We start from the raw sequence: 72,089 nt of genomic DNA on the forward strand, positions 1-72,089 counted from the left end.
TAGAATGGATCCTATGAGGTCACACAACAAGGGTATTAGGTTAAACAAGTTAGAGGCCCATTAATGGGCCTCATGAGCAAGTAACTAATCATGAATAGGATTGGGCTAGCATAGTTAGATTAGAGATAGGAATTTGGGCTTGACATGGACTCTTATTTAGTGATGTGATCTATAAATAAAATCCATGCCTAGGGTTGCAATCAAGTCATAATTAACACAAGTGTATTTGACATCAAGGCAACCAATCCCAAAACGCTCACTCTCTCTCTCTAACTCACAACTCTCTCTCTCTTCTCCCCTAAATCGTACAGCCGGCCACCCTTGGTGGCGTGTGTGGTGGTTCGTGGTTGGTTCGTTGCTTTCTCTTCTCTATAGAAGGTTAATTGAAGGGTTCAATTGTGACTAACTAGCATTAGTGAAGGTTTAACCTGTGCTCGTGGACCAAGTAGAGGAATCACGTTTGAGGTTCTTTATCTCCCATTGTTCTTGCTTGATTGCACGTGGAATCACGCTTCAAAGGTATAATTACTTGTTCTTTATATGTTATGCAATGAGATCTTGGGATTAGGTGCTTTATGAATATGATTCATGTTTTTCCGCAATTAGTACCTATAAACTCCTACATTCAAGTGACTCATAGATTAGGTGTTGCTTGTCACGCGGTTCTCGAGCTCTAGCAACTAGAGTATACAACACCTCTATTAGGGGTAGAATTGTAATTTCGCATGATTTTTTTTAAAAAAAAGATAAATAGGGAAAAAGAAAAGGGGTCACGTGCGACATGAAATAATAGGGAAAAAACAATAAGGGGAAACGAGATTGTCATCATTGCTCTACATTTTTTTTAGCACCAAGAGAGTTAGAAAGTAGTTGAAAAAAGAGCTTGTGCACAACAAAGCATTCCGGTGGCAGAAGTTTTGATTAGGGCTCTCGAGAATAACCGTCAATGGAGGAGGGTGATTTGATGTTCAAGGCGTCAAGCATCCACTAGATCTTGTAATTCATTGTGTTTCATAGAATTACAATTCAGGGTTTTATTTTTAGAATTTGTAGTTGATTTAGATTAGCAAAATTGTGAGATAATGTTATTTAATTGTGAGGGAATTTACTTTAATTATGGGTAAATGAATGTGTGTAGGGAATATTTCAAGCATTACCCCAAACTTGAACCCCACTGTGATCATACACTAAAGTACGGTGGCGTCCAAAGGGAAAAAAGCTAGAGAAAAAGAGTCGCCAACAAGTTTTAGGAACTTGTAAACCGTTCACAGGATGAAGGTTACACCCCTTAACGATCTAAGAGATTGTTAACTCCAATAGGTATGAAACCAAGACTGGAAGTTAGGGGATGAAGGTACAAATCCAACCTAAAAGAGATTGAACCTTCCCTAATAATAGGCCTCTACTTTATACTGATCGTATTCATGTGCGTTTTCTGACTAACATGCAATCAATAGGATTACCCTAAACCTGTTTATCTATGTTGGTTGAATATTAATACACAAATAAAACTATTATTGGCGATCACTTGAATTATAATCTTATTAACCCTAAACAAGATTATTAATTATCTTATTAAGCGTGATTACAAGTACCAATTCCCTTTAAACATGCATAAAAGGTGTGATTTAGAAATAACAATAAATATAATAAAGCAACATAATAATAATCATAATAATAATTAAAATAATCATGTTAAATAAAGCATAATATTAATAGCAAGATCCTAGGCATGATACTAACAAGATTAATAACAAACCCTAGGATGCTACTAAACAATAAAAATCAAAGCTTTAACCATAACATTATACTAACATGAATATTAGGAAGAAAATAGGAAGCATAGCAGGAATCACAATTGTCATATTTGATATTAGAAACTTTAGTTGTTACCCTAAACATGATATTAGGAATATCAAAACACCCTAAACATGATTTCTATTTCATAATAACAATACAAACAATTAAAGCACTTACTTGGATGCCTCGTAGCTCTTTCTAATAACAAAATACACGCGTTAGTAACTTCAAGGAAAATAATAATCAATTAAATTAAATAATTGAAATAAAGATTAGGGACCAAACCCTCATAAATTAAAAACTTTTCACATCTAGGGCGAAGGCAACTTCGAACTTGGCTAGGTATGTCTAGATCTTTTGAATGCGGTATTTTGTATGAGAAAAGCTAATTTAAAAGAGAGAGAGAGAGAGAGAGAGAGAGAGAGAGAGAGAATCAAGAATTTCTTGCTGAGAATTGGTGAGAGAGAGAATTCCTAAGAATTGATGATTGAAAACAGAGGTTTTAGGAGGCTATTTATAGAGAAAATCAGCCGGATATGATAAAAAACAAATCAGAGTTTTGAAAAGAATAAAACACGACTACAACGCCATACACACACCTTTCGCCAGATGACAGATCTATCGCCAGACGCCAGGTTTGTCGCTAGACGACGGAGCTGTCATATGGCGCTGCAAACAATTTTCCACGCGTTTTCTTATTTTGATAAAATTTAATCGTACGAGAGGGCAAAACTGTATTTTCCCTTAAAACACTTCTTTTATTCTAATTAAAGCTCTTAAAAGTCAACTAAAGTCAATTTATCAATGCTAATTAAATTAGCATTGAAAAGAACCTTCTAGAAGCCTATAATCAATCCTAATTGCATTAGGAAAGATAAATCAATAATAGACCCCCTCTAGATCATTGGGCCGCACATAAAGATCAAACCGAGCCCAGTTTAGTAATTTGGCCATAACTTCCTCATTATTCATCGGAATTGGGCTTATAATATATCATTGGAAAGCTTTTTTCAAAACCGACCCAACTACACCATTATTGGACCCTTGCCATAGACAAAACCAAACTGGATTGGCTGTTTTATTAAAAATAAGTTTTTAAAAACAGAGAGAAAGAAAAGAAATAAAAACTAACCGCAACACTAGACTTTCCACACTTTCGCTTCATTCGATTATGATTCGACGTGAAAGGTACTAATCACTGGGTTTGGTTTTGGGGAGACACAAATGGGTGTCTATAGAAGCCCCCACTTTGAATGAGTTTGGAGAAATGGAAGTTTCAAAAACAAAAGTCAAAGTATCGATAGGGACGGAGAATGATTCAGAATGTTCTGCGATCCTAAATCAATCTTGTAACGCCAATACCTGCAAACTAGCATTAGTTAAAACAGATAAAAGAGTTAAGAAATGCGTATCTTGCACCGTCGAGCACACGTCTTTGGAGGAGTAATCAATTTGTTGTTGTTGCATTGCTGTTGTGACAACCTTCCACAAGCTAGGGAACGCCATCCTGCTGTTTGTTTTGACGATCTTCCGCAAGCTAGGGAATACCGCCTGAATACTTCTACGCCTGTAACTGCCTCCAATTCCGACGTGATAGAATTTTACAAGCTAGAGAGCCCCATCGAAGATTGCTTCGCCTGAAACTATCTTCTAGCGCTTTGTGACCATCTTCCGCAAGCCAGGGAACACGATTGAAGATTACTTTGTCTGAAACTATCTTCATTTGTTGCGACAATACCCTGATGAGTATTACCGAAGACCAATGCCTGTCGATCTTTTTCTTTTGCTATGCCTGTGCGTCGGCGCTTTTGCTTCTTTTGAACCAGTATGTCTGTGCTTCTGAATTGTGAACCAGTATATCGGGGCCTTCGCTGTATGTGTGAACCATTATGTCGGTGCCTTTGCAATGAGCCAATGTTTAGGCGTTTTAAGCTAAGTGAGATGATCATTTATCGGGTCAATCATTTAATGCGATTGTAATCGAGCCAATTACTAAATCATGTTTAATTTCTTATAGGGGCTAACTGGCGTACCAAGGAACCCAAAATTGCTGTAAGAGGTCGAAATAACCGTTTTAAGTGGCTTCGCGCTGTCTCGCCGCTGCAACGTCGCTGGCGCCAAGATTTCACTTTGTCACTAGACGCTGAACTCTGCTGCCTGGCGATAGAGCTGTCGTTTGGCGCCAGAATCGGGATTCCGTATAAATTCCCTTTTCTTCTTCATTTCACCGATGGCCACTCTTCTTTCTTCTAAAATCACCGCGGAATTCGAATTGCTCTAATTTGCTCTTTTCTCAACCAAGTTTGCTCAAATTTGTTGCAAATCGAAGCTTTATTCATCTACTTTCCCGATCTATGTAAGTTTTCTTTAAACCCACCCCGATTTTTTCTGAATTTTTGGGTTTTTGTTCACGATTTTTTGAAAAGTTTGAAACTTATTTTGCTTAATTCGCTCTGTTTTTTAAATTTTATGCCATGAAATTGCTTGATTATGTTTGTATATTTCCTTGGGAGTGTTTTGAGACTTGTTTGACTCAATTTGGTGAAGAAATGAACAATTCACCATTGTTGGACCTTTTAAGGTCGAGAAGATAATGTGGCTTGTTCTTGATGTTTTTGCAAGAAATTCTTGTTTAATTTGTCACAATAATTATCATAGTATTGCAAGAAATTGTTTGGATGCTTGAAAACTGCCATATATGGTTGAATTGAAATTGTGCACTGTTTACGCACTCTGTTTTTTTGCGAACATAGTATCATGCGACTAGGCAAACCTTAGATACTATAGAACCTTAATTTATGTCTATTTTGCACAATGTAGTATGGCTAGACAGCGAGGTTTGGGTTCACGGTCCCGAGACACACGACAGGAGCATGAGCCCGTTAAGGAGGACGCCGACCCGTCCACTTCGCTTGGTCCCCTCCCTGAGTGGGATGAGCGGACTTTGTACTTTGCCCCATGTAGAGAATATTTCAAGCATGACCCCAAACTTGAACCCCACTGTGATCATACACTTAAGCATGGTGGCGTCCAAAGGGAAAGAAGATAGAGCAAAAGAGTCGCCAACAAGTTTTAGGAACTTGTAAACCGTTCACGAGGTGAAGGTTACACCCCTTAACGATCCAAGAGATCGTCAATTCCAATAGGTCTGGAACCATGACTGGTAGTTCAGGGATGAAGGTACAAATCCAACCTAAAAGAGATTGAACCTGCCTTAATAATAGGCCTCTACTTTATTCTGATCGTACGCATGTGCGCTTTCTGACTAACATGCAATCAATAGGTTTACCCTAACCTGTTTATCTATGTTGGTTGAATATTAATGCACAAATAAATCTATTATTGGAAATCACTTGAATTATAATCATATTAAACCTAAACAAGATTATTAATTATCTTATTAAGCGTGATTACAAGTACAAATTCCCTTTAAACTTGCATAAAAGGTGTGATCAAGCAATAACAATAAATATCAAGCAACATAATAATCATAAATAATAATCAACATAATCATGTTAAAGCATAATATTAATAGCAAGATTCTAGGCATGATACTAACAAGATTAATAACAAACCCTAGCATGTCACTAAACATTAAAGATCAAAGCTTTAACCCTAACATGATACTAACCTGCTATTAGGAAGAAAATGGGAAGCATACTTTTAATCATACTTGATATTAGGAATTTTTAGTTGTTACCCTAAACATGTACTAGGAAGATCAAAACACCCTAACATGACGCTAGGAATCATAATAACAATCTAGACATGATTTATATATCATAATATCAATAAAACCAATTAAAGCACTTACTTGGATGCCTCGTATCTCTTTCTAATAACAAAATACACACGTTAGTAACTTCAAGGAAAATAATAAACAATATAATTAAATTAAATAATTTAAAGAGAGATTTGGGACCAAACCCTCAAAAATTAAAACCTTCCATGTCTAGGGCGAAGGCAACTTCGAATTATGCTAGGTGTTTCTTGGTCTTGTGAATGCGGAATTTTGTATAGAAAATAAAAGAAAAGAATTCTTATAAACTAGAGAGAATAAGAAAACTAGAGAATATTTGAGAATTAGAGAGAATTGATAGTAATTGATGATTTTGATGATGAAAAAACGGAGGTTTTAGGAGGCTATTTATAGAGAAAATCAGCCAAACGGATAGAAAAACAAATCAGAGTTTCGACGAGGATAAAACAGATTAGCGCCAGACGCTGAACATTAGCGCTAGGCGCCAAGCATTAGCGCCAGACGCTAATTATTATTTTCACGCGTTTTCTAAATTCAGATAAAATTTAGCCGTACAGAAGGGCAAAATCGTATTTTCCTTAAAAAACTCTTTTATTCTGATTAAAACTCTAAAAAGTCAACAAAAGTCAATTTATCAATGCTAATTAAATTAGGAATGAAAAGAACCTTCTAGAAGAATCTAGAAGACTAAAATCAATTCTAATTGCATTAGGAATGATAAATCTATATTAGGCCCTCCTCTAGATCATTGGGCCGCATATAAGTATCAAACCGGGCCCAGTTTAGTAATTTGGCCATAACTTCCTCATTATTCATCGGAATTGGGCTTATAATATATCGTTGGAAAGCTCTTTTCAAACCCCATCCAACTACACCATTATTGGACCCTTAATATGGACCAAACCAAACTGGATTGGCTGTTTTCTTAAAATAGGTTTTCAAAAACAGAGAGAAGAGAAAAGAAATTAAAACTATCCGCAACACTAGACTTTCCACACTTTCCCTTCATTCGATTATGATTTGACGCGAAAGGTACTCATCACCGGGTTTGGTTTTGGGGAGACATAGATGGGTGCCTACAGAAGCCCCCACTTTTATAGAATTTGGAGAAACGCAAGTTTCGAAAACAAAAGTCAAAGTATCGATAGGGACGGAGAATGATTCAGAACGTTCTACAATCTTAAATCATTCTTGTAACGCCGATATCTGCAAACTAGCGTTAGTCAAACAGATAAAAGAGTTAAGAAACGCGTATCTTGCATCGTCGAGCACATGTCTCTGAAGTAACCGATTTGTTGCCGCATTGCTGTATTTCTGTATTTTTGACAACCTCCTACAAGCTAGAGAATGCCGCCTGAAGACTACTACGCTTGTAACTGCCTGCAATTCCGCTATGATAGACTTCTGCAAGCTAGAGAACCCCATCGAAGATTGCTTCGCTTGAAACCACCTTCTAGCACTTTGTGACCATCTTCTGCAAGCCAGGGAACATGATCGAAGACAACTTTGCTTGAAATCACCTCCAGTTGTTTGTGACAACTCTCCGCAATCTAGGGAATGCTGCCGAAGATATCCTTGCTTGAAGCTATCCTCATCTGTCGCAATAATATTCCAAGGAAAATTACCGAAGACCTACGCTTGTCGATCTTGAGAAGCTCGCTTGAGCTTTGCTTCTTCTATGCCTGTACGTCGCCGCTTCTGCTTCTTTTGAACCTGTATGTCGGTGCCTTTTGCTGAATGAACCAGCATGTCGGTGCCTTGCGATGAACCAATGCTTAGGCACTTTAAGCTAAGTAAGACGATCATTCATCATGTCGATCACTTAATTGTAATCGAGCCGATTACTAAATCATGTCAAATTTCTTAGAGGGGCTAACTAGCGTACCAAGGAACCCAAAATATATTGCAAGAGGTTGGAACAACCGCACTGAGTGGCTGCAAATTTTATCGCCGCTGAAATATTGCTGGCGCTACACATATGGCTTTAGCGCCAGACGCTGGCACTAACGCTAGGCGCTAAGATTTGGCGCATGGCCTGTCGCTTGGCGTAGAGTCGGGTTTTCCATAAATACCCTTCTCTTCTTCATTTCCGCTACTGCTGCTTATTTTTTGCTCGAGAATCACTCAGAACTTCAATTTGCTCGTTCTTGCTCGTTTCTCAACCGAATTCGCTCAAATTTGTTGCAAATCAAAGCTTATTCCATCCATTTTCCCGATCTATGTAAGTTTTCTTCAAACTCACTCTGGTTTTAATGAATTTTTCATATGTTTGTTCATGAATTTCTTGAAAATTCAAAACTTAAATTGCTTAATTCTCTTTGTTTGTCAAATTTTATGCCATGAAATTTCTTGATTATGTTTATATATTTCCTTAGGAGTTATTTGAGACTTGTTTGACTCAATTTGGTGAAGAAACAAACAAATCACCATTGTTGGACCTTTTAAGGTCGGGAAGACAATGTGGCTTGTTTTTGATGTTTTTGCTAGCAATTCTTGTCCAATTTGTCACAATAATTACTATAGTATTGCAAGAAATTGTTTGAATGCTTGAAAAATGTCGTATATGCTCAATTTGAATTTGTGTTCTGTTTTAGTACTTGTAGGGAATAATTTCAAGCCTTAATCCCACTAGCTTGAACCCCACTGTGATCATACACTAAAGTACGGTGGCGTCCAAAAGGGAAGAAGATAGAGCAAAAGAGTCGCCAACAAGTTTTTTAGGAACTTGTAAACCGTTCACGAGGTGAAGGTTACACCCCTTAACGATCCAAGAGATCGTCAACTCCATAAGGTCATGAATCAAAAAAGGGTTCGGGGATGATGGTACAAATTTAACCTAAAAGAGATTGAACCTGCCCTAATAATAGGCCTCTACTTTATTCTGCTCGTACTCATGTGCGCTTTCTGATTAACATAAAATCAATAGGATTAACCCTAAACCTGTTTATCTATGTTGGTTGAATATTAATGCACAAATAAATCTATTATTGGCGATCACTTGAATTATAATCACAATTAACCCTAAACAAGATTACTAAATATCTTATTAAGCGTGATGACAAGTACAAAATTCCCTTTAAGCATGCATAAAAGGTGTGATCAAGCAATAAATATAAATATCAAGCAACATAATAAATAAATAAATATCATGAATAAAATAATCATCATAACAATAATAATAATATTCACAATCATAAATTATAACAATTATAATCATAATCATATTCATGTTAATATTAAAGCGTAATGAACATAGCAAGACCCTAGGCATGATACTAACAAGATTAATAACAAACCTTAGCATGTCACTAAGCATTAAAAATCAAATCTTTAACCCTAACATGATACTAACATTCATAAATATTAGGAAGAACATAGGAAGCATCATAACAATCATATTTAATATTAAAGTTAACCTAGACATGATACTAGGAATCATAATAACAATGTAAACATGATTTCTACATCATAAATCAATAAATCAATTAAAGTACTTACTTTGACGCCTCGTACCTCTTTCTAATAACAAAATACACGCGTTAGTAACTTCAAGGAAAATAATAAACAAAACAATTAAATTAAATAATTGAAATAGAGATTTGGGACCAAACCCTCAGAAATTAAACCTTTCACGTCTAGGGCGAATGCAACTTCGAATATGGCTAGGTGTTTCTAGATCTTGCGAATGGGGAATTTTGTATGAGAAAACCAAGTTTAGAAGAAAGATGAATGAGAGATGAATGATTAAGAGAGAATTAAAGAATGCTAATGAATGAAAACTGATTGAAGGTGAATAACTTGCGAATGGAGAGAATTCGTGAATGAAAACGGAGTTTTTAATACGATATTTATAGAGAAAATCAGCCAAAAAAGATAAATTAACAAAACAGAGTCTGACGCTCAGGAAACAGAGCTGGCGTCAACCCTGGCTAGCTGGCGCCAGACACCAGCACTAGCGCCAGGCGCCAATGGCTAGCGCTAGGCGTCAAGGCCTGGGGTTGGACGCCAAGCTTGATTTTAACGCGTTTTCGAAAATCCAATAAATTTACCGTACTGGAGGATAAAATAATATAATTTCTTCGAAAATGCTATTTGATTTTGATTAAAACTCTGAAAAGTCAACTTATCAATGCTAATTGAATTAGGAATGAAAATAACCTTCTAGAATAATATAGAAGACTAAAACCATTCCTAATTGAATTAGGAATGATAAATCATATTAGGCCCTCCCCTAGATCATTGGGCCGCATATAAAGCTCAAACCGGGCCCAGTTTGGTAAATTGGCCATAACTTCCTCAATATTCATCGGAATTGGGAATATAATATATCGTTGGAAAGGTCTTTGCAAGCCCCATCCAACTACACTATTATTGGACCCATATCATGGACCAACCAAACTGGATTGGCTGTTTTCTTAAAATAAAGTTTTCAAAAACAGAGAGAAGAGAAAAGAAATAAAAACTTTCCGCAACACTAGACCTTTCCACACTTTCGTTTCATTCGATTATCATTCGACGTGAAAGGTACTCATCACCGGGTTTGGTTTTGGGGAGACACAAATGGGTGTCTACAGAAGCCCCCACTTTGACTGAGTTTGGAGAAACGCAAGTTTCGAAAACAAAAGTCAAAGTAGCGATAGTGACGGAGAATGATTCAGAACGTCCTGCGATCCTAAATCACTCTTGTAACGCCGATACTTGCAAAACTAGCGTTAGTTAAATAGATAAAAGAGTTAAGAAACGCGTATCTTGCACCGTCGAGCACACGTCTCTGAAAGTAACCGATTGTTTTGATGACCTCCTGCAAGCTAAAGAATGCCATCCCGCTTGAAAACTGCTACGCCTGTAACTGCTTCCAAATTAGAAGATTGCTTCGCCTGAAACTATCCTCCCCACAATGATAATATTCCACATCCTAGGGAATACCATCGAAGATTATTTCTCTTAAAACAATCCTCATCCGCATTGACAATATTCCACATCCTAGGGAATACTATCGAAGATCATTTCGCTTGAAATAATCCTCAGTTGCTCGTGACAACTCTCCGCAAGCTAGGGAACGTTGTCGAAGATATCTTCTCTTGAAGTCATCCTCATTTGATGCGATAATTTTCCAAAGGAAATTACCGAAGATCCACGCCTGTCGATCTTTTAAATTTCGCCTGAACTTTGCTTCCGCTATGCCTGTACGTCGGCGCTCTTTTGCTTTGAACCTGTATGTCGGTGCCTTTTGCTGTGATGACAATCCTCTTTTCTTAGGGAATAGTTGCCAACACAACTCTTGTACGATGTATGACAATCCGATTTAGGGAAAGTTGTCAATGCCACGTAACAATCCATCCTTGGAAATATTGCCACGATGAAGCGACAATCCGTACCTCGGAAAATTTGCCAAAATCCAATTTTTGGAAAAGTTGCCAATGCTTCGTAACAATCTTTCATAAGAATTTTTCTACGATCGACAATCCACATCTTGGAATATAACTCTTGAAAGCAATCCACCTTGGAAATTTGCCAACGCTATGCGACAATCCTTTTGGGAAAATATTGCCACTATTGACAATCCGCGTCTTGGAACATTTGCAAAAAAGAGTCGACCAACAATCCACTTCGGGAAAATTTGCCACTTACTGAAATGAATGACAATCCACGTTGAGGAACCTTTGCCGAAATTTATGATGAGTAGATACCTACGACAATCCTTTGGGAAATTTTGCCATAGGGAACTGGGTATATGACAATCCAATCTCGGAAAACTTGCCAACGATCTGTGAATGTATGACTATCCGAACTTAGAAAAACTTGCCAACAAAGAAGGAGCACGACAATCCACGCTTGGAAACTTTGCCAGAGATGACAATCCAATCTTCGAAAAATTGTCGTTGAAGAAGATGCACGACAATCCATTTTTGGAAATATTATCAGTTGGGGATGACAATCCAATTTTTGGAAAACTTTGTCGTTTAATAAGAATGCACGACAATCCATATTTGGAAATATTGTCGTTTAAGTGCTTGCTTTTGAACCGATTGTAATGAGCCAGTGTTTTAGGCGCTTAAGCTAAGTGAGACGATTTTTTTGTCAGGTCAATCACTTACTACGATTGTAATCGAGCCGACTACTAATCATGTCAAATTGCTTATAGGGGCTAACTGGCGTACCAAGGAACCCGAAATTGCTGCATGAGGTCGAAATCACCTTTCTGAGAGGCTTCGAGCTCTGTCGTTGTTGAGATATTTCTGGTGCCAGGCGCTGGAGTAGGGTCTTCCCTGTTCTGCTGCACCTGTATTTATTTTTGACTATAGAACTTTGCCAATTTCTTTTTAATCATCTTAGGGTTGACCTAAGGTTTAGCATTGCTTCACTCATCGACTTGACACGACTCAAGGCATAAACTTGACTCGCTGTGATTGACTCGAGGTTGACTCGACTCAAAGTGTTTGACACATGTATTAGACTCAAATCAAAGTGATATGACACGACATGACTTGTGTGTGCATTGTAATGTGATCGTGCGACTCAAAAATGCAGAAAAGCAAAAATTTTCCGTCATTTTTGTGGAGGGTACCGACTTTCTCCCGAAAAAGAAAGACGCGAAGAAAGAATCGAAGTTTTGAAGATGCATGTTGAATGAGCTTAGTCAAATGTCATTTGATACTATCTCTCAAGGTGCAAGGATTAATCCATCCTAGGCTATCTCAACTGTTGACTCAATGATGAAAGCATTTGGGTAACTTAGGCACGGAGGCTAAGTACTTCATGCTTCGTGATGCAATGATGAGTGATGTTGATATGACAAGGCATGCTTCAGCGTTGTATTAAGATTTCATGACAAAGGGTTCCTAAGGGGAGTATATTTGGTCATGTATTTGTGCAGTGTGTGATAGTAATTCTAAAGTTAGGCCGCAAGAGCTAAGTGTGTAGAAAAATATTATTATTAGAAGAGTCAAATAATGGTGACTCTTAGGCTAGGTAAGCTATTGATGTAGGGATCAAGCCCCCAAGTCTAGCTCTAAGTGAAAAAGGGATGAGCATAGTAAATCCCTTGATATGATCATGGTGGAAGTGTGTGAATGTGAATATGAATGCATGTTTATTACGACCGCACCTTGATGTGAGGTTGCCTACGTATCCGTTAGGAATCAGGCCGAACGTAGTCTAGCCGAACCTCGCACAAGTGTGTATACCTCAAAAAGGTCTTTTTAAGGGTTGTAACATGGTTAGGCTAAAGGTTATAGAAAAAAGGGATAAAGGCTCAAGACCCTAGATAAGCCCCCCAAGGTGTGCAACCTTGCTTTTGAATATTTGTATTTTTATGCTTGAGGATTTTAACTCTTTTTTAGCTCTTTCTTTTGTTTTAGCATCTATTTTATTTTTATAAGTGTGGACAATCCCGATCATGCGGTCTATCACTCACTTGGCATTCATGTTTCTCAGGCACGGTACCGAGCACTCGATAAGAGACGCAATCTGAGACGTGTTCTTGTCGAAGATATTTTCATATCAAAGACATTGGAACACTTGCCCTTTTGTACACTTTTATTTATTTTTTTACTTTTGCTTATTTTAATCTTTTGAATTTGCTCAAGCTTTCTTTATAATTTGCATAAGTTGCACACCATCCCATCCCAAGGTTAGGTAGATGTAGGTTGAAAAAAGAAAGGTCTATCGTTAGACGAGGCTCAAAGTGGTTTATGAAGAAAGGATTGCATATTTGGAAGGTGAAAGGAGATATGACGTGGCTACAAGGGGTGCCTCAAATCATTGGTATACCTTGTGTTTAATTCGACACATTTTTTTTTAATGCAATGCGATGATCATATGCAAGGAAATAAATGCTCATTTTATTAAAAAGGGAAAAAATAAATAGAGAATCTACAAAAGTAATCTTAAGGGAAAAGAAAGGTGCCTATGCTAGACTTATTGGGGAAAGGAAAAATTGAAAAAGAGGTCATGAAATCTTGTCGTTGCAGCTCGCCTCTTGTCTTGTGTTGTTCGCTTCATCATCACCCAGTCTGAGGGAGAAACGTCTGGTCAGGAAGACCAGACGACTCTGGAGAGATCCCCTTCGCGCGCCCCTTCAACCCCTGCTGACTCTTTTTTGGAAGAGTGCGACCAAGGCGGCGACGAGGCCGCCTCTGCCCCCTTGTCCCAAAATGAGGAAGAGACAGAGAGCGACAGCTCCGCCTCTACCTCTGAGAGCAGCGACGATTTACCCCCGCTTGAGGATAGCGAGGAGGAAGAAAGGAAAAAATGGAACGAGAAAGGCAATCCCTTCAACATCCACGTCTCCTCCAAGGACCGGATCCAAATGGAGGAGAACTTAAAGAATTTTACCCAACTACACCCGCTAGGAGACGAGTATAGAATCAGGGTGCCGCCTGAGAATGGCACCATCGCCTGGGGGGACGATCAACAGAACGCCAACAGCTATTTCGGCTGTTATCAGGCGGCGTTCAAAGCTGGCCTTCGCTTCCCCCTTCACCAGGCGGTGAAGGCAATTTTAAGAGGCTACGACCTTGAAGTCTGGCAACTTACCCCCAACTCTTGGACAAACATTCTGGGGTATGTTGCCGCCTGCGAGTTCCAGGGGCTTAACCCCGGCTGGGAGGCTTTTTCTAGTATGCATTATCTTAGCAGAAGCCCAGGCGGATGGAGGGCGTGGTACACTCTAACCACGCAGCCTCAATATATGATGACCTTGGACAAGGTCTCAAAGTTCGATGGCTGGAAACACAGGTTCTAACTGATGTCAGCCCCAACCAGACGGGAGAATTATGAATTCCGTCTGTACAATAAGAAGCGCGACTTGTTGGGCAGGTAGTGCGCTTTTCCCCGGATCCCAGAGGAAGATTTTGACAAGATAATTGAGGCAGATTTTTTCGGCCTCACAGACGCAACTCTGTCAACCGGGGAAACAATAAAAGTCCCCTAGAACTGGATCCCCAAGAGCGCCTGGTTCAGGGACGAGTGTTTCCTAGCCGCCTGCGGGCTAGGGCACATGTTTACCAAACGTATGCGCCTGAGTTTATATCCGTCTGTAGTATTTTTCTATCGAAATTGATTTATGATATTGACCAATTTCTTTCTTTATGCAGAAGAAGCATTAAACATGTTGCAGTCGGAGAAAACTCCCAAGCGGTCTTCTGCAACCATCTGCAAAGATCTTGCGGAGAAAGCTGCGGCTGAGGTCAAGGCCAAGGTATTAAGCGCCTGACCCTTTCTTAAATTGATTTTAAAAACTATTTTGCCCGGATGCTAACTTTGACTTTGGTTATTTTTCGCAGGGGGGAGAGGTTGGGAAGAAGTTTGAGAAACAACTTAAAAGGGGTAGGGAGGAGACCCCAGCCGTTCTCAACAAGATAAAAAAGTCCACCTCTGCGTCAACTCCTGGCGCCTTAGCCGGACATCAGAAGATGCGGATAGCGGGGCGTAACAAGAAGGGAGGCGGCAGCCTGGGCCTCAGCCTGGGCAGCTTGAGCTGGGGTGGCCTTTGCGGGTGAAATCCCACTCCCAACAGACGTCATCCTCAGACGGTCGGCAACAAATAGATGCTGCCTTAGTTTCGCACTCATCACGTATTGATTGTGGTGCAGATCAATCTCCCCGCTGGCCAGACGTCCAGAAGCATGCCAAGGCCATGCTGGAAGCCGTCCGGAAGAGGGATAAGGACAATATCCCTGGGATAGAGACGTTTAATCTTGAACGCATTCTATCCCTTCTGGCTGAGGTAAGAAACTTGTCAATTCAATTTAATTTTTTCTAAGTGTTTTATCCCGCCTGCAATACTTATGCCGCCTTACTTTTTGCAGGCCATGCTGCGGGTGGACGGGCTCAAACGTCCTTATTCCCGCAAACGGGAAGAGGTAAAAAGGGCCAAGAAGTCCGCCATAGACGCTGATAATATTGCTTTACACTCGACTATCGTAAATGAACTTGAAACTAAAGCAATAATTATGACACAAGCGTCTAGAATCTAGCAGCTGGAGTCAGATCTGAAGACGGCCAATCAGCGGGCGACGGGTGCTGAGACGGCTAAGAAGGAGGCGGAGGAGGCCCAGAAGAAGGCAGACGAGAGCGCCAAAAAGGCTGATGAGGCGCTCAAGAAGGCCCAGACGGACCTTGGCACACTTAAAGGTGTTTCCGAAGAGAACACCAAACTGAAGACCAAGGTTCAACGGCTGGAGAAGGAGGCTGCTCAGGCTCAGATAAACTTTGCAGCAACCCTAGAGGCGGAGCAAAACCGCCTTGTTGATGAGAGTGACGCTGACAATGACGCCCGTATGAAGATTGCCTGGGTTGCCTTGTACCCAGACGCGGATTACAACATCTGGGCACTAGCGCACAGCTATGCCGAGTACGTGGTGTACTTGAGAGAACAAGGTGAGCCAGAGCCTACCTCTTTCGAAGCCTGGGTCAACTCCAACAACGAACCGTCCATGCCTGAGCTTCCTGGTCCTGGTGAAGCACAGGAGATACCCTCAGATGATGAGGAGAAGGAGGAGGACCGGGAGGCACCGTCTGCAGGCCAGAAGTGACCATTCAGCGGCAGTATGCCAATCTTTGCTTTTTTTCTTCTTTTATTCAGCGGCTGTATGCCAAGACTTGCTTTTTATGGCCTGCGTGCCGAGTATCCTTGTATTTACCGGCTAAGGAGCCGAGTTAATGAACAATTTCTTTCTCCCGGACGGGGTCCGGTTAACATTTGATCCACTACAACCGTTTGGTTGGGTGGACTTTTATGAAATGCACCGACTGAGTCGGTTTTGATCATTTTGTATTTGAATTTTTATTTTGTGCAAATTTCAATTTTTCATTTTTGCCTAACTTATCAAAAGCATGCGGCGATTTTTTGCGTAACTAGTCAATAGTCTGCCTAACTAGTCAATAGTCTGGCTGTCCTAGCCCCTGGACGACTGTGTGATTGGTTTCAAGTGGAGTTGGTTGATTGACTTGAAAACGTCTGATGCTGCAAAGAGCATGATATGTTTGTAAGTCAATCAATCACAGTAGTGATTGCCCCAAACCAAGTGCACAGCCGTACACCAACAGGCGTTTTAGTCACTACACAGATGGCGTTTGTCCGTCTTGGTAGAGATTTCATAGCCATTGAACAACTCATTTGCCCCAATTAGGGTGGGAAGTGCAATTTTGGAATAGTTAACCTAAGTGAGAACTTCAGCCGGTGACCGACTGATGCCTCTTGGCATCCGGTATCTGGAAACTTATTCGTTCTTCATAGGTTATTTCGGTCAGACGACTATGAGTTGACCAATTTGGTCGTTCAATTTTTGCCGTCTGAATGGGTACGTAGAACCGACAAATAGTCTGTTCTCTGCGACGATTGCACCCGGAGGGGTGTCGCCGGACGCCTTTGTCCATGCTGGGACAGGCGATTTTATAAAATGAGCAACCATCCGGCCATTTTAGCCTCTGTTCTTGTTTGAGACCGGTTGTATAGCCACTAAACGTTTTTGTGCTTAGTTTTTAGTCGGAGTATTTAATTTACACTAAGTATCGAACTTAGTTAAACAGCAAAATTCGTCTGGGTCATCACCCAGGCGAACGGACAATTAATAAGTAAAACTTGTAAAAATACATAAAGGGTCCATCCGGGTATTACCCAGGCGGAAAAACAAAACTTGCTTGCAAACAAAGTCTGATTTCATTGACTGATTCATTTGTTTACAAAAATTTACATTCTCAGAAGTAGTACTTTTTTAAATTGTCTACATTCCAAGTTCTAGGCAGGCGCCTGCCGTCTGGGGTTTCTAGGCGGTAGGTGCCGTCCCTTACTTCTTCATAGATCCGGTAGGGGCCTTCCCAATTTGGAGTTAGCTTTCCCAGCTCATTGGCCCTACCGGTTGCCTCCATTTTCCGTAACACTAAGTCGTCAACTTTCAAAGGACGCTTGTGTACTTTTTTGTTGTAGGCTCTAGTCATTCTCAGACGGTAAATCTCATGACGCAAGGCGGCATTGCCCCTGCGTTCTGGGAGTGAATCTAATGTCAGGCGCATTGCTTCCTAGTTTGCCTCTTCATCAAATAGCATGACTCTAAGAGTCGGCTCGTAACGTTCGATGGGCAAGACGGCTTCAGCACCGTAAACCATGAGAAATGGGGTTTCACCGGTTGCCCCTTTTTCTGTTGTCCGGATGGCCCATAGGACATGGATTAACTCTTCTGCCCAAAAGCCACCGACTCTTTCTATTTTCTTCTTAATTCCGTGTGAGATGAGTTTGTTGAAGGCTTCAACTTGGTCGTTTGCTTGGGGCCGGCCAACGAATGCAAAACAGCTTGAGATCCCCTGATCTCCCAACCAAGTTTTTAGCTGAGGCGTCTCAAACCGAGGTCCATTATCAAACACCATAGACATAGGCACCCCATACCGGGTGATAATGTTCTTTCAGATGAAGGAAATTACGTCTGAGGTCTTGATGTTCTTAACCGCCTCAGCCTCCACCCACTTGGTGAAATAATCCACAACCACCAAGATGTAGCGCTTTCCGCCTGGAGCAGGCGTGTAAGGACCTAGAATGTCCATGCCCCATTTTGCAAACGGGATTGGGTTGTGGATGGCCGTCAGATCAGTAGCCGGACGATGAATAAGTTTACCAAACTTTTGGCACTTGTCACATTTCTTCACCAACTCCTTGGCGTCTGCCTCAAGAGTGGGCCAAAAGTAATGTCGTCTGGCTCTGACGGCTAGGGACCTGCAGCCTATGTGGGAGGCGGAGAATCCCGAGTGCAAGTCTTCGAGAACTTCCCTCCCCTTTTCTGGGGTGACACACTTCAACAGGGGTTTAAGAAACCCTGCCTTGAAGAGTTCTCCATTTTTCAACTCGAAGCTTGCAGCTCGCTTCTTCAGGACGGCTGCTTCCTGTGGCGAATCAGGAAGTGTGCTGTCTGAAAGATAAGCTCGGATGCCATCCATCCAGGTAGAGCTTCGGTCCAGAATTCCAATGGGATCTTCATAGATGCTTCTCTTTTCAAGAACTTCCCAAAAGACAGACCGAGGCGTATCATGGCAGGCGGAAGACGCCAGTTTTGACAATGCATCCGCCTGTTTGTTTTCAGACCCAGGCACTTGATTCAGTCGGAATTCCTCAAGTGCCCCGGCCTCTTCTTTGACCGCCTGAAGATATTTGATCATAGCCGGATAGGTAGCCTCATAACTTCCCTCATACTGGCTAACAACCAATTGAGAATCAGAGTAGGCGTCAATTTTCATGGCCCCTGTCGCCTTACACATGCGAATGTCGGCTAGCAGGGCTTCATATTCCGCCTCATTGTTAGAAGCCTGAAACTTGAAGCGTAGTGCATACTCAAATCTGTCTCCTTAAGGAGACTCGTAGATTACGCCTACACCACAGCCGTTCTTTGTAGAGCTCCCGTCTACGTACACTTTCCAAACCTGATAAAGATTATCCGGAGCCACCGGATGAATCATTTCAACAATGAAGTCGGCAAATGCCTGACCCTTCACTGGCTTCCGGAGTTCAGCATTTTTAAGAACATGGCTAATGAAGTAAACCGGGAGCTGCACGCCGTCTCGCTCAGCAAGGAGAACGGCACTGAGGGCATGATCTGAGACGGCTAAGTACATGTACAACGTCTCCCTAGGCAAAGGACTGACCAACCTAGGTAGAGAATGTAAATGCTCTTTCAACCTCTGGAACGCCGCCTCAGCATCATCCCCCCATTCAAATCTGGTCTTCTTCCTGATTGCTTGGAAGAAGTAGAGGCATTTGTCGCCTGACCGGCTGAGGAATCCCCCAAGGCGGCCAGACAACCGGTGAGTCTCTGAACTTCCTTAACAGAACGGGGTGACTTCATGTCAATTACCGCCTGTATTTTTTCGGGGTTAGCCTCTATCCCCCTTTGATCAATCAGGAATCCGAGAAACTTCCCAGACTCAACACCAAAGACGCATTTCTTTTGATTTAACATAACCTTATGCCGCTTGAGTGTGGTGAAGGTTTCTCGGAGATCAGCGAGGTGATCCGCCTGTAGCTTGGATTTGACTATCATTTCATCAATGTACGCCTCCACATTCCTCCCAATCTGATTAATGAAGACCGTATTAATCATCCGTTGGAAAGTGGCAGGCGCATTTTTCAAGCCAAACGACATCACAGTATAACAGAATAGCCCCTGATCAGTGACGAAGGCCGTCTTTTCTTGATCTTTCTTCCACAGGAGTATCTGATGGAAGCCGGAGTACACATCCATAAAACTCATCAAGGCGTGACCGACTGTAGAGTCGACCAGACTGTCGATCTTTGGAAGCGGGTAACTGTCCTTTGGACACGCCTTGTTGAGGTCTGTGTAATCAACACACATGCGCCAGGTCACATTCGGTTTCTTAACAAGGACCACATTGGCCACCCAGTCGGGAAAATTACAAGGCCGAATGAACCTGGCGTCTAGCAGCTTTTTGACTTCGGCAGCTGCCGCCTGACTTCTTTCCTCGTCGTGGTTTCTTTTCTTTTGCCGGATGGGCTTCTTTTTGGGGTCCACGGCGAGTTTGTGGACAGCGAGATCCGGGCTGACGCCTGGCATCTCTTCCACTTCAAAGGCAAAAATGTCTTTGAATTCCTTCAGCAGAAGGTGCAAGCTTGCACCCAAGGTAGCATGATCAACCGTCCCAACCTTCACAGTACGTTCTGGAAAGCTGTCATCCAGATCAAGATCAATGTTTTGGCCAGCCGGTTGGGGACGGAGCTCATCTGATCGTTCACCGGTCAGTGATTGCTATTTTTTCTCTTTCTTCACCTCCACCAGCAGAGGTGCCTTTCTTTTCTTTCCGGTTGCTGGTGGGGCAGGAGCTGGGTCAGCATCCTTGACATTGTCAAGGTCTATTGGTTCCTGATCGCCTAGGGCCACGGTATCTCGGACGGCTAAGAGATAGCACTCTCGGGCCATCTTCTGATCCCCATTCAGGGAACCATAGAGCCGTCATCCCTCTCATACTTGATGAGCATGAGGGACGGGATGATTACCGCCTTAGCTTCGTTGAGAGTTGGCCGGCCAAGGATGATGTTGTAGGCGGTCAACTCCTCGACGATCAAGAATCTGACGACAATATGTCGTCCCTGGCCTTTCTCCCCCAGCCGGATAGGCAAGTCAATTCTACCGGCTGGATAGACCATCCCACCCCCAAAACCAACCAAGGGGTAGGTGACCGGATGCATGCTGCTGACATTGTATTTCAGCTTTTGCAGGCACCGAAGGCTGATGATGTATGATGAGCTGCCGGTGTCTATAAGGATCCGTCCAACCAGGTGGTTGGCAACCTTACATTCAATGACCACCAGGTCATCATGCGTGCGGCGGACTCTGCCTCTATCCTTCTCAGTGATCAAGACGTCTGGGAAGGAGGAGCTGGCAGACGCCTGCTCATCATCATCTTTGTCCATCTTTCGAAGATGGCTCTTGGTGCCCCGGATGGTAGAGCCACCACATGAGAACCCGCCTGCTATAGTGTAGACCGGCTCCTTATCGGTTTCCGAACTACTAGCAGGCTGGGGGGTAGTCTTGGAGGACTGACCCTTGTTTTTCTTTTTTGCCCGGCTGGGGACTTAGAAATGTATGACTTCAGCAGCCCTTTGTCAGCCAGACGGTCCAAAGCACGCTGAAAACTAAAGCAGTCGTTGGTGTCATGGCCAACCTCCTCATGGAATTGACAGAATTTATTTTTGTTCCGCGACTGGACAGAACTCTTCATTGGATTTGGCTTTTCAATGGACAACCGGTCCTTTACTTCCATGAGGATGGAGTTGCAGTCTTTATTAAACTCGTACTTGGGAACGTACGGTTTAAATTCTTTCTTTTTCTTCTGGGACGGCTGATCAGAGTCAGTAACCGCCCAGACTTCTTTTCTTTTCTTGCTATCTTCTTTGTTTTTGGTCGGCTGAGCTGACCGGCTGTCTTTCTGTTTGTTGGACTTCTTGGAGTCCGACTTGCTACCAGGCGAGCAGAGGTCGGTATCTTGGATGTAGCTTTCCGCCTCCCTTAGGGCCGCCTGTAAGGTGAAAGCCCCTTTTCTGACTAGGTCGAACTTAAAGGTCGACCCGTCTCTCAGACCCTTGAAAAAGTCTGTAAAAGCTACCTCGTCAGACAGTCCTTAAATCTGAATTCTTATCAGATTGAACCGCCTGACATATGAGCGCAGCCCTTCCTGAAGCAGGGATGTTCATTGAGAAGTTGGAAGCAAATAGGAAGGCGAGCTTCCTGAAGCTATCGATGGACCCGGCTGGCAAATTGCCAAACCATTGTTGGGCAATGCCCTTCAATGTAGTCGGTAAGCACCGACACCAAGTGGCATCATCCAACCCCTGCAGATACATGAGGTTGGTGTAAGCCATGAGGTGGTCTTCCGGATTGGTGGTACCATCATAGGTACCAACCAACACATTCTTAACCTTGGCCGGCTGAGCCGCCTCGGTTATCTCCCGGGTGAAAGCGGAAGGCTGTTCACCCAGGCGCAGCAGACGAAGCTGCCAGTCTAATGGCTGGACATTTGGATATGCCGCCTGACCCCCAAAGAAGGCCGGCTGCATGAAGTGAGGGGGATACTGTCCGTAAGCCTGAGTAGGCACATACGGTACAACTCCAATCATATGAGGGCCAGAATGGACGGTATGACCGCCTGTCTGACTCTCATGCAAGGAGGGTGCACTCCCTGCAAAAATGTTATTGAAGCTGTCTGGAAAGTTCGACGTTGAAGCCGACTCAGACAGCGATTGGTTTCTCTTCCGGTTGATGATCTCCCGGGCATCAAGAGTTGATTTTTTGCTTCCCACCGGCTGTTGAGTCCGACGGGTGTTGTTGTTGTTCCTCTTAGGCAGGAGAATTTTTGACCAATCAATGGTCCCGGCTGCCTTCTCCTTTGGATGGGGAGTGGGCTGCCGGTCTCTGACTGAATTCCCTTTCTCTGGAGGAGTCTTCTTCGCCGACTGACCTTTACTTGGGCCAGTCCGGCTTTTGGTGATCAGCTCTTTAATTTCACCCTTGAAACTTGTCATGAATCTCATGAGTTCGTCTCGAGTGACAGGGGCTGATCCAGGGGCCGTTTGGGTTTCCCCTTCCGGCTACCCAGAGGGTCGACTTGGACCCGCCTGGGAGGCACCCCGCTCCAGAGTGTCTCAGGGCCGGATGCGTTTGGTTCTGAGAGAGTCGTCTTCGGCTGTAAAGGCTTCGACCTGAGGGTCTTCATCCTCCTCATGGTCTGTAAAGACTTCTGGGTCTTCGCCCAGACGGTTAGGTGGTGGTACAGGCTCTTGAACCATCTTCGAGGTACTATCCCCATAGACGGCGCCAAATGTTTTGGGTGTTTTTGTCCCTCGGGAGAGTTACGTCACGAAGTATGATCCGGCCGAGCTGTACCTGCAAAATAACGGAGACTCCGGGTGGTTGGAGCTCCGCCTCAGACGGTCAAGTTAGTAACTTGAAAAGGACTAAAGAGGACGGAAATTAAGGTGGGTATCTGCTCGGATTCCAAGCTCAGGTGTTTCTCTGATGTAAGAGAATGCAAGTGTAATAAATGGTAAAACGTGCCCTCAAAATGAGGGACATCTCCCTATTTATTCGATTTTTTTTTTCCTTTTTTTATTTTTTCTTTTGGGGAGAGAGTCGGATACCCTCCATCAATAATAAAAATGACGGAATTTTTGCGCAAAATTGTTTGTCACACTTTTCTTGCACACACAAACATACACACAACAATAAATAAATTCATAATAGCATAAATATACAAAATGTGTTTATAAATAATGAGTCAAAGGCAAAGTTCTATAAAAAAAAAGTCAAAATAAAATATACAAAGGAACAAACTACGGCGCCGGAGGACGTAGGCCCATCATGTTATAAAATTGCGCCGTACGAGGAGTCACCTCGCCACCGGCTCCAGCTTCAGCACCAGCTCCAGTCTTCGTAGGGGGAGGAAGACTCAATATAGGACCACTCCAGCCAGGATCAACCTGAGGCTGAGGTCGCGGAGGCTGCTGTGATGACGAGCCTACCTCGTACATCCCACCACCTCTGAAAGCCGAGGTAGCTTCTCCTACCGGTGCAGTGTGACCACCCTTAGAAGAAGATCCCGAGCCCTCAGCAACGTCGGCTCGAGCAGCTTCAGAGCGACCACCTCTACCCCCTGACGAAGTACGACGACGTCTCGAGCTAGACCTCGCTGGATCCCTCCGCCCCTCAGGTCTCGTGCGGGTGTGAGAAGCAATGGGTTGGCCCTGCAAAAGAGTTTAATCAGAAACAAGGTGAAATCGAAGCAGCAATGCAAAAATAATGGGTAAAGAAAAGTTACCTCTCGGACGACATCATCCCGACGACAGGTGGCCGCATTCCTCATCCGGACGAGCTGGCTCCGGAAGGCATCTATGCATCGTGCCATAGCCGAAACCACCTCGCGTGAAAACTGTCAGAAAAATAAGCCAGTAAATATACATGATAAATGAACACAAAAATTCTGAATTAAAACTAGGCTTACTCTAATCTGGTGGCGAGGAATCGACCGCTCTACGAAGCACTCGCCCTTGGGAGCCGGAGGAATCATCTCCTCGATCGGCCCGTACATCCCCTGGTAGTGGATGGACATACGGGGCGGCACGAACTCAGCAGCACCATCCTGATAAGACAGAAAAAATCAGTAAAGTATTACTTGGGGGCTACTTAGCGGAAAATAAAAGCTAAGAATCTTACCCTCACATCCTCAGCCGGCACAGGGGCTGGAGCTAATAAAGGTAGTAGCTCCTCAGCATAACACCGCCCGAGGATCACATGAGACCGCCAAGGGGTACCAGCTCCCTCAGACATGCTCGACAACCGCGCCTCGTCGAACATATGACGTGGTGGAGCGGCAAGAACGACAAAGACATCAGAAGAGTGCTATCTAGCGACCCTCTCTCCTAAGTACGCGACCGCTCCATAAGTCCCCAAAAAATAGCGACGCTTAGCAGAGTACTGTGCGGCTAATCCAGGGACTGTCCAACCGCCCCACGGCCGGTATACCACCTCAGGTCCCTATAAAAAGCATCAATCAGCCGAGAATATATCTAAAGCACCGCGGAAAAGCAAGATAAACAATAAAAGTCATACCGAGAGAATCCAGTTCCGGACACGTGCAGTAGACATGTCCACGTGGTAACCGCCCCAAGAGGCGCTCACCGGAAATCCCCTCGGCGATGGTCTCGCTGGCGCAACGGAAGGAAAGTACTCGTAGAACCAGATCTACAAAGAGCTAAAAGTGTGAGTAAATGCTAACTAATATGTAGGGCTAAACTTTATAGGGAGTAAATGTTTACCTCTACGACCTTCCAAAAAGCAGACAAAGCGACGTTCGTCCCAAAGGACCGGTGACGACACGAGTCCCTCAGCGCACGAACGAAGTCGGCATAGGCCAAGCTGGCCCAGTCATAAGTCCCGATCCGGTAAAGATCGCAGACAGCAGGGAGGTAGTAAAGCAATGCCCTACTACCCTTGTCAGGGAAGAATGTCCCTGACAACAACATCAGCATGAAGATGCGCACCCGCTGCTCTCGGGTGGTCGCATCGTCATCAAGAGCCGCTGCCAGTGTCGAGCGGCGAATTCTCCTAGCACTAAACTGAGTCGTCTCGACCTCAGCTCGGGCCCGAATAGCAAACGGGCCCTAACAACTCCTCGACCTCCGAAGAGAAGACGTCGATTCCACTGTCGAACGGCAGTGGCACAGAAGTGAACTCCAGTCCTGTGATGAGACTGAAGTCCGTAGGGGTGATCATCATCTCGCCCCAAGGGAAATGGAAGGTATTGGTGGTGTCCCAGAAGAACTCCACCAAAGCGCGCACTACGTGATGACCCCCGCTGGAGGCGACCATAACCTCAGAGGTCTCGAACAAAGTAGCTAGCCCGCAAGACTCCCATAGGAGCCTCGTCTCAAGATCCCTGGCGATGTGCATCCTGTACAAATCGCCTAAACCGTCACAGCCAGAGCTGTGATGTCGTGTCCTCCCGGGCTCGGTACCCCATCTCACCCTCTCAGAAATGTGGTGGACAGGAGCGAAGAACAGGGTCCGCTCATCCCACTCCGGAAACCAACCAAGCGAAGTGGAAGGCGTGGCGTCGTCCTCCACGGGATCATGCTCCCGTCTAGTGTTTTGGGACCGTGAACCCGAGCCTCATTTTCTAGCCATGCTACATTGTGCAGAATCATCATAAATTAAGGTTCTATAGTATCTAAGGTTCGCCTAGCCGCATGATACTATGTTCGCAAAAACAGAGTACGTAGTACTAAAACAGAGCACATATTCGAATTGAGCATGACAGCATTTTTCAAGCAATCAAACAATTTCTTGCAACACTATAATGATTATTGTGACAAATTGAACAAGAATTGCTAGCAAAAATGTCAAGAACGAGTCACATTGTTCTTCACGACCTTAAGAGGTCCAACAATGGCAAATTGCTCATTTCTTCACCAAATTGAGTCAAAAAAGTCTCAAATTACTCCCAAGACAATATACAAACATTATCAAGCAATTTCATAGCATAAAAATTGACAAACAAAGCAAATTGAGAATTATAAATTTCGAATTTTCATGAAATTCGTGAATAAACATGCCAAGAATTCATAAAAACTAATGTGAGTTTGAAGAAAACTTACATAGATCAGGAAAATAGATGAAAAGAGCTTTGATTTGCAACAAATTTGAGCGAAGTCGGTAGAGAAACGAGCAAGCAATGAGCAATTGAAGTTTCAGACTTCTTTCGAGCAGTTCGCGACAAACAGAGCAGCAAAATTAAGAGGAAAGGGGTATTTAAGGAAGTCCCCATGCTGGTGCCAAGCCCTATGCATTGGCGTCACAAATTAGGCTTGGCGCCTGGCGTGCCTGGCGCTAACGCTAAATAGGTGGCGCTGATGGTTTTTCGGCGACGCTAAAGCACCCAGCCACCTGATAAGGTTGTGCTAGTCTTCTGCAGCATATTTTCGGGTTCCTTGGTACGCCAGTTAGCCCCTCTAAGCAATTTGACATGATTTATTAATCGGCTTGATTACATAAAGTGATCGACCTGATAAGAGATCGTCTCACTTAGCTTAAAGCGCCTAAGAATTGGCTCATTAGCAAAAGGAACCGACATATAGGTTCAAGAGCAAAAGGCACCGACATACAGGTTCAAAGCAACCGAAGCGCCAACGTACAGGCTTAGCAGAAGCAAAGTTCAGGCGAACTTTTAAAGATCGACAGGCGTGGATCTTCGGTAATTTCCTTTGGGAAATTATCGCATCAAACGAAGGTGACTTCAAGAGAAGATATCTTCGACGACATTCCCTAGCTTGCGGAAAGTTGTCACGAGCAACTGGAGGTAATTTCGGGCGAAGTTATCTTCGATGGTATTCCCTAGGATGTGGAATATTATCAATGCGGATGAGGATTATTTCAAGAGAAATAATCTTCGATGGTATTCCCTAGGATGTGGGATATTATCAATGCGGATGGAGATTGTTTCAAGAGAAATAATCTTTGATGGTATTCCCTAGGATGTGGAATATTATCAAAGCGGAAGAGGATCGTTTCAAGCGAAGCAATCTTCTAATTTGGAAGCAGTTACAGGCGTAGCGGTTTTCAAGCGGGATGGCATTCTCTAGCTTGTAGGAGGTCATCAAAACAATCGGTTACTTTCAGATACGTGTGCTCGACGGTGCAAGATACGCGTTTCTTAAATCTTTTATCTGTTTAACTAATGCTAGTTTTGCAGGTATCGGCGTTACAAGATTGATTTAGGATCGCGGAACGTTCTGAGTCATTCTCCGTCCCTATCGATACTTTGACTTTTGTTTTCGAAACTTGCGTTTCTCCAAACTCAGTCAAAGTGGGGGCTTCTATAGACACCCATTTGTGTCTCCCCAAAACCAAACCCAGTGATGAGTACCTTTTGCGTCGAATCATAATCGAATGAAGTGAAAGTGTGGAAAGTCTAGTGTTGCGGATAGTTTTAATTCTTTTCTCTTCTCTCTGTTTTTTGAAAACTTTATTTTAAGAAAACAACCAATCCACTTTGGTTGGTCCATTATATGGGTCCAATAGTAGTGTAGTTGGATGGGGCTTGACAAGACCTTTCCAACGATATATTATAAGCCCAATTCCGATGAATATTGAGAAAGTTATGGCCAATTTACCAAACTGGGCCCGGTTTGAGCTTTATATGCGGCCCAATGATCTAGGGGAGGGCCTAATATGATTTATCATTGCTAATGCAATTAGGAATGGTTTTAGTCTTCTAGATTCTTCTAGAAGGTTCTTTTCATTCCTAATTCAATTAGCATTGATAAATTGACTGTTGACTTTTCAGAGTTTTAATCAAAATCAAATAGCATTTTCGAAGAAATTATATTATTTTATCCTTCAGTACGGTAAACTTATCGAATTTTCGAAAACGCGTTTGTATCAGGCTTGGCGCCTAACCCCAGGCCTTGGCGCCTGACGCTAGTGTTGGTGCCTGGCGCCAGCTCTGTTTTCTGAGCGTCAGACTCTGTTTTGTTAATTTATCTTTTTTGGCTGATTTTCTCTATAAATATCGTATTTAAAAACTCTGTTTTCATTCATCAAGATTCACCAATTCTGTCCATTCATTCACGAATTCTCCTCATTCGCAAGTTATCATCAACAGTCATTAATTCTTTAGCATTCTCTTAATCATTCATCTTTCTCATTCATCTTTTTCAAAAACTTTGTGTTTTACAAAATTCCGCATTCGCAAGATCTAGAAACACCTAGCTATATTCGAAGTTGCCTTCGCCCTAGACGTGAAAGGTTTAATTTATGAGGGTTTGGTCCCAAATCTCTATTTCAATTATTTAATTTAATTGTTTGATTATTATTTTCCTTGAAGTTACTAACGTGTGTATTTTGTTATTAGAAAGAGGTACGAGGCATCAAAGTAAGTGCTTTTATTGATTTATTGATATTATGATGTAGAATTCATGTGTACATTGTTATTATGATATTCCTAGTATCATGTCTAGGGTATTTTTAATATTAAATATGATTGCTATGATGCCTTTTATTCTCTTCCTAATATTTATAATATTAGTATCATGTTAGGGCTAAAGCTTTGATTTTTATTTCTTAGTGACATGCTAGGGTTTGTTATTAATCTTGTTCGTATCATGCCTAGGATCTTACTTTTGTGCTTTAACATGAATATTATTATAATTATGATTAATATTATTAATTATGATTGTTATGATTATGATGATTATTTTATTCATGATAATTATGATTATTATTGTTGCTTGATTTTTATTGTTATTGCTTGATCACACCTTTTATGCATGTTAAAGGGAATTTGTACTTGTAATCATGCTTAATAAGATAATTAATAATCTTGTTAGGGTTAATTGTGATTATAATTCAAGTGATCGCCAATAATAGTTTATTTGTGCATTAATATTCAACCAACATAGATAAACAGGTTTAGGGTTAATCCTATTGATTGCATGTTAGTCAGAAAGCGCACATGAATACGAGCAGAATAAAGTAGAGGCCTATTATTAGGGCAAGTTCAATCTCTTTTAGTTTGGATTTGTACCATCATCCCCGAACCCTTATTTGGTTCATGTCCTTATGGAGTTGACGATCTCTTGGATCGTTAAGGGGTGTAACCTTCATCCTATGAACGGTTTACAAGTTCCTAAAAAAAAAACTTGTTGGCGACTCTTTTGCTCTATCTTCTTCCCTTTTGGACGCCACCGTACTTTAGTGTATGATCACAGTGGAGTTCAAGCTAGTGGGATTAAGGCTTGAATTTATTTCCTAGAGTTTTTCATAAGTCCCGATCCGCTGGAGATCACGGACAGCAGGGAGGTAGTAAAGCAATGCCCTTCTACCCTTGTCAGGGGAGAATGTCACTGACAACAACATCAGCACGAAGATGCGCACCCGCTGCACTCGGGTGGTCGCATTATCATCAAGAGCCGCTGCTAGCGTCGAGCTGCGAATTCCCCTAGCATTAAACTGAGTCGTCTCGACCTCAGCTCGGGCCCGATTAGTTATCGGCCCCAACAACTCCTCGACCTCCGAAGAGAAGACGTCGATTCCACTGTCGAACGGCAGTGGCACAGAAGTGAACTCCAGTCTTGTGATGAGACTGAAGTCCGTAGGGGTGATCATCATCTCGCCCCAAGGGAAGTGGAAGGTGTTGGTGGTGTCCCAGAAGAACTCAACCAAAGCGCGCACTACGTGATGACCCCCGCTGGAGGCAACCATAGCCTCAGAGATCTCGAACAAAGTAGCTAGCCCACAATACTCCCATAGGAGCCTCGTCTCAAGATCCCTAGCGATGTGCATCCTGTACAAATCGACTAAACCGTCACAGCCAGAGCTGTGATGCCGTGTCCTCCCGGGCTCGGACCCCGTCTCACCTTCTCAGAAATGTGGTGGACAGGAGCGAAGAACAGGGTCCGCTCATCCCACTCCGGAAGCCGACCAAGCGAAGTGGAAGGCGTGGCGTCGTCCTCCACGAGCTCATGCTCCCGTCTAATGTTTCGGGACCGTGAACCTGAGCCTTGTTGTCTAGCCATGCTACATTGTGCAGAATCATCATAAATTAAGGTTCTATAGTATCTAAGGTTCGCCTAGCCGCATAATACTATGTTCGCAAAAACAGAGTACATATTACTAAAACAGAGCAAAAATTCGAATTGAGCATGATAACATTTTTCAAGCAATCAAACAATTTCTTGCAACACTATAGTTATTATTGTGTCAAATTGAACAAGAATTGCTAGCAAAAACATCAAGAACGAGTCACATTGTTCTTCACGACCTTAAGAGGTCCAACAATGGCAAATTGCTCATTTCTTCACCAAATTGAGTCAAAAAAGTCTCAAATTACTCCCAAGGCAATATACAAACATTATCAAGCAATTTGATGGCATAAAACTTGACAAACAAAGAAAATTGAGCATTATAAATTTTGAATTTTCATGAAATTCGTGAATAAACATGCCAAGAATTCATAAAAACTGATGTGAGTTTGAAGAAAACTTACATAGATCAGGAAAATAGATGAAAAGAGCTTTGATTTGCAACAAATTTGAACGAATTCGGTTGAGAAACGAGCAAGCAATGAGCAATTGAAGTTTCGGACTTCTTTCGAGCAGTTCGCGACGAACAGAGCAGCAAAATTAAGAGGAAAGGGGTATTTAAGGAATTCCCCGTGCTGGCGCCAAGCCCTATGCATTGGCGTCACAAATTAGGCTTGGCGCCTGGCGCCAACATCAGCGCCTGGCGCTAACGGTAAATAGGTGGCGCTGATGGTTTTTCAGCGACGCCAAAGCACCCAGCCACCTGATGAGGTTGTGCTAGTCTTCTGCAGCATATTTTCGGGTTCCTTGGTACGCCAGTTAGCCCCTCTAAGAAATTTGACATGATTTAGTAATCGGCTTGATTACATAAAGTGATTGACCTGATAAGAGATCGTCTCACTTAGCTTAAAGCGCCTAAGCATTGGCTCATTAGCAAAAGGCACCGGCATATAGGTTCAAGAGCAAAAGGCACCGACATACAGGTTCAAAGCAACCGAAGCGCCGACGTACAGGCATAGCAGAAGCAAAGTTCAGGCGAACTTTTAAAGATCGACAGGCGTGGATCTTCGGTAATTTCCTTTGGGAAATTATCGCATCAAACGAAGGTGACTTCAAGAGAAGATATCTTCGACGACATTCCCTAGCTTGCGGAAAGTTGTCACGAGCAACTGAAGGGTAATTTCGGGCGAAGTTATCTTCGATGGTATTCCCTAGGATGTGGAATATTATCAATGCGGATGAGGATTATTTCAAGAGAAATAATCTTCGATGGTATTCCCTAGGATGTGGGATATTATCAATGCGGATGGAGATTGTTTCAAGAGAAATAATCTTCGATGGTATTCCCTAGGATGTGGAATATTATCAAAGCGGAAGAGGATCGTTTCAAGCAAAGAAATCTTCTAATTTGGAAGCAGTTACAGGCGTAGCGGTTTTCAAGCGGGATGGCATTCTCTAGCTTGTAGGAGGTCATCAAAACAATCGGTTACTTTCAGAGACGTGTGCTCGACGGTGCAAGATACGCGTTTCTTAACTCTTTTATCTGTTTAACTAATGCTAGTTTTGCAGGTATCGGCGTTACAAGATTGATTTAGGATCGCAGAACGTTCTGAGTCATTCTCCGTCCCTATCGATACTTTGACTTTTGTTTTCAAAACTTGCGTTTCTCCAAACTCAGTCAAAGTGGGGGCTTCTGTAGACACCCATTTGTGTCTCCCCAAAACCAAACCCAGTGATGAGTACCTTTCGCGTCGAATCATAATCGAATGAAGTGAAAGTGTGGAAAGTCTAGTGTTGCGGATAGTTTTAATTCTTTTCTCTTCTCTTTGTTTTTGAAAACTTTATTAATTGTTTTGCATTCTCTAAATCATTCATCTCTCTCATTCATATTTTTCCTAAACTTTGCTTTTTATACAAAATTCCGCATTCGCAAGATCTAGAAACACCTAGCCATATTCGAAGTTGCCTTCGCCCTAGACGTGAAAGGTTTAATTTCTGAGGGTTTGGTCCCAAATCTCTATTTTAATTATTTAATTTAATTGTTTGATTATTATTTTCCTTGAAGTTACTAACGTGTGTATTTTGTTATTAGAAAGAGGTACGAGGCATCAAAGTAAGTGCTTTATTGATTTATTGATATTATGATGTAGAATTCATGTTTACATTGTTATTATGATATTCCTAGTATCATGTCTAGGGTATTTTTAATATTAAATATGATTCCTATGATGCTTCTTATTCTCTTCCTAATATTTATTCATGTTAGTATCATGTTAGGGTTAAAGATTTGATTTTTATTGCTTAGTGACATGCTAGGGTTTCTTATTAATCTTGTTAGTATCATGCCTAGGATCTTGCAATTATTATGCTTTAATATTAACATGAACATGATTATGATTATAATCGTTATAATTTATGATGATGAATATTATTATTATTATTATTATTATTATTATTATTTTGATGATGATTATTTTATTTATGATGATATTATTATTATGATAATTATTTTTTTCATGATTATTATTGATTATTTATTGTGTTGCTTGATATTTTTTATTTATTGCTTGATCACGCCTTTTATGCATGTTTAAAGGGAATTTGTACTTGTAATCACGCTTAATAAGATAATTAATAATCTTGTTAGGGTTAATTGTGATTATAATTCAAGTGATCGCCAATAATAGTTTATTTGTGCATTAATATTCAACCAACATAGATAAATAGGTTTAGGGTTAATCCTATTGATTGCATGTTAGTCAGAAAGCGCACATGAATACGAGCAGAATAAAGTAGAGGCCTATTATTAGGGCAGGTTCAATCTCTTTTAGGTTTGATTTGTACCATCATCCCCGAATCCTTATTTGTTTCGTGGCCTTAAGGAGTTGACGATCTCTTGGATCGTTAAGGGGTGTAACCTTCATCCTATGAACGGTTTACAAGTTCCTAAAAAACTTGTTGGCGACTCTTTTGCTCTATCTTCTTCCCTTTTGGACGCCACCGTACTTTAGTGTATGATCACAGTAGGGTTCAAGCTAGTGGGATTTTAAAGGCTTGAAACTATTCCCTACAGCTACGCTTAGCGTTTGGCGCCAGGCTCTGGCGTCAGGCGCCAATGTTTGGCATCTGGTGCTGATGAGCGCTGACTCTAAATCCTTTCCGGATTAAAACTGCGCCGATTTTGTGCATAAATAGCCCCCTGCCCAGCCGATTTTCTTCATACTTTCAGTAGATTAAAAATAACTTTAGCTCTTGGGAAAATAATAATCATGTCTCTAGTCTCTAAAAGTTTTACCAACTTCACTCATGAATGGTGTCGGTCTCTTACTGCCAAGGAGAGAAAAGAGTTAGATGTTTTTCATTTGGGGGGTATTTATGGTGTCAAAGGGGTAGATCTTGATGTAGACTTTATTCATACCGCCCTAGAATATTGGGATGTGGATACTCATTGTTTTAGATTAGGGTATGATGAAATTAGCCCTTTGCCGGAAGAATTCGGTGCTATCTTAAGCTTCCCTGCATTAGATCTTGTAGTAATCCCTAAAATAAACAAATATTATTATAAGGATTTTGAGCGCTCTTTAATTTCAAAGACAAAGATCTAAGAAAAATAGTAGATGGTAGCATAGTTAATTTGAAAGAATTTGCACGCCATTATTTTGATAGACCTTATTCTGAATCTTTTCATGTTTATAGAAGAAGGGCTTTTCTTTTTTGCATGCTTAATCAATATCTTCTCACTAGTGGTAAAACTAATGAGGGTCAAGCAATTATATCAACTGTTTTGGAGAAGATTGAATTTGGGAGAAATCCAATGCCATTAATAGTTGGAGAAACTATGCTTAGTCTTGACGAATTAAAGAAGAATCCAAAAGTGCCTTTTCGGGGCTCTCCAATTTTATTACAGGTAGAAAAATAATATTTTTTAATTACAGAAATCAAAAACATATTTTTGTATAGTAATATTAATTTATTTGCATTGAATTTCTTTAAAGAAGTGGCTAATGGAAAGACTAGAATTAATTAGTCCTCCAGATAATATTGAGAAGTACACTCCAAGCTGCTTTGTGAGAAGGAAAAAACGCTTCTCTAAGATGGGGCGCCACGAATGGAAGAAGGTCTTCGGCTCTTACAATTTTGCCATCAAGTGGATCATCCCTCGGTGGAAAATAGAAAAGATGATTGCATGGTGTCAACAAGCAGCCTTTCTGCCGTCTTCCAAGCTTGTCCCAAATGAATTTTTATTATCCCTGCAGGGTAAAAAGACAGTATCGCCTACTTCAAACAATTCCTTCTGGGGATTTTCGTCGTCCCTATGAATTTCCTGTCTCTCAAGAAGTAGACAAATTTGATACTTATTGGAGCACTAGACCTTTATAGGAAGTGATTACCCAAAAGGTTCCTCCTTCCTTGCCCAATGATGTGAAGAAGTGGCTTCTGAAGAAACCTTCAAAGGACATGAAGAAAAATCAGAGTAAAACTGATGTGAAGAGTTGTCTAGTTGGTAAAGTAATTCTCGTTAAGGAACACTTGGGTGAAAGAGTTGAGTTCAAAACACCTATAATGCCTAAGAAGAAAAGCTCTATGAAGGATAAAGGAAAAATGAAAGCTGACACTACAGAGAAGAAGGCTTGGGTAGAGAAGAAACATGGGGTCCTAGCTAAGAGAGAAAATATTTACTCTAAAATTGAATGTAGGTCCTCTAAAGGATGCCTATTAGCTAAATTAATGGATGAAGAAGAGGATGCAGATAAAAATTGGAAGAGAGCAAAGAAAGAGAAAAAAGATTAAAGTATTGCTTAACTTTCAATTATTAGACTTAGTTTTAAATTAAAAGTTAATTTATTTAAGCTTTATTTAAATTCCATCAATAATGTAATTGTTAGTTTATTTTATTAATGAAATTCTAGCTTTTTTAATTAAATTATCTCCTTTAAATTTAATTTATTAAAGCAATGAAAACCAAAAATTTAATTTCCAGAAACTTTTTCGAGTATGGAAGTTGAAAATTTTTCGAGAAACACCGAAATATTCCCAGAAACATTACAGAAAATTGGCGCCGCGATTTTACGACTGGCGCCAGCTGTGGCAGTCCGGCGTCAGGCGACAGAGGTTGTCGTCTGGCGCTAAGGTTCATCGGCTGGCGCCATAATTTTTTCTGTGACGCCGATGTTTCGTCGATCTTCTGTTGAATTTTTTATTAAGTTTGGGATGCGAGGTTTGGAAAAAATAAAGTGGTCGCACCCGTAAAGGGTTGCCTACGTATCCTTTCTTAAGGAATCAAGCCAAACGTAGCTCTCTTGAGTGTCCTACTCAAGTAATTACGGGTAGTACTTTTTAAGTTGGTCAAGGTTTGTCATGTTCGAGAACTCATTGCCATCCATATCAGTTAATTTCGCTGCACTTCCTGACAGGATTACTTTGACAATGTAGGGTCCAGACCAATTAGGTCTAAATTTTTCCCTTGGATCTAAAACATTTTTCCTTAATGCTTTTAACACCAAGTCTCCTACTTTGATGTTTCTTGTCTTGACCTTCTTATTAAAATGCCAAGCCATACGAGTTTGATAGCATTGAGTATGATGTAGAGCTTCTAGTCGTTTTTCATCAAGTAGAATTAGCTCCTCATATCTCGCTCTAGTCCATTCAACTTCATCGAGTTTGCTTTCGAATGCGATGCGTAGAGATGGAATCTCTAGCTCTACAGGTTGTACGACATCCATTCCATAAACCAAGGAAAATGACGTATTTGCTGTTGATGTGCGAATTGACGTGCTATAACCCGACAATGCGAAGTGGAGTTTGTCAGGCCAATCCTTGTAATTTTCTGTCATTTTCTCGATGATAGTCCTTAAATTTTTATTAGCCGCTTCGACTGCTCCATTTGCCTGAGGTCTGTAAGGAGAAGAATGATGATGTTGAATACCATATTTTTGTAGCAAATCTTCACACTCGGCCTGAAAGTGAGTTCCATTGTCACTTGTCATTTCATGTGGGACTCCATATCGACAAATAATATTTCTTTCGATAAAGAGTGCTACATGTTTTGCAGTGAGTTTGGCGTATGATTGTGCTTCGACCCACTTTGTGAAGTAATCAATTGCCACTAAGATATATTCGTGACCTCCTGTTCCCGGGGGAGTGATTTTGCCAATGATGTCAATTCTCCATGTAGACAATGGCCATGGCGAAGTGTAGGTGTAGAGTAGAGATGGAGGAACATGTGGTATATTAGCGTAGATTTGGCACTTAGGGCATCTTTTTACGTATTGATGACAATCCCTATTCATGGTAGTCCAATAGTATCCTTCTCCCATTATCTTTTAGACTAGCATTTTGCCATTTACGTGAGTTCCACAAATTCCTTCATGGACTATCCTCATTGCTCTTTGAGCATCCTTTTTTCCTACACATAAGAGAGCTCGACCCTTAGGTACCCTTTTGTGTAACTCGTTGTCTATGAGTACGTATTGGGAAGCCAAGAGTCTTAATGCTCGCTTTTCTCTTTTGTCAGCATGGAGGGTATTCTCCTTTGGTGACATAGTTGATATATCTATATACCACGGTTCGTCTTCTCTAGGTAGATATACCGTAGGAATCCTAACCATTGAGGCTAGTCTTGCCAAGGCATCAGCAAATTGTTTTCTTCTCTAGGTAGATATGTGTATTCCACCTTCTCTAACTGATTAGTGAGGGTTTCCAGATAAGTTTGGTAACAGGGCTAGGCTTTCGCTCCTTACTTTCCATATTTTAGAGATTTGATTGATGATCAATGAAGAGTCTCCGAATATTCGTAGCTTTTTCACTCCCAATGCCAAAGCTGTTACAAGGCCTACCACGCATGCTTCGTATTCAGCAGCGTTGTTGGTAACGTCGAAATCAAGCTTTTTGGAGATTGGAATATGCTCTTCTTTAGGTGATACTAGCAATACTCCAACGCCACATCCCTTTTGGTTTGAGGCTCCGTTGAAGTACAAAGTCCAAGTATCGTCCTCGGTGACCATCAAGTCTTCGTCTGGAAATTCATTGTCATGTATTGGTGTCGAATCTTCTATTGGAAAGTCTGCTAGAAAATCCGAAACCACAGATCCTTTGATAGCTTTTTGTGGCATGAACCTTACATCGAACTAGGCTAAGTTGACTATCCATCTTGATATGCGCCTATTGAGTGTAGATTTTTCAAATAAATATTTGACTGGATCCAATCGGGAAACTACAAAGACTGTATGCACGAGCATGTAATATCTTAACTTGGTTGTGGCCCACACCAAAGCGAGGCACAATTTCTCAAGTGGTGTATAGCGTACTTCATACTCGAGCATCTTTTTGCTTAGATAGTAGATCGCATTTTCTTTGCCTTCTACTTCTTGCGCTAACATGGCTTTCATTGTCTCTTTGGTGACTGTTAAATACAATCTAAGAGGTATTCCTGGAAGTGCTGGGGCTAATACGGGAGTATTTGCAAGATAGGCTTTGATCTTTTCAAAGGCTTTTTGACACTCGTCATCCCATATTAATGGTACATTCTTTTTAAACTTTTTAAAAATTGGTTAACATATTGTTGTCAATTTTGATATGAACCTGCTTATGTATTGCAACCGACCAAAAAATCCTCGAATTTGCTTCTCGGTTTTGGGAAGTGGCATTGAAATTATTGCCTTGATCTTGGTTGGGTCTATCTCTATTCCTTTAGAGCTTATGACATAACCCAAAAGCTTGCCTGAGGTGACTCCAAAAGCACACTTAGATGGATTCAACCTTATGTTGTATTTTCTCAACCTTTCGAAGAATTTTCTCAAGGCTATTTGATGGCTTGGGCGATCTTTTGATTTCACAATCATATCGTCCACATTTACTTATACTTCTTTATGCATCATGTCATGGAGCAAGGCAGTCGCTGCTCGTTGGTAAGTAGCACCCGCGTTTTTCAACCCGAATGGCATTACCGTGTAGCAGTAACTACCCCATGGTGTTATGAAGGTTGTTTTCTTCATGTCTTCTTCCACCATGAGAATCTGATTATAGTCCGCGTATCCATCCATGAACAAGAGAAGTGCATGATTTGTTGTGTTATCCACTAGAATATCAATGTGTGGTAAAGGGAAGTCGTCCTTTGGACTTGCCTTATTCAGATCTCGGTAGTCGACACACATTCTTACCCGTCCATCCTTTTTCGAAACTGGGACGGCGTTGGCGACCCATTTAGGGTATTTGGATACCTTGATAAAACCTGCAGTTATTTGTTTTTGAACTTCTTCTTTTATTTTAAGAGCTACGTCGGGTTTCATTCGACGTAACTTTTGTTTTACAGGTTTCATTCCTGGAATTAGCAGTATGGTGTGTTGAGCTATTTCTCTATTAATGCTTGGCATATCTTCATATGACCAAGCAAATACATCGATGAATTCTTTAAGCAAGTTAATTAAAGCAGTTCTTTCTTGTTCATTAAGTGTTAATCCGATTTTAACTTCTCTTTTATTGGTTGAATCATTTGAGATATCAACCGTCTCAGTTTCCTCAATTATTGGTGTTTTCTTTTCAAGTGTTTCCATTTCTTTAATAAGTTCTTTGTCATTTTCATTGTTAGTTAAGCAATGCTCGTCATCTTGGGTTAAAGAAGAGCACAAGGAGTAAGGAGAAGAAGAAATGTTATTAAATTATGAGATCATCACATCAAAGAGAGATATGTCCTCAGGGACTTGATCGCTAACTATCCTAGGGGAAGAGATAGAAGGAGGGGGCGCTACAACTAAAGACTTAGATTACTCTATAGGGAGAGACTGTGACTCTGACTCTGACTCATAAGATTATTCGAACATCGGTCATTGCCCCGTTGTGATGGAGATTTTCCTTCCGCTTGGAGTAGTCACCTTGACGGTCTTGCGCCACCCTTGTAATGATCCTTCCGCTGGAGTGATGAGCTTTGAGGGATCAAAGCTTTCGCTTTGTAGGACTGTTTGGATTAGCAAGGAGTTATCCTCTTTGTAAGTTGGCTCCTATTTTTCTCGCCCAAATAGTAATCCCATGACATTAAAGTCAAAGCATGGAGGTGCTTTCTCCTTGTGGGCAGGAGTTGGGATTTCGTCTATGAAGTAGCAATCTAGGAAAATCTCTAAATCCGGTTGCCTTATGCCATCTACGACAAACCGTTCAGGAAATTCGTAGCATGGATAGTCCTCTCCTTCTTTTATGAATTGTCCATTGAGGGTGAGAGGATACTGATCCATTGGGATTGCTTTCTTGTGGATGCGAGCGTCCCTACGTGCCTTTGACTTTTCCTAGGCTCGCTTGAGATCTTCCCGAGTCGGTTCGAAGCCAAGTCCGAAAGTGTCTAATTTAGGGAAGCCTGGTGGTTCCACCGGTTTTGCTATTCCTTTTTTATTTCCTAGGGTCATCCTAGGAAAATGACCTTGCCTCTTCAGAATAGCGTTCACTATCATATTGGAGTGGTTGTCATGGCAGAGAGGGGTCCTTTCATCCTCCTCAATTAAGGATACCTCTTCGTTAAAGCCCCACAAATCTTCATCACCTTCATCGTGCTTCACATTAATTATTGGATTTTCTATAGCTTTAATCCTCATGGGTGAAGCATCGATTGTAATGAGAATTCCTCCAACTATAGCCTTTACCTATTGGTGGAGAGATGAAGGGACGACCTTTAGGTCATGGAGCCAAGGGCATCCCAACAATAGATTGAACGAAGCCTTAATATCTACTACTTGGAATGTAGTAGCGTGTTCTATTGCTCCCGCCGTTATATTCATAGTGATCTTGCCAAGAGCTTGACAACGAGTATTGTCATAAGCTCTTATTCCTTAGGTTGACGGGGTTAGGTCTTCATCCCTTATGCCAAGCATCCTCGCAGTCCTGAGTGGACAGACATTAATGGCCGATCCATTGTCTAAAAGAGTCATAGGGACGTTCATTCTCTTGCAAACCACTGTAAGGTTTAACGCCTAATAGTGCTTGTCACCGTCTAGAGGTAAGTCCTTGTCGAAAAAGGTGATCAAGTTGATAGGACTAGGAAGATCACTCGTAGGGAAGTTAGCCAACCCCTCAGGAGTGGTGTCAGAATTTATCCTTATCTTATCCAAGGCATTAATTAATTCCAACCTAAATTCTTGAGATGTTGAGATCCATACGTTCATTTCAACCTTGGTTTTCTTGAACTGTTTGACAATGTCATTGTCGTCTATGATAGGTATGGGAACTTGCTGCGTGGTTGGCATAGGTTGTGTCGAAACAGGAGGTTGCATTCTACCGGATCTTGTGAGGACGTCTTCTTCATCGTTGTCCCAAACTCCATTAATATTTATGTATTCCTCTTGTGGAATTTGGACTAGCCTTTTATCATCAATCATCTTTTGAATTAAATCCTTAAATTTAAAACAGTTTTCAATAGTGTGACCGCCTGATTGATGATATTGACAATAGAATCTATCTATTCTTTTCAATGATTCAAATGGTCTCGGTTCGAGAGGTTTGACCTCGCCACTCTCATAGAGCATTTTGAACATTTGAGCATATGGAATCCCAATTGGAGTATAGAGTCTATTACTCTTCTTGGGTTTATCGATTACTTGCAAAGAAAATGGTTTCTTGTTTGTGGATTGAATCTTGTCACCCTTTTTCTGAAGCTCCTCTAATTGTTTCTTTGCAACTTCAAGAGCTTCATGCAGCAAGTTTGATCCTTCCAACATGGACAGTGTAAGCAATTGTATGTCCTCTTTACTTGCTATTTCAAGAAAGTCATCCATGGCATCGAAAAAGACCTCCTCCTCTTCCTCAATAGCATGGATTTCTTTGACAGGTTTGATGAGAGATGAAGGATCAACCTCGTTTTCCTCATCAGATATGGCCAAAGAGTGAGCGAGAGGTGCATCATCAATGCTCGGCTTCTTACTACCAAGGGGCAATGGTAGCTTGTTATTGTCGATTAAATCTTGGATAGCTTCCTTAAGCTTCCAACAATTCTCGGTAAGATGGCCCCTACCTTGGTGATACTTGCAATGTGCATTGGGGTTCCAATTAGCTGTCCTCTTCTCGACTGGTTGGTCCCCAAATGGTCCAATAGGAGTTATAAGACCTTTTGCATTTAATCGGTCAAATGCGGTGTCATAACTCATACCAATAGGAGTAAAGTTCCTCCTAAATGGATTCTTTTGTCCTTGATTATTCATAGCAAGGACTTCACTTAAGTTAAAGGTTCCAACATTGTTCGAGTGGGTGGTTTTGAAAGAAGAAGGATTGTCGTTCTTCTTGCCTTTCCAGCCACTGTTGGAGTTATTGTTAGCAACTTTCAGCTTAGCCAGGTCGTCTTCAACATTGATTCCAATGTCGTAGATGGCCTTGAAGGTATAGAGATTATTCTGGTATTTGAGATGCTTGGAATATTTCTCTTGAAGGTTTTTAATGAATAGCCTCACAGATTCTTTTTCACTTGGCACCTCGATCATCTTAGCAGAGGTCTCTCTCCATTTGTTGAAGAAAGAGGTGAAACCTTCATTCTCTTTCAGCTTGAGGATTTCAAGTTCCCTATAGTCAGTCTCAACTTGAATATTGCACTTGTATCTATCAATGAAAGCGTTTACTATGGACTCCCAAGTAGGGTTCTTTCTTTCTCAAGAGAAAAGAACCATTGTTGGCAAACGGTTTCGAGAGATAGTGAGAACAAAGAGGGAAACACCTTCTTGTTAATACCCTTAATAATAATTATTATTTCGAAGGCTCTTAAATGAAAGTAAGGGTTGTTAGTCACTTTGAATTTCGGAATGTCGTTGGCATTGAACTTCTGCGGAAGAAGATCCTTGTCCACCGAGACCTCTTGTGAGCTAATTCCTTGAAACTTATAGTCACTAGACAGTTTGCTCAGACTCTCTTGCATGAGGTCCATCTGTTGTTGTTTCACACGATCATCAATCTTGAAGGTTAAGACCTTTAACGCCTCAGTCACAGTAATCATTTGGTTCCTGAGCTCATTAATTTCCTCTTAAGTTGCCATTATTGTCTTAGCTTTCCTTTTACGAGCAATGGGTTTGTCAAAAAGTTGGACTTGAATAAAAAGGTTGTCTTTGATCAAACGTCCTTCCTTTCTTGACCACGCGCTATAAATTAAACCATTTTTGTTTTAATTACTTGACTCAAATTGACCTTGACTCAAATTGACCTTGACTTTACGGTTTGAAAAAGAAAAAATAAATAAGGTATATATTTTTGGCAAAAGTAAAGTAAGGTATATATTTTTGGGAGTTGAAAACAAGTTGATTTAGTTGGAGGATTAATATCTGACTTACCCCCCTAATAAAATGACGGAAAATACGCGCATACAAGACTCCCTTAGACATGGTCAAATTGTACATTAGTGTGTGCTTTATGTGGTGAGTGTAAGTGACATGTTTTGACTCTTGTGTAAGACCATGGGACTTAGTGCTTAGACTCGATTAATGACTTGACAAGGTATTATTAACTGAATCGACTAGAAAACTGCTCAATTAGACATAAGGTGATGACTCGAGCAATAAACCGAACTGTCGCCAAAACGACAGGACTGGCGCCTCTCTTTTCAATGTAGCGCCAGACGACAGGATTGTCGAGAGGCGCTACACTTCACATAGTGGCGCTGCAGTTTAAATCTTGGCGTCATTGCTGGAACGTCGATATGGAACTGCTTTCGGTATTATTACCCTACAGGGTATGCCTAAAGTCGTACTAGGTCAACTCTGGTTAAATTATTAAACTTTATTTACTTAAATTAATTAATTAATTAATTAGGTAAAGTTCTTTTAGTCATAAATCAATTTATTTAATCTTAGCACAAGTTGAACAAACGGTTAGGAAAAACACAAAGAGTATGCACAACCAATAATGCACAATGAGTCAAGTAGGCACAATATGATGCAATGATTTTGCAACCTAAACATGGCTCTAGTTCTCTAAAGTTCGGGATATGGGTTATTCAAAGAGGGTCCATGGTTAACTGTTCAGCTGCACCGCGCGGAAGCCTAACCGTGAAGGATTGGCGCGAGTGGATGGGACACCGCGAGTTTAGAAAAAACTCGCTTCCATGGTTTGGTGAATTCAACATTCTCGGATGTACCCTTTGTTGCTCAGAGGGTTCAATTAGGTAGATGGAGCATGAATTCCCAGGGGGTTATGTCCATATGTAGAACACATATGGGTTTCAGAAAAGTGAGAAAAACTCAATAAGGAAGTAGGATCGAGCAAACAGTGCTAAAAACTGGTCAAAATTAGAACGCATATTTCTGGCTCGGTTGGAAGAACTTGGCGCTAGCAAACAGAGGCCGGATCCACAATTTGGCTTTAGCGCCTAGCGACAGAAGTTGTCGCCTAGCACTAAAGTCAAATAAGTGGCGCTAGACTTTGTTTTCTGACGCTAGTTCCTACATGCCTCAGCAGTTTTCTGTGCTCGATAAAATTTTCCAGTTTCGCGCAGCATTATTTCGATTCTAATTGTGAAAGATATTCGTCAAATTTCCTACGTGTAATAATCCTATGTTTTAACTCATTTACGGATGGTCTTTCCAATGAGATCTTTTTTATGCATATGACAATAATGTTAATCAAAATTACGCACATGAAATACTTAGAACTTTTCGAGTCTCATCCACTTATTCTAAATCATTGCCGAAAAAAATTTCAGGAATTAAAAAAGAAATCCTCCCCAGCGGAGTCGCCAAAAACTGTAGGGAATATTTCAAGAATTATCCCTAACTTGAACCCCACTGTGATCATACACTAAAGTACGTTGGCGTCCAAAGGGAAGGAAGATAGAGAAAAAGAGTTGCCAACAAGTTTTAGGAACTTGTAAACCGTTCACGAGGTGAAGGTTACACCCCTTAATGGTCCAAGAGATCGTCAACTCCAATAGGTCTGGAACCATGAATGGTAGTTCGGGGATGAAGGTACAAATCCAACCTAAAAGATATTAAACCTGCCCTAATAATAGGCCTCTACTTTATTCTGATCGTATTCATGTGAGCTTTCTGACTAACATGCAATCAATAGAATTAACCCTAAACCTGTTTATCTATCTTAGTTAAATTTAATGCACAAATAAAACTATTATTGGCGATCACTTGAATTATAATAATATTAACCCTAAACAAGGTTATTAATTATCTTATTAAGCGTGATTACAAGCACAAATTCCCTTTAAACATGCATAAAAGGTGTGATCAGGCAGTAACAATAATATATATATATATATATATATATATATATATATATATATATATATATATATATATATATATATATATATATATATAAATATATATATATATAAATATATATATATCAAGCAACATAATAATAATAAAAATAAAATTATAATCATAACAATAATCATGTTCATGTTAAAGCATAATAATAATAATAATAATAATAATAATAATAATAATAATAATAATAATAATAATAATAATAATAATAATAATAATAATAATAATAATAATAATAATAATAATAATAATAATAATAATAATAATAATAATAATAATAATAATAATAATAATAATAATAATAATAATAATAATAATAGCAAGATCCTAGGCATGATACTAACAAGATTAATAACAAACCCTAGCATGTCACTAAACAATAAAGATCAAAGCTTTAACCTTAACATGATACTAACATGAATATTAAGAGAAGCATACTTTTAATCATACTTGATATTAGGAATTTTTAGTTATTACCCTAAACATGATACTTGGAAGATGAAAACACCCTAACATGGCTCTAGGAATCATAATAACTACCTAGACATGATTTCTAAATCTTAATATCAATAAATAAATCAAAGCACTTACTTGGATGCCTCGTATCTATTTCTAATAACAAAATACACGCGTTAGTAACTTCAAGGAAAATATAAAACAATCAATTAAATTAAATAATTGAAATAAAGATTTGGGACCAAACCCTCAGAAATTAAAACCTTTCACGTCTAGGGCGAAGGCAACATTGAACAATGCTAGGTGTTTATTGGTCTTGTGAATGCGGTTTGTATAAAAGGGTTAGTTTAGAAAAGAGAGACAGAGAATAAGCTTCGAGAGAGAAGAGAATTAGAGAATTGGTGATTGTAGATGATGAAAAATGGAGATTTTAGGAGGCTATTTAAATTGAAAATCAGCCAAAAAAGATAGAAAAACAAATCAAAGTTTTGACGTGAAAAAACAAAGTTAGCGGCAGGCGCTAATGACTGGCGTTAGGCGGTAATTAATTTTTTCACCGTTTTCTAAATTCAGATAAAATTTAGCCGTACAAGAGGACAAAATTGTATTTTCCTTAAAAATACTCTTTTATTCTAATTAAAACTCTAAAAAGTCAACATAAGTCAATTTATCAATGCTAATTGAATTAGGAATGAAAAGAACCTTCTAGAAGAATCTAGAAGACTAAAACCAATCCTAATTGCATTAGGAATGATAAATCCATATTAGGCCCTCCTCTAGATCATTGGGCCGCATATAGGCTCAAACCGGGCCCAGTTTAATAATTTGGCCATAACTTCCTCATTATTCATCAGAATTGGGCTTATAATATATCGTTGGAAAACTCTTTTCAAACCCCATCAAACTACACCATTATTGGACCCTTTCTATGGACCAACCCAACTGGATTGGCTGTTTTTTTAAAATATTTTTTCAAAATAGAGAGAAAAGAAAAGAAATTAAAACTATCCGCAACACTAAACTTTCCATACTTTCACTTCATTCGATTATGATTCGACGTGAAAAGTACTCATCACCGTGTTTGGTTTTGGGGAGACACAAATGGGTGTCTACACTACCGGATGATACATTCCATGCTTGAGGAAAGTCGACATATGAATTTGGTGTTTTTCTATGCTTGAAGAAACCCACCGATAATACTTTCCATGCTAGAGGAAAGCCGACAAAGGAATTTGGCGGTTTTCTATGCTTGAAGAAACCCACCGATAATACTTTCCATACTTGAGGAAAGTCGATAGATGATGAGATTGCAAGTCTCTGTGTATCGAGAACCTTGCGCCGTGAATCATCTTCGCTTGGGAGATGATCACTAAAATGAGTTGGTTCGATTGTCCCCGAACGTGGGCTATCAAATAGTTTGCTTGTCCCCGAACGTAGGTTGTAGATAGTCCGCTTGTCCCCGGACGCGGGCTGTAGTTGGTTCGTTTGTCCCCGAACGTGGGCTGTAAAAGGTTCGCTTGTCCCTAAACGTGGGCTGTAGATGTTAATCTTGTCCTCGGATGTGGGCTATCAAATGGTCAGCTTGTCCCCGGACGTGGGCTGTAAATGGTCCGTTTATCCCCGGACGTGGGCTGTAAATGGTCCGTTTGTCTACGAACGTGGGCTATAGATGGTCCGCTTGTCCCCGGACGTGGGCTGTAATAGAGACTTGCAAAATAAAATTTGCCAAGGGACTCGTATAGACAATGATTGACTTGACCAACTAACTCGACCAAGTTTGACTTGACACGACATGACATGAGTATGAATTGTGATTGTGTGTGTATAGTTTGAGTGTGTGTGCACATACACAAGCAATCGAAAATGCAAAAGCAAAAAAATTTCGTCATTTTGGTCATGAGATGAGTGGAGGGTACCGACTCTCTCCCGAGAAAGACTTGAAAAAAAGTTTTATTTTCGAACTTCCCTTGATGAGAAAATTTTAAAAACGTTTTTTAGTTTCCCCAAAAGAAAAGTTATGAGAAAGGGAAAAAGTTTTAAACTTCTTCGTTGAGCAAGACGAAATGAATCGCATGGATTAAATTGCTTGTCTTGAAATAATTTATGCATGATGCATGTTCTTAGGCCAGGAGGCTAAGGACAATTACATCATGTGACAAGACAGATGAATGAACTTAGGTCATGGAGTTAAGCATCATATATGGTGTAAAGAAACGATCTTGAACTTCACTTAAGTCTTGAAGCTAAGCACGTATATAGATGAAGTGATTATTGCATAATGAAAGTTGCGTAAGTCAAGGAGCTAAGAACGATATGCTTTGTATGATTACAAATCATTGATATATAAATGTTGCTCAGCACATTATGCGATGCATGAAACAATGAACATTGCTCAGGTTAGGAATCTAAGCAAGCATACAATGTTTCTTTTAATGAATGTTGTCTTGAAAGATGATGAAGCATGCACAATGGGGAAACAAGAGTTCATGATAAAAGGTTCCTAAGGGAAAGCTAATATGGCTATGTATGTGAGAAAGACGTGTGTGAAATTGATACTAGGTGAGGTTGCAATGGCTATGGTGAGGGAAATAGATGTGAGAAGAGTTGAGATGGTGACTCTTTAGGATAGGTAGGCTAAATATTGGATATTCTTTGACACGATCATGCATGGATATGGATATGAATGTGGCCGCATCTTGATGTGAGGTTGGCTACGTATCCGTTAGGAATCAGGAAAATGTAGCTTTAACCGAACTTTGCACAAGTGTATGTACACCTCAAAGAGGTCTTTGAAGGGTTGTAATGTGGTTAAGATGATGGTTTAAGGAAGAAAGGGGTAAAAGGCTCAAGACCCCTGAGAAGCCCCCAAGATGTGTGATTGTGTATTTGAAAATTTGAATTTTGCAAGTTTATTTATTTTTTTTTTCTTTCTTTCTTTCTTTTTTTATTTTTTTTATTTTTTTATTTTTTATTTTTTTATTTTTTGCTTTTCATTTTTTTTTCCATTCTTTTGAATTAATGTGGGCAATCTCAGATCATGCGGTCCATCACTCACTTAGCATCCATGTTTCTCAGGCCCGGTACCAAGCACTCAATGAGAGACGCAATTTGAAACGTGTTCATATGAAAGACATTGGAACACTTGCCCTTAGACATTGTTTTATTGTTGCTTTGCTACTTTTTTTTTTACTTGCTTTTTGAATGTTTTACAATTACACACCTTCCCATCCTAGGGTTAAGTGAATGTGGGTTGAATAAAAAAGGTTAATCATTAGACGAGGCTCAAAGTGGTTGATGAAGAAATGGATCTGTGATTGAGTGGTTAATGGGGAATGAATGAATTGCAAAGGTACCTCAAATCAATGGTATACCTTGTGTTCGATACGACATTTTTTTTTTTTTTTTTTTTTTTTTTTTTTTTTTTTTTTTTGCTAATCACATGATCGAATGTAAGAAAGAGATGCTCGTTTATGAAGAAGGTAAGTAATGTGACACATAGACACATTGATAAGGACATATGCTAGACTTTTTAGGGGGGAAGGGTTTGAAACAAAAGAAGAAGAAAACATGAAATCTTGGTGAGAAGCTTGCATCGTGCTTTGTCTTCATGGCTGTTTATGAGTTACTTCTAGCTGCCTGCTGAGGAAAATAGTTTATTGTTGTTGATGCTTTGATTGGAAGGAAAGAAGGAAGGAGTGACGTTCCCCTTATTCTTCCAACTATTGCCTAGTTATTTTAGACTCAAGTATTGTGTAAGGAAGAACTCACTTAATGCATTCACTCAATACTTGGATTGAAAAGGAAGAGTGTATGAAACGATTTTGAAAAATGATGGGAAATACACTCATTCCTATTACGATGGAAAACGATGCATGCATGGTCCTAGTATACGATCATAAACAATAAAGTGCATTACTCGAAGAGAAAGTGTGTGCAATGACTCAACATGTGTGATTAGGTGAGTTTATTAAGACTGATGGTATGATCGCATGGCTAGATATGTGGACATTATGAAAAACAAAGGACCCAATGACCAAATAGCACGGAAGACTTAAAGACAAACTAACTTGATTAATTTTGTCCAATTTTAATGTTTATGCTAATTACTAGGTGAAAAGGGTCCATTACCAATCGTTAGTCATAAATAAGATCAACCACAATCAAAGACAAAGAACACATGTTAAGGTTAGCACAAAAATTCACAAGAAACTAGGAAGAGGACTAGAATTCTAGAAGAGTTAGGACTCATGGGTATATATAAAAAAAATAAAAATAAAAATCTATAATCCTATGTTATACGAGTTGACACGGATTAAAGTAATTGGCTCAGACTAGCTTGACGAGAAAAGATATAAAGAAAAATTAAAAAATTAAAAAAAAAAAAAGTTGGCGCTAAAAAGACACCTAAACTGGACAGACAGTAGTATATCAGTTATAACTTTTGATCTTTGACTTTGATTGGGACTAAACCAATTTCAAATGAAAGATAAAACTTGGGGCTACAGATCCATAGGTTGCATGACATGTAACTCTTTCTAGAACTCCGGCTATGACCAAAATAAGTTGACTCTTGTGCAGTATACGGGAATAAAAATCCGGGTGACTCAAAAATTAAAAAAAAAATATATGGCTCGACTCTAGTAATAATAATAAAAAAAAAAGGATTTTATAAGAGAAAAAAAATAAAAAAAAAGTCAAAAAATGCACACATAAGCACATTGTCACGAATGATGCAATGAAATTCGCAACCTAAAGTAAAGTTCTATGTTCGACTATGGTCAAGCTTTTGGGTGTCAAAGGGTACCATGGTTAAGAGTTTGGACGCGTTAACAAGGCAGCCTCCCTTGAGGGTGTATGCCAACGGGCGGCTTGGCGAGTTCGTGATGAAATCGAACTCGACTCCATGGTTTGGGTGGATTTAAAAACTCGGATGAACCCTTACTGCCATGAGCGTTTCAGGTTGATAGAGCATAAATCCCCTAGGCTAGCCACATACATAGAACACGTACTATTGTGGAAAAATGGGTAAGCTAAAATTCATATGCATATGTGACAATGCAAATTAAATTGCAAGAATATTTTTTAAGAACCTTTCAAGTCTCATCCACTCATCTCAATTAAACACCGATCACTTAAATCGATAAATAACCAAGAATCCTCCCCAGTGGAGTCGCCAAATTGTAGGCGTCGTTCGAAGTGAGCCTACGTTAAAGCATGTGTGAATATGCTTGGCACTCATAAGAAGTGGTAATTGACATAATACAATTAGGGACAAGGAAAGTAGGGAGCCGCCAACAAGTTTTTAAGGAACTTGTAAAGCGTTAACGGATTATTAAAGGCAACCACGATAACGGACAACGATAGGCAACAACGATAGACCCGTGAAGGTTACACCCCATTAATAATTCATGATATTACTAACTCCATGTTGTTCGGAACACAAAAGGAGGATCGGGGATGATGGTACGAAGTGAGTCATGAAGTCACATTCGCCCGTATTGGCCTATACTCGATTCTTATAGTGAAAAGTGAATCCTGCGATCTCAAAGGCATACAAACAAATATTTTATTTGCTCCAAACTATTAATATGAGAAATTGGCTGAATATTAATGCAACATATAATTCTAAAATATTTGTGATCACTTGAATTAATAACAATATTAAAAAGGAACCTAAACCGGTCGTCCAAATTATCTTATTAGGCGTGATTTCCAATTACATATTCCCTTTAACATGAAATATGGTGATCAAAAATAAATAAAATAAGCATTAATATTGGAAGAAATTTAACAATAATAATGTTAGTCAAATCAAATATAAACTAACCTAATCATGATACTAGCAAAAAGAATAAGAATAAGAGTAATTAAGTGATTAATTACTCACTTTCCGCGTTTACTTTAATTGCTACATCATGAATAAACTAATAGTAACTTCAATAAAAATATAAATAAAATTGAAACAATTAAATTAAAAAAATGTGGATTTTATTTGGTCCAAACTCTCAATTAATTATAACTTTCACGCCTTGGTTTAAGTATAGAACTTCGGGTATTGTATGGACTCTGATCCTTGGAGTGCTTAGGGGAAGTATTATGGAAGAATAGGGAAGCTAGTGTTTAGGCTAAAGAGGGAGAAGAGAATTATTTTATGATCAAGATTGTTGATGATTGAAAAAGGGGAGATATGACCTCTATTTATAAGGAAAAAAGAGGGGTCGAAAAAACAAGATAAGATCCGAATTAAATCGAAATAAAACTCGATAGGCTGCAGTTTTTGCGGTTTTTGTTTTTATCCTATCTTTTGATCCAAAAATCGAAATGAGATAAATAAGATATCGTTGGAAAGAACTTGAAGTTTAATTTCCAATAAAATAAAAATCGAATTAAAATATTTTTCAGAATAAAAGATATAGCCGAAATAGTGACACAGTGTCAGTTTTAGATAGAGTTTGACATTTAATTCATATCAATACAGTTATAGCTCGGAATTGATATTATAATATATCATTGGAAATATAATTTCAAGGGCTATCCAACCATCTAAGATTTTGATAAAAACTATGAGGTACGAAAATAATATCTATCTATCTTTGAACGTCTTTCAATTCGAATATAATTAGGACTTTCAAAAAAAGAAAAGTTTTATTCAATTTCAAACTCTTTTATCTTATCTTTTCAAAAAGGATAATTAAGATCTTTTAGAAAACTATAGAAGCTTTTAATTAATCCTAATTGGTTTAGGAATGGGATTAAATAATTTGGACCCTCCACATGATCATTGGGTCGTAGGTAAGGTGGGCTTAGGTTCGGTTTGGGCTCAATTTAATATTTTGGCCATAACTTATTCGTTATAACTCGAATTTGGGCTTATAATATATAGTTGGAAAGGTCTTGTAAATCCCAATCCAACTATTCAATCATTGAACCTAGATTATGAACCAAAATAAACTGGATTAAATGTTTTTATAAAAAGGACACGAAATGAATTATTTTGGGTTTAAAGGCACGAAAAGAGGAAAAAGTTATGGTTTGAGGAAATGGGCTAGAAGTTGGGTTGGTTTATGATATGGAAATATGGATTTAAGAACTCCAAGATTAAATACTCAACTCGACCAATAATGGCGGTGAAAGGTTGTTCATCATCGAGTTTGGTTTTGGGGAAACATTTTTAGGTGTCTACTGAAGCCCCCACTTTGACTGAGTTTGTAGAAACGTCGGTTTCGAAAAGGATAGTTGAAGTAGTCGATAGGGACAAAGAATGATATAAAACGTTCTGCGATCGCAAATCACTCTTTATACACCGATACCTGCAGAAAAATGTTAGTTCCACAGATAAAAGAGTAAAGGAATAGAATGCTTATCTGACACCAGTGTATCGGTGACAAATGAGTTTGCCAGCTTCCTATGCTTGAAGGAATCCACCGGATGATGTTTCGTTGAAATGCTTTCCATGCCTGAGGAAAGCCGACTGATGAATTTAGTAGCTTTCGAAGCCTGAAGAAACCTACCGGATGATACTTTCCATGCTTGAGGAAAGTCGACATATGAATTTGGTGTTTTTCAATGCTTGAAGAAACCCAACGATAATACTTTCCATGCTTGAGGAAAGCCGACAAAGGAATTTGGCGGTTTTCTATGCTTGAAGAAACCCACCGATAATACTTTCCATACTTGAGGAAAGTCGACAGATGATGAGATTGCAAGTCTCTGCGTATCAGGAACCTTGCGCCGTGAATCATCTGCGCTTGGGAGATGATCATTAAAATGATGATGGTTCGATTCTCCCCGAACGTGGGCTGTCAAATAGTTTGCTTTTCCCCGAACGTGGGTTGTAGATGATCCGCTTGTCCCCGGACGCGGGCTGTAGTTTCTTTGTTTGTCCCCGAACGTGGGCTGTAAAAGGTTCGCCTGTCCCCAAACGTGGGCTGTAGATGGTTCGCTTGTCCCCGGACGTGGGCTGTAAATGGTCCGTTTGTCCCCGGACGTGGGCTGTAAATGGTCCTATTGTCCCCCGACGTGGGCTATAGATGGTCCGCTTGTCCCCGGACGTGGGCTGTAATTGAGACCTGTAAAATAAAATTTGCCAAGGGACTCGTATAAACTATGATTAACTTGACCAACTGACTCAACCAAGTTTGACTTGACACGACATGCATGAGTATGACTTGTGATTATTTGTGTATATTTTGAGTGTGTGTGCACAGACACAACAATCGAAAATGCAAAAGAAAAAAATTCCGTCATTTTTGTCATGAGATGAGTGGAGGGTACCGACTCTCTCCCGAGAAAGACGTGAAAAAAAAAAAGTTTTATTTTCGAACATCCCTCGATGAGAAAATTTTAAAAACATTTTTTAATTTCCCCAAAAGAAAAGTTATGAGAAAGGGAAAAAGTTTTAAACTTCTTCGTTGAGCAAGACGAAATGAATCGCATGGATTAAATTTTTTGTCTTGAAATTAATTTATGCATGATGCATGTTCTTAGGTCGGAGGCTAAGGACAATTACATCATGTGACACGATAGATGAATGAACTTAGGTCATGGAGCTAAACATCATATATGGTGTAAAGAAAAGATCTTGAACTTCACTTAGGTCTTAAAGCTAAGCACGTATATAGATGAAGTGATTATTGCATAATGAAAGTTGCTTAGGTTAAAGAGCGAAGAACGATATGCTTTGTATGATTACAAATCATTGATATCTAAATGTTGTTCAGCACATTATGCGATGCATGAAACAATGAACATTGCTCTGGTCAGGAAGCTAAGCAAGTATACAATATTTCTTTTAATGAATGTTGTCTTGAAAGATGATAAAACATGCACAGTGGGGAAATAAGATTTTATGATAAAAGGTTCCTAAGGGAAAGCTAATATGGCTATGTATGTGAGAAAGATGTGTGTGAAAGTGATACTAGGTGAGGATGCAATGTCTATGGTGAGGGAAATAGATGTGAGAAGTGTCGAGATGGTGACTCTTTAGAATAGGTAGGCTAAATGATGTGGGTTCAAGCACCCAAGTCTAGCTCTAGATGGATACGGTTATAGGATTAAGTATTGGATATTCTTTGACTTGATCATGCATGGATATGGATATGAATGTGGTCGCACCTCAATGTGAGGTTGCCCACGTATCAGTTAGGAATCAGGATGAACGTAGCTCTAACCGAACTTTGCAAAATTGTATGTACACCTCAAAGAGGTCTTTCAAGGGTTGTAATGTGGTTAAGCTGATGGTTTAAGGAAGAAAGGGGTAAAAGACTCAAAACCCGTGAGAAGCCCCCAAGATGTGTAATTGTGTATTTGAAAATTTGAATTTTGCAAGTTTATTTATATTTTTTTCTTTCTTTTTATTTATTTATTTTTTTTTTTTTTTTGCTTTTTGTTTTTTTTCCATTCTTTTGAATTAATGTGGGCAATCTCAGATCATGCGGTCCATCACTCACTTAGCATTCATGTTTCTCCGGCCCGATACCAAGCACTCAATGAGAGACACAATTTGAGACGTGTTCATATCAAAGACATTGGAACACTTGCCCTTAGACAATGTTTTATTGTTGTTTTGCTACCTTTTTTTTAACTTGCTTTTTGAATGTTATACAATTATACACCTTCCCATCCTAGGGTTAAGTGAATGTGAGTTGAATAAAAAAGGTCAATCATTAGACGTGGCTCAAAGTGGTTGATGAAGAGATGGATCTGTGATTGAGTGGTTAATGGGGAATGAATGAGTTGCATAGGTACCTCAAATCATTGGTATACCTTGTGTTCGGTACGACAACTTTCTTTTTTTTTTTTTTTTTTCTAATTACATGATCGAATGTAAGAAAGAGTTCTCGTTTATGAAGAAGGTAAGAAATGTGACACATAGACACATGGATAAGGAGAACATATGCTAGACTTTTTAGGGGGGAAGGGTTTGAAACTAAAGAAGATGAAAACATGAAATCTTGGTGAGAAGCTTGCATCGTGCTTTGTCTTCATGGCTGTTGATGAGTTACTTCTAGCTGTCTGCTAAGGAAAATAGTTTCTTGTTGTTGATGCTTTGATTGGAAGGAAAGAGGGAAGAAGTGACGTTCCCCTTATTCTTCAAACTATTGCCTAGTTATTTTAGACTCAAGTACTGTGTAAGGAAGAACTCACTTAATGCATTCACTCAATACTCAGATTGAAAAGGAAGAATGTATGAAACGATTTTGAAAACTGATGGGAAATACTCCACTCATTCCTATTACGACGGAAAACTATGCATGCATGGCCCTAGTATACGATCATAAACAATATAGTGCATTACTCGAAGACAAAGTGTGTGCAATGACTCAACATGTGTGATTAGGTGAGTTTATTAAGGCTCATGGTATGATCGCACGGCTAGATATGAGGACGTTGTGAAAAACAAAGGACCCAATGACCAAATAGCATGGAAGACTTAAAGACAAACTAACTTGATTAATTTTGTCCAATTTTAATGTTTATGCTATTTACTAGGTGAAAAGGGTCCATTGGAAATCGTTAGTCATAAAAAAAGATCAACCATAATCAAAGACAAATAACACATGTTAAGGTTAGCACAAAAAATCACAAGAAACTAGGAAGAGGAGTAGAATTCTAGAAGAGTTAGGACTCATGAGTATATACTCCCTCCGTTTTAAAATACTTGCTCCATTTCTCTTGGACACGCATGCCGATGCTAATCTTTGATCACTAATATCTTTAATTATCAATAAGTATAAATTCTAACAATTGAAAATTAATAATCTATTCATTGAGATGATTCTAACAAGTACCCACAAGAATATATTTTTTCTTATGTATAAATCACAAACATTAGTCAAACTAGGACAAATGAATAGTGCAAAAATTAGAAATGGAGCAAGTATTTAAAAACCGAGGGAGTATAAAAAAAATAAAAAATAAAAAAAATCTATAATCCTATGTTATACGAGTTGACACGGATTAAAGGAATGGTCTAAGACTAGCTTGACGAGAAAAGATGTAAAGAAAAATTAAAAAATTAATAAAAAAAAAAAAAAAAAAGTTGACGCTAAAAAGACACCTAAACTAGATAGACGGTAGTATATCAGTTATAACTTTTGATCCGTGACTCTGATTGGGACGAAACTAATTTCAAATGAAATATAAAACTCGGGGCTACAGATCCATAGGTATCACGACACGTAACTCTTTCTAGAACTCCGGCTATGACCAAAACAAGTTGACTCTTGTGCAGTATACGGGAATTAAAATCCGGGTGACTCAAAAATTTAAAAAAAAAAATCTATGGCTCGACTCTAATTATAAAAAAAGAACTTGATAAGAGAAAAAAAAAATAAATAAAAAGTCAAAAAATGAACATATAAGCACATTGTCACGAATGATGCAATGAAATTCGCAACCTAAAGTCAAGTTCTATGTTCGACTATGGTCAAGCTTTTGGGTGTTAAAGGGTACCATGGTTAAGAGTTTGAACGCGTTAGCAAGGCAGCCTCCCTTGAGGGTGTATGATAATGGGAGGCTCCGCGAATTCGAGATGAAATCGAACTCGACTCCTTGGTTTGGGTGGATTTAAAAACTCGGATGAACCCTTATTGCCATGAGCGTTTTCGGGTTGATAGAGCATAAATCCCCCGGGCTAGCCACATACGTAGAACACGTACTATTGTGGCAAAATGTGTAAGATAAAATGAATATGCATATGTGACAATTCTAATTAAATCACAGGAATATTATTCAAGAATCTTTCAAGTCTCATCCACTCATCTCAATTAAATACTGATCACTCAAATCGATAAATAACCAAGAATCCTCCCCAGTGGAGTCGCCAAATTGAAGGCGTCGTTCGAAGTGCGCCTACGTTAAAGCATGTCTGAATATTGTTGGCACTCATAGGAAGTGGGAATTGACATAATACAATTAGGGACAAGGAAAGTAGGGAGTCGCCAACAAGTTTTTTAGGAACTTGTTAACCGTTCACGGATTATAAAAGGCAACAACGATAAGGGACAACGATAGGCAACAACGCTTGACTCGTGAAGGTTACACCCCATTCATAATATGTGAGATTACTAACTCCATATTGTTCGAAACCACGAAAGGAGGATCGGGGATGATGGTATGAAGTGAGTCATGAAGTCACATTCGCCCGTATTGGCCTCTACTCGATTCTTATAGTGAAAAGTGATTCCTGCGATCTCAAAGGCATACAAACAAAAATTCAATTTGCTCCAAACTATTATTATGCTAAATTGGCTGAATATTAATGCAACATATAATTCTAAAATATTTGTGATCACTTGAATTAATAACAAGATTAAAAAGGAACCAAAACCGGTCGTCCAAATTATCTTATTAGGCGTGATTTTCAATTACATATTCCCTTTAACATGAAATATGGTGATCCAAAATAAAGAAAATAAGCATTAATATTGGAAACAATTTAACAATAATAATGTTAGTCAAATCAAATACAAACTAACCTAATCATGATACTAGCAACAAGAATAATAATAGAGTAATTAAGTGATTAATTACTCACTTTTCGCGTTTCCTTGAATTTCTACATCATGAATAAACTAATAGTAACTTCAATAAAAATAAAAATAAAATTGAAACAATTAAATTAAATAAATGTAGATTTGATTTGGTCCTAACCCTCAGTTAATTATAACTTTCATGCCTTGGTTTAAGTATAGAACTTCGGATATTGTATGGACTCCGATCCTTGGAGTGCTTAGGGGAAGTATTATGGAAGAATAGGGAGGCTAGTGTTTAGGCTAAAAAGGGAGAAGAGAATTATTTTGTGATCAAGATTGTTGATGATTGAAAAAGGGGAGATATGATCTCTATTTATAAAGAAAATAGAGGGGTCGAAAAAACAAGATAAGATCTGAATTAAATCGAAAAAAAAACACGATAGACTGCAGTTTTTGCGATTTTTGTTTTGTCATATCTTTTGATCCAGAAATCAGAATACAATAAATAAGATGTCGTTAGAAATATCTTGAAGTCTACTTTCTAATGCAATTAGAATCGAATTAAAATATTTTGTATAATAAAAGATATGGCTGAAATAGTGAGACGTTGTCAGTTTTTGATAGAGTTTGACATTTAATTCATATCTTTTCCGTTATAGCTCGGAATTGATAATATAATATATCATTGGAAAGATAATTTCAAGAGATATACAACCATATAAAATTTGGATAAAATCTATAAGGAAAAAAAAATAATGTCTGTCTATCTTTGAACGTCTTTCAATTCGAATAGAATTAGGACTTTCAAAAAAAGAAAAGTTTTATTCAATTTCAAATTCTTTAATATTATCTTTTCAAAAAGGATAATTAAGATCTTTTAGAAAATTATAGAAGATTATATTTTATCCTAATTGGTTTAGCAATGGGATTAAATAATTTAGACCCTCCACATGATCATTGGGTCGTAGGTAAGGTGGGCTTAGGTTCGGTTTGGGCTCAATTTAATATTTTGGCCATAACTTATTCGTTATAACTTGGATTTGGGCTTATAATATATCGTTGGAAAGCTATTTTAAATCCCTATACCAATATTCAATCATTGAACCCAGATTATGAACGAAAATAAACTGGATTAAACGTTTTTATAAAAAGGACACGAAATGAATTATTTTAAAGGACACAAAATGAATTATTTTTGGTTTAAAGGAACGAATAGAGGAAAAATTTATGGTTTGGGGAAATGGGCTAGAAGTTGGGTTGGTTTATAAAATGGAAATATGGATTTAAGCACTCAAAGATTAAATACTCAACCCGACCAATAATGGCGGTGAAAGGTTGTTGATCATCGGGTTTAATTTTGGTGAGACATTTTTTGGTGTCTACAGGATCCATTCGGGAAACTACAAAGACTGTATGCACGAGCATGTAATGTCTTAGCTTGGTTGTGGCCCACACCAGTGCGATGCAGAATTTCTCAAGCAGTGTGTAGCGTACTTCATACTTGAGCATCTTTTTGCTTAAATAGTAGATTGCATTTTCTTTACCTTCTACTTCTTGTGCAAGCATGGCTCCCATTGTCTCTATGGTGACTTTAAAGTACAATCTAAGAGGTATCCTTGGAAGTGCTGGTGCTAATACGGAAGGATTTGCGAGATAGGCTTTGATCTTTTCAAAGGCTTTTTGACACTCATCATCCCATATTACTGGTACATTCTTTTTGAGCTTCTTGAATATTGGTTCACATATCGTTGTTAGCTTCGATATGAACCTACTTATATATTGCAACCAGCCAATAAATCCTCGAATTTGTTTCTCGGTTTTGGGCGGTGGCATTGACATGATTGCCTTGATTTTGGTTGGGTCTATCTCTATTCCTCTAGAGCGTATGACATATCCCAAAAGCTCGCCTGAGGTGACTCCAAAAGCACACTTCGATGGATTCAACCTCATGTTGTATTTTCTTAGCCTTTTGAAGAATTTTCTCAAGGCTACTTGATGTCTTGGGCGATCTTTTGACTTTACAATCATGTCATCCACATATACTTCAACCTCTTTATGCATCATGTCATGGAGTAAGGCAGTTGCTGCTCGTTGGTAAGTAGCACCCGCGTTTTTCAACCCGAATGGCATTACCATGTAACAGTAATTACCCCATGGTATTATGAATGTTTTTTTCTCCATGTCTTCTTCTGCCATGAGAATTTGATTGTACCCCGCGTATCCATCCATAAACGAGAGAAGTGCATGATTTGTTGTATTATCTACCAAAATATCGATGTGTGGTAAAGGGAAGTCGTCCTTTGGACTTGCCTTATTTAAGTCTTGATAGTTGACACACATTCTAACCCTTCCATCCTTCTTGGGAACTGGGCACGTTGGCTACCCATTTGGGGTATTTGGATACCCTGATCAAACCTGTAGTTATTTGTTTTTGAACTTCTTCTTTTATTTTAAGAGCTACGTCGGGTTTCATTTGACGCAACTTTTGTTTTACAGGTTTCATTCCTGGAATTAGTGGTATAGTGTGTTGAGCTATTTCTCTATTCATACCTGGCATATCTTCATATGACCAAGCAAATACATCGATAAATTATTGAAGTAGATTAATTAATTCGGTTCTTTCTTGTTCATTAAGTTTTAATCTGATTTTAACTTCTCTTTTAATGGTTGAATCATTTGAGATATCAACTGTCTCAGTTTCCTCAATTATCGGTGTTTTCTTTTCAAGTGTTTCCATTGCTTAAATAATTTCTTTGTTATTTTCATTGTTATTTAAGCAATGCTCGTCATCTTGGGTTAATGAAAAACAAGAGGAGTAAGCAAAAGAAGACATATTATTGAACTCTGAAATCATTACATCAAAAAGGGAAATGTCCTAAGGAACTTGATTACTAACTATCCTAGGAGTATAAATAGAAGAAAGAGGGGGTGCTACGACTAAAGACTTGGACGACTCTACAGGAAAAGACTCTGACACTAACTCTAACTCTGATGACTCTTCGAACATTGGTCCTTGCCCTGTTGTTATGGAGATTTTCCTTCTACTTGGAGTAGTCACCTTGACCGTCTTGTGCCCCCTTGTACTGATCCTTCTGCTAGAGTGATGAGCTTTAAAGGGTTAAAGTTCTCGCTTTGTAGGACCGTTTGGATGAGAGAGGAGTTATCCTCTATATATCTTGGCTCATCTTTTTCTCGCCCAAATAGTAATCCCATGACGTTAAAGTTAAAGCATGGGGGTGCTTTCTCCTTGTGAATAGGATTTGGGATTTCATCTAGAAAGTAACAAACCAAGAAGATTTCAAATCTCGGTTGCCTTATGCCATTTACAACAAAAGGTTCGGGAAATTCATAGCATGGATAGTCTTCTCCTTCTCTTACGAACTGTCCATTGAGAGTAAGAGGATACTGATCCATTAGGATTGCTTTCTTTTGGATGCGAGCGTTCCTACGCGCCTGAGACCTGTCCTGGGCTCGCTTAAGATCTTCCCGAGTCGGTTCGAAACCAAGTCCGAAGGTATCTAACTTAGGGAGGCCAGGTAATTCTAGCTGTTTTGCTATTCCCTTCTTCTTTCCTAGAGTCATTCCAAGAAAGTTCTTTTATCTCTTAAGAATAGCGTTTACTGTCATGTTGGAGTGGGGGTCGTGACAGAGAGGGGTCCTTTCATCCTCCTCGATTAAGGAGACCTCTTCATTAAAGCCCCACATCATCATCTTCATTGTGCTCCACATTGATGATCGGATTTTCCACAGCTGTAATCCTCCTGGGTTAAGCATCAATTGTGATAGGGATTCCTCCAACTATGGCTTTTACCTGTTGGTGGAGAGATGAAGGGACGGCCTTGAGGTCATGAAGCCAAGGGCGTCCCAACAATAAGTTGAATGAAGCTTTAATATCTACCACTTGGAAGCTAGTATCATGTTCTATTGCTCCCGCCGTTACATTCATAGTAATCTTACCAAGAGCTTGGCGACGAGTATTGTCATAAGCTCTTATTCCTTGTGTTGACGGGGTTAGGTATTCATCCCTTATGCTTAACATTCTCGCAGTTCTGAGGGGACAGACATTAATTGTCGATCCATTGTCTACAAGAGTCACTGGGACATTCATTCTCTTGTAGGCTACTATGAGGTTTAATGCCTTGTAATGCTTGACACCTTATGGAGGTAAATCTTTGTCAGAAAAGGTAGTCAAGTTTATAAGACTAGGGAGATCACTTGTAAGGAAGTTAGCCAACCCCTCAGGAGTGGTGTCGGAATCTATCCCTATTTTATCCAAGGCATTCATTACTGCCAACCTATGTTCTCGAGACGTAGCTAGGAGCTTCCATGCATTCATCTCGACGTTGGTATTTTTGAATTGTTTGACAATGTCATTGTCTTCTATGATAGGTATGGAAATTTGCTGCACAGTTGGAATAGGTTGTGTAGAGACGGGAGGTTGCATTCTCCTAGATCTTGTGAGGACGTCTATAGGTGAGTCTTCTTCATCCCAAAAATCACCTATTGAATATGACACTGAAAGTGGAGGTTTTTCCATGTCTTTTAGGTAGACATCTTCTTCATCGATGTCCCAAACCACATTGATGCTTATGTCTTCTTCTTGTAGGATTTGAACTAGCTTCTTATCGTTAATCATCTTCTGAATTAAATCTTTAAATTTAAAACAGTTTTCAATCGTATGTCCCCCTGATTGATGGCATGGACAGTAGAACCTGTATGTCCTCTTTAGAGATTCAAATGGTCTCGTTTTGAGAGGTTTGACCTTACCATTTTCGGAGAGCATTTGGAACATTTTAGCATATGTAGTCCCAATCGGAGTATAGAGTTTATTACTCTTCTTGGGTCTGTCGATTACTTGTAGAGGGAATGTTTTCTTCTTCATGGGTAAAATTTTATTATACTTTTTCTAAAGCTCCTCCCCTTGGTTCTTTGCAAATTCAAGAGCCTCACGTAGTAAGTTTGTCCCCTCCCACATGAACCATATAAGAATTCACACGTCTTCCTTGCTTGCTGGTTTTGGAAAGTCATCCATGGCATCGAAAAAGATCGCATCCTCTTCTTTGATAGAATGAATTTCTTCAATAGGTTTGATGAGAGATGAGGGATCAACCTCATTTTCCTCATTGGAGATTGCCAAGAAATGAGCGAGAGGTGCGTTGTCGATGCTTGGCTTCTTACTAGCAGAGGGCAATGGTAGTTTGTTGTTATCAATTAAATCTTGGATAGCTTCCTTAAGCTTCCAACAATTTTCAGTGAGATGGCCCCTACCTTGGTGATATTTGCAGTGTGCATTGGGGTTCCAATTAGCTGTCCTCTTTTCAACTGGTGGGTCCCCAAATGGTCCAATAAGAGTTATAAGACCTTTTGCATTGAGTCGATCAAATGTTGTGTCATAACTCATACCAATAGGGGTAAAGTTCCTCCTAAATGGTTTCTTTTGTCCTTGGTTGTTCATAGCAAGGACTTCACTCAAATTAAAGGTGCTAACATTGTTTGAGTGGGTGGTTTTGGAAGAAGAAGGATTGCCATTTTTCTTGCCTTTCCAGTCACTGTTGGAATTATTATTAGCAACTTTTAGTTTAGCAAGGTCGTCTTCAATGTTAATCCTAATGTCATAGATGGCCTAGAAAGTGTGTAGATTATTTTGATATTTCAGATGCTTGGAGTAATTTTCTTGGAGATTCTTGATGAACAACCTCACAGATTCTTTTTGAAAGGAATGGTGTCCTTCGAACAAGTGTATTATTCTGATATCGGGTTCAGAATTATTAAAAAGCTAATATATTCAGTAAGGTCAAGTGATCGGAATGCCTGGGTGGAGGCCGCTTCCAATCAGTAATATTAATATAATTAATATTACAGCTTAATCTTGACTAAACCCTTCGGGTCACACCCAAGCAAAATATACGAACCGACTCGACGAATTAATTTGGAAGAAATTAATTCGTCGCCCGAGTGTTAAATATTTAGACGTCGGTAATTCGAGCTTGGAGCGTCGAAACCGATCGTCGGAAGTCGAGTCCAAAATAATAAAAAGACAAGACACGCAAAATAATAATAAGTTGACAATATTCCAAAAATACCCCTAGCATCGGAGTGCCCCGAGCATCCGAATGCTAGAGGCAAAAATGTCCTAGCATAGGTAGCTAGCAAGCGCACCAAGCCCAGCCTAGCATGGCTAGCTAGGTGCGTGCTAGCGCACCGTGCTAGCAGCCACGCACAGCAGCAGCTAGCAGCCGCGTGCACGTGGTGCGTGCAGCAGCTAGCCGCCGCAAGCTAGGCGTGCTAGCAGCGCACGCACTAGCAGCCACGCACAGTAGCAGCCCGCATCTTTGTGTGGGGTTGGGCTCGTGGCTGGGCCATAGGGCCGGTCACTATGGGGAAGCTTTAGGAATATGGGAGCAAGTGGGTAAGGACATGTGGGACAAGGAGAGTATTGAGTAGGGAGCACGTATGGTCCCCTACTCTCCATGTGGTCCTAACCAACCCATTTCACATGGTAATGCCACTTGTAGATTTATTATTAGTTTGCAATTTTAATTTAATTTAGCTTTAAATTAATTTGTGGAATTTCATGATCCCACATTGATGGGATTGAAATTCCCACTCATACTTTCCTCTATAAATACCAACCTTGGGATTTGGAGTAAAGTGCTTGAGTGGGAGTTAGAAAGAGCATTCCATATTTTGGAAAAACTCTTAAACTCCATTAACACTTGGGTTTTGGTCGGATCTTGCTAACTCCAAGGTAGCGGACCTAAAAAGTCGTGTTCGTCCTTTGTGGGTGGATACCGTTGGAGGCACGACATTTGCGGTGCTCAAGGCTTTCAAGTAAGAGCCCGTTTTGAGAGGGCGAAGCTCGCTTCAAGGGTATAATTCGTTCTTTCTTTTCTTGTGTTTATTTATTTATGTTTTATGGTTTTATTAATTACGAGTGGTTCCTTGGGTCGGGGTTGTTTCCGCGGTGAGTCGGACTCACCAAACCCCAACAGCGGTATCGGAGCCCCGCTCGTTTATTTTTATAATCATGTTTTTCAAGGTTTATTTTGGCTTATTTTTCTGGTTTAAGTTGCTAATTAGATTAGTAGCTCGGTTTTATTTATTTTAATCTCGTTTTTAATGTCGAATTTGGCCCAGATCCCAGATTTTCGCCCAAAAATAGTGAATTTTGGGTGGAAAATGTGTTCTAGAAAGGTTTTTACCCCGATGGAACTATGATTTTAGCCAAATTCTGACCAGAAATGCCTTTTTCGAGGGATTTTTCGTTTTTGACGAAAATTTTTAAATCTTTTCTAACCTTGAAATTAATGGCATAACTTGTTGATTATGTGGTTGATTATTTGCATTACTTTCTGCATTTTTAAGTCCCCTTAAAGCACACTTACTTGGTAGTATTTGATTCTTAAAGGTTGATTTATTTTCACATAATTGCAAACTAATTGCTTTTTAGTGTGAAATTTTTTGTTTTGAGGCTTCCTAAGTGTTAAAGATTCAATCTTTATTTGTGATAAGTGATTGAAACTTTAAAAACCACTAAATTCCATGTTATTTTGTGTTAAACTTTGTTGTTTTAATCATTTTGAGTTGATTGGAAACATAAAGTTTCAATTTTTGTGATAGAAATTTGGTTATCTTCATTTGAACATTAAAGTTCATATTTTTCCAATTTCCCCTTACTTTGTCAAATTCTCAAGTTTAATTTAAATTGATTAAATTAAAAGTGAGAAATTGCCTCAACTTTGTTATTGCACCAAGCTAAACCAATTAATTAAGAATGGTTCTTGGAATTATTTTTGTTATTTGCACTTTGAAATTTTATTAAGTTAGACTTGTTTAAATTTTTTTTTTTTTTTGCTCATTGAGTTAGTTCTAAAATTAATTTAGAATTAATTAATTATGTCTCGCGAAATGGGATCAAATCCCGAGGTCATGGCACGCAAAACGAGGCAAAGAACCACCCTTGGCTAGCCGGGCTGCATAGCAGCCCGCATGTGGCTGCCCCGCCTTGCGTGCGGCCACACGCGCGGCAGCAGCACACGGCCGCACCAGCCACGTACGCACCAGCAGCCATGGCTGTGCGTGCGGCTGTGGCAGCAGCCCATGGCTGCTTGCCGCGAGCCGTGTGTGCGGAGTTTTTTTGTGTGTGCATATGCTTGGTGTGGTGAGGTGAATAGCCGTAGTATGCTTGGTTTGCATGAGCCGCGATTATTCGAGTTTCCTTGGCAAAACGCTTAAAGCGAAAGCCACTTGAAATGCGGTTGGCTTAATATTGCTTTTTTTGCCGTTTTATTTATTTGAATTAATTTTGTTCATTTTAATTAAAATTTTGGGAGGCTAGGCCTCGGTTTTGAGCTGCATTGGCAAAATTTTATTTTGACAAGTTCGGGTGCTACCGACTTAATTAATTAGATTAATTAAGGGAAATGCGGAATTTAGTGGGAGCTTCAATTATTAATGACGTCAATTACATAATCGGTTAAACAACTTTGACTAGTTTTAATTAGGCGTGTTAATCGGATTAACCACCTAGATTAGTTACTAGTGCGCGCATTGTTTAAATGCATTTTACTTGTTTGATATTGTAAATTGCATGGGCCATTCACAAATAGTGAATGGATGAATGAAATATATATTCTCTCTCACAGGTTTTATGAAATGGCAACTAGTGGGACCCGATTAGGATAGAAAATACGGACTACGTGCCGTTATGTATTTTTGTAAATCTAAATACGGTCTACGCACCGTTAAGTACTTTTGTACCTTAATATTTAGATTATTCCTAGTCGTAGACACTAGTATTTGCATAGTTTGGTTAAGTCTTGAAGACGGCGTATCTTGGAAGACAAAGCCTTGAATTGCAAATGAAGACCTTTTGAAGATTTGAAGAATTCAAGGGGTCATGCTAGTTGCCAATATGCATCTATAATTTCTCTTTATATTTTATGCTTATATACATGTGAATTATTCGTTAGATGCATGTTTAGGTTTTCTTTATGTTGCGATGATTAGTTAATTTCACTTAAATCAACCAACATAGAAATCCTAGGTCCCTAATAATATTGAGTCAAACTTGCCTTTCCAAAACAACACTTACCAACCTAACGAGGGTGATGGTAGGCTACGCCAAAGCGAGGTGCCATCACTTCTCCATGGCTCGTAAGGCACACTTGGTGTGCACGTTGGTTTTGGTTTAACTCATCGGTATGAGTGAGGAGTCCTCACATACCGTGGAAAAAGAGATACATCATCAAAGATGCATTAGATGCGACGATTGTCTAACCAAGAGTGGCTTTGAGCCATTAGCAAGGCAATGCTTACCCTAGAAGATTGAGTGTTAAGATAAGCGAAAGCATGCTTAACCACTCTTTGTTTCTTCGGATCTTGGAATCGCCTTATTTTCACAAAATAGGGACAATTTTACGTGTAAATAAGACGCTAAATAAGTATTGAAAATTTTCATGAATAAAATTCAATCTTATTTAAGTAATTTTAAATGGTTTTTTTCATTAAAATTCTTTCAATTGTAGAATCATGTCTTCAACTAATGACAACAACCTTATGTACCCGGAACTTCCCAAAAAGTTACCATTTTTGCTCAATTTGGTGAACTATAAGGAATGGGAAGATGAACTCCAAAAGACACTCAGAAATTGCTACCTAGAGCATATCTTTGACACTCCGATCCCCAGTTTCTACTCGAAAGGGATCATGAGTGATGAAGCTCATGAATAATGGAGCATGGATTGCAAGAGAGTTTCGAAACTCATGGCAAACTCCATCCCGGTTCAATGGAAGGAGATTTTCTCCAGCTATTTTCCGGACATGATGCTCAAAGCTCTTGAGGATGTAGTCAATTTGAGGGTCACCAAAAGTGCTAGGGGCAATTATGATGGTCACGTGGAGGATATGACTAGGTCTCTCTCCAAAATGAGGATCAAGCCACCGCAAGATGGTTGTCTCTCGAAAGAAAGACAAGAGGTGTGGGGGAAAGTCTACAATGCGAGACTTAGGCCCGGAATGCCATTTCAAGCTCATGTAATTAACATGACAAGGCTATTAAACCATCTGGAGCTAATTGGCAAACCAGTGGAAGACGAGCAAGGGGCTCACATGCTTCTTAGCTCTCTTCACTCGGGATATGTGGGGCCTAAAATGCGTCTCACCGCCAATAGGGATACACTGTCCTTAAGGGAAGTCATCCAAGAGCTCCAAAAGACCTATCCTTGCAAGAAGGATAACTTTGCCCTTAGACCAAGGAAGAAGGAGTTCAAAGACAAGAGGAAGATGCGCTGCTTCTATTGTGGTAACCCCGGACACCACAAAAGAGAATGCAGCAAGTATCCGGATGATGAGGCGAAAGGAAAAGTAACCTCAACCTCAGGTATCATCTTAAACACTTGAATATAAGCAATTTTAAAAGGTATTAGATACCGGAAAATTGACTCACAATACACTCCTTTTTCAGGAACCAAGTGAGCGGTGCTTTTTCATGTGGAAATGAGTACACAAGTAGGATAAAGGTGATCTATCCAAGAAAACTTGTAATCTCATGTTTTGTCTAAAGAAGTAGAACTTATTTAGTTTTATGCACCTTACTTTTGATGTATTTCCGACATTGGACGTCGTTTTCATCAACCAAGACTTTTGTTATGTCTTGAATATATTTATGGAATGACACTTTCACGTGTTTTTAGAAAAAATGTTTGATACCAATGCAAAGAAAGCTAAGACTACACCGTCTAGTCAAACTTACTTGTGGCACTGTCGTCTTGGCCACATTAACATCAAACGCATCAAGAAGCTTCTTCAAGAAGGTATTCTTGACTCATTTGATTTAGAATCCTTTGAGAATTGCGAAGGATGTTTATTAGGCAAGATGATAAAGCAACCATTCTCCAAGTTGGGAGAAAGGGTCGGTGACTAGTTGGGACTAATACACACCGATGTATGTGGGCCAATGAGTACACCCGCAAGGAGTGGTTATCGGTATTTCATAACCTTCATGGACGACTATAGTAGATATGGTTATGTCTATCTAATGTCGCACAAATCTGAATCATTTGATAAATTCAAGGAATTTCAGAACGAAGTTGAAAACCAACTCGGCAAGAAAATCAAAGGGCTTCGATCGGATCGAGGTGGCGAATATTTGAGCAAAGAATTCGATGACCATCTGAATGAACATGGAATACTTTCAGAGTTGACACCTCCGGGAACTCCTCAATGGAATGGAGTATCTGAAAGGAGGAATCGAACCCTGTTAGATATGGTCTGATCGACTATGGGTCTTAGTGAACTTCCAATCTCTTTCTGGGGACATGCACTTTTAACAGCGGCACTTACATTGAATCGTGCTCCGTCAAAGGCAGTGGAAAAGACTCCATATGAATCATGGACAAATAAACCTCTAAGGTTGTCTTTTCTCAAGATTTGGGGATGCGAAGCATATGTCAAGAAACTCATTTCTGACAAACTTCATCCGAAATCTGACAAGGTTTACTTTGTGGGTTATCCAAAAGAAACCAAAGGGTATTACTTCTACAACAAATCTGAGAACAAAGTTTTTGTTGCTCGTGATGGTGTCTTTTTGGAGAAGGAGCATCTCTCCAAAATGACAAGTAGGAGGAAAATCGAACTCGACAAAGTTCGAGAGGACGAGCAACAAGGACAAGTTGACAATCAAAGTGCTCACGAAGCATCTGTTGACATTGGTCAAAGTCAAAATATGCAAAGTCAAACCGACAATGCAAATTCTTAGTCCATCACCCTACGTAGGTCAACTCGGCCAAGATCTCAACCTGACTGATATCTCGGTGTTCTATTAACCGAAGATCAGGACATCCTAATAGTGGCTGGAGATGAGCCGGCAACCTACAAGCAAGCTATGACGAGCCCCGACTCTGCAAAATGGCAAGAGGCCATGAAATCCGAAATGGACTCCATGTTTGAAAATCAAGTATGGGACTTGGTTGATTTACCCGTAGGTTACACACCTATCGGATGTAAATGGATTTTCAAGATGAAAACCGACAAAGATAGAAATGTATTCATTTACAAAGCAAGGCTGGTAGCAAAAGGTTACACACAATTTCACGGCGTTGATTTTGATGAAACCTTTTCTCCAGTAGCTATGCTTAAGTCCGTTCAAATTCTTCTAGCGATTGCTGCATATTACAATTATGAAATATGGCAGATGGACGTCAAAACCGCCTTCCTCAATGGAATTTTGGAAGAAACTGTGTACATGACACAGGCTGAAGGTTTTGTCAAACAGAACAATCCTAAGAAGGTATGCAAGCTTAAAAAGTCCATTTATGGATTAAAGCAAGCAAGCAGAAGTTGGAATCTGCGATTTGATGAAGCCATCAGTAAGTTTGGTTTTATCAAGAATCCAGATGAGTCTTCTGTTTACAAGAAGGTCAGTGGGAGTGACATCGCCTTCCTAGTCTTATATGTCAATGACATTTTGCTCATTGGAAATAGCATTCCGTTGTTAGAGTCTGTAAAGGCTTGGCTCGGGAAATGTTTTTCAATGAAAGACTTGGGAGAGGCTCAGTACATACTAGGCATCACGATCTATAGGGATAGATCAAAGAGGATAATAGGAATGAGTCCAATTACTTACATCGATAAGGTACTAGCTCGATTCCAAATGGAAGGAGCCAAGAGAGGGCACCTACCCATGTCACATGGCATAACCTTAAGCAAGAAGCAGTGTCCAAAGACACCTGATGAGCGAGAAAGGATGAGTCGTATTCCATATGCTTCGCTTATTGGATCGATCATGTATGCCATGATATGTACTAGGCCAGATGTATCGTATGCCTTGAGTGCTACGAGCCGATACCAATCAGACCCAGGAGAGGCGCATTGGACTGCGGCCAAGAATATTCTGAAGTACCAAAAAAGGAACAAGGATAAATTCCTGGTCTATGGCGGTAAAGATGAATTGGTTTTTGAGGGATATACCGACGCAAGCTTCCAGACAGACAGAGACGACTCCAAGTCACAATCCGGATACATATTCTGTCTCAATGGAGGAGCGTTTAGTTGGAAGAGTGCAAAGCAAAGCACAACCGCTGATTCTACAACTGAAGCCGAGTACTTGGCAGCGTCTGAGGCAGCCAAGGAGGAAGTTTTGATTCGCAAGTTCATTGATGAACTTGGTGTTATACCCTCCATCAAGGGTCCAATAGACCTCCATTGTGACAACAATGGAGCTATTGCTTAGGCTAGAGAGCCACGAGAACATCAGAAGGTCAAACATGTCAAGAGGCGATTTCACATGATTCGAGAATGGAAGACAGAGGGTGAAATCAGAATTTGCAAAGTGGGAACGGATGACAATGTAGCCGATCCACTTACTAAACCCTTGTCTCAAGTGAAGCACAACAAACACATTGAGGCAATAGGAATCAAGCATGTCGCGAACTGGCTTTGATTTCCATATTATAGTGTTTTAATTAAATTTTGGACAATGTTAATGTAAAGCACTATGATGAACCATTCAGTTTTTGGAGTAATTAAAATTTTTCATGCAATTAAATTCACTCCGTCTCTATTTAATTGTGGTTTAGAATTAAATAATGAGTCCATTCGATTTTAATAAATATTCAAAATAGGGTATCAAGTTAATGGCATGGATAAAGAAACACCTATTAAGTGAACATTGAATATTTTAATCAAAAATTATCCCTAATCAAGGTCATATTTTTTGTGGACGATTAATGACCATTAGAGATTAGTGTGTAGTATGATTTATAGCACCGTTTCTTGTGCTATGAGGATATAAATCCTTTGCACAGGTATTGGTTTAGAACCATACTGGATCGACCTATGAGAATACTTTAAGAGATTTAAAAATCGTCATAAGTATTTTTCTCATTATTACTATCAAAACTCTTTTCCTTGACCATGAGTAGTGGGAGGTCTCTTGTTTTAGTACTAGTCCGCTTTGGTATCCGCCAAACGTCTGTCATAAATGGGGATTATAACGACAGATATCGGGCGGCTAGGTCCTCTTAGTAAGAGAAGCTACATTACAAGACTGGAAATGTCCCCATACTAACAATGTGGAACATATCTTGTTGTTTACAAGGCCTCTAAAAGAGCGAGACTGTGAAAATGCATGGCTGTGCTCAGATGGATTTTAGAAATCATCTGCTTATTGATAGTCAAACTCGCATTTCGAGAAACACTTCTGGACGTAACAGAGATGACGAGTAATCTTACTCTGTAGTTCATGAAGAGACACGAAGAGACATAGGAAAGGGGCTATACACTAAATGCACACTTGTCCGGAAGGACAAGTGGGAGATTGAAAGGAATGATGTCCTTCGAACAAGTGTATTATTCTGATAGCGGGTTCAGAATTATTAGAAAGCTAATATAATCATTAAGGTCAAGTGATCGGAATGCCTGGGTGGAGGCCGCTTTCGATCAATAATATTAATATAATTAATATTACAGCTTAATCTTGACTGAACCCTTCGGGTCACACCCAAGCAAAATATACGAACCGACTCGACGAATTAATTCGAAAGAAAATAATTCGTCGCCCGAGTGTTAAATATTTAGACGTTGGTAATTCGAGCTTGGAGCGTCGAAACCGATCGTCGGAAGTCGAGTCAAAAATAATTAAAAGACGAGACGCGCAAAATAATAATAAATCGACCATATTCCCAAAATACCCCTAGCATCGGAGTGCCCCGAGCATCCGAATGCTAGGGGCAAAAATGTCCAAGCATAGGTAGCTAGCAAGCGCACCAAGCCGAGCCTAG

This window comes from Chenopodium album, chromosome 1 (assembly GCF_948465745.1).
Source record: "Chenopodium album chromosome 1, dcCheAlbu1.1, whole genome shotgun sequence".
Taxonomy (NCBI): domain Eukaryota; kingdom Viridiplantae; phylum Streptophyta; class Magnoliopsida; order Caryophyllales; family Amaranthaceae; genus Chenopodium; species Chenopodium album.